Source organism: Schistocerca cancellata, chromosome 2 (genome assembly GCF_023864275.1).
Source record: "Schistocerca cancellata isolate TAMUIC-IGC-003103 chromosome 2, iqSchCanc2.1, whole genome shotgun sequence".
In the NCBI taxonomy this organism is placed as follows: domain Eukaryota; kingdom Metazoa; phylum Arthropoda; class Insecta; order Orthoptera; family Acrididae; genus Schistocerca; species Schistocerca cancellata.
Window position 1 is genome coordinate 612,659,645 of NC_064627.1, and position 64,760 is coordinate 612,724,404.

The 64,760-nt window shown below is 42.1% G+C and overlaps 1 protein-coding gene across 1 annotated transcript; it reads left to right on the forward strand.

The window, feature by feature from the left end:
• The first annotated feature begins 40,653 nt into the window (after positions 1-40,653).
• Positions 40,654-55,418, forward strand: LOC126147310 (greglin-like). The gene is made up of 3 exons (XM_049915685.1): positions 40,654-40,760; positions 46,345-46,518; positions 54,973-55,418. The coding sequence occupies exons 1-3, from the start codon at positions 40,733-40,735 to the stop codon at positions 55,164-55,166; spliced, it is 396 nt and encodes a 131-aa protein (XP_049771642.1). The 5' UTR covers positions 40,654-40,732; the 3' UTR covers positions 55,167-55,418.
• The last annotated feature ends 9,342 nt before the right edge of the window (positions 55,419-64,760 follow it).

A 64,760-nucleotide genomic window follows, 5' to 3' on the forward strand; every position in this document is an offset into this window, starting at 1 on the left:
TAGTTAAAATCTTAAGTTGATGGAGGGCCCTGCCCATAATGCTCCAAATGCTCTTATTTTGGGAGAGATCCGGCAGCCTTGCTGTCTAAGGCAGGATTTGGCAGGAACGAATACAAGCAGTAGAAACTCTCGCCGTGTGCGAGAGGACGTTACCTTACTTGAATGTAGGCCCAGGACAGCTTTTCGTAAAGGTCAGGAAAACGGGACGGTAGAATATTGTCGATGCACTTCTGTACTGTAAGGGTGCAGCGAACGACAACCAAACGGGTCCTACTATGAAAAGACATGGCACCCTAGTCCATCACTCACAGTTGTCCCGCCTTACGGAGGACAATTAGACTGCTATCCCACCACTTTTCGGGGCATTTCCAGGTACATCTTCACTAGTCATTGGGGTCAGTTGTAAGAGGGACTCATCACTGAAGACAATGTTAACTCCATTCAATGACATTCCAGGCAGATGATGTGTCTGGCGGCATCCTGCACAGTGACGGAATACCAAACAGATTGTTGGCCGCCGTGCGTCCCAACAACCATGGGTGGTGGAATATGATGCTATTTCCTTTCGTGGTAGGATCCAAAAAATGGCTCTGAGCACTATGGGACTTAACTTCTAAGGTCATCAGTCCCCTAGAACTTAGAAATACTTAAACTTAACTAACCTAAGGACATCTCACACATCCATGCCCGAGGCAGGATTCGAACCTGCGACCGTAGCGGCCGCGCGGATCCAGACTGTAGCGCCTTCAACCGCTTGGCCACCACGGCCGGCAGGTAGGATCCACTTAGTAGCCGTCCGCGGCACCTTTCCAGCACAGTCAGCGATATTCAACGATCCGTTTTGTTGTCCTGTATGGCAAATCATCCTGGGATTGCATATGAGCCAGATAATGCCCGCCCCTATTCGACAAGAGATTCTCCTGGTTTTCTTCATTCTTGACATACGATGATACCTCCGCAGGTATCTGGTCGCTGGATCTATCCACAGTTCTTTTGGAGCACTATCGACAGGGATGTCCAGCCAATACGGAATTTTGACGATCTAACTCTCCAATTGGGGAAATTTGGCACGCTATCCCTCAGGAGGACACCGAACAGTTCTTAATCAGTGCCATGCTGAATAAATGCTTGCATAGTGATCACATGTGAACCAAAATATTATGTATTTGCTCAATTTCTGATGCTCTTTGATGTAGATCAGTGGCCCCATTGCTCTGAAATTGCCATAATTTGTTTCTCTGTAGATGTGCATCACCGATTTCCGTCACATTCGGATAATACCTTCGTTGCGTATACTTTTTTTTTTGTACAGTGTAGGTTAGTGACAAAAAATGTAAATATCTAAACTGTCTGGTAACTCACAGTAATATTTTGTTACGAAAATCCTACATTGGGCAGAATATGACTGGTGTCTGATGACAGGGCCTCTGGAATAGATAAACACTATCTCAATCAGTGCCGTACCTCACCCGGTAACGTTTTAGGAGTCTGGAATATCCCGCTGGTTCCATGTGAGCATTGCCGTGTATATTAATAAGGACGTATAGAAGTTTTTTGCAACGCTTTGAACTGTAAGCTTGTAATGTCAATTATAATAGGAGGTCATCGAAACTTACATATTTCAAAAGGTACTTTGCTATAGATGTGCACAAAGAAAAAAATCATGGGTATATATAGTCATTAACAGTGGTAAAAGAAAGTAGAATCTTTCAGATTCCCAAATCTGATGATGTCTTCTTTATCACACATTGAAATCTCTAATACGTGAGCAACAGTTTTATTGAAAGGAACGCTTAAACATGCATTGAAAGTAACTCGAGATATTTATTACCTTTACACTTGCCGTCTGATAAATTTACAATGCAGATATTTTAAAGCAAAACATTTCGGATCAGACGCTGTTGTACGTGATACAACAACATTCCCATTGTGTTGTCATCAGGTAAAAGTTGATCTGTTGGCGTTAACGGAAAATTTATCAAAGACGCTTTTCAAATGGAGTAAGAATGCAAGAGAAATCAAAGAATTATTTCAATAATGTTCATAGCTGCGGTGCATTATTTGTTATGATCAATTCTGGGGCCCAAACCTGAGACACGATTTGACGTGGATTCACTTTCAGTTACGACATTTTTTATCACAGTTCATGCCAAACGATTTGTACGTATGGTCGTTCAACGCATTATACGAAATCATATTTTTATGACATGGACCCCACTGTTCGGATAGACCGAATGATCAAATCAGTCGTGAAACACTGATAACAATGTAATCCGTGATACCGCTATCGAATTACAGCGCTCAAATCCTTTTGTCCGTTCAGGCTATCATTTGCACAATTCAGTTTCAAAAATGTGTTCAACACGCCCATATTTTAATCGCTTTATCTGAAACCGATAAACATCGATATAATGGTAGACCTTTGTGCTATTGGTAATATCGTGTGTACAGAATTTCCGTACAATCCAATCCGTCGTAATCGTTTAGAATTTGTTGCTAAACATATGATGTATGGACAATGTGATGTACTTCATAAAAATTCTGTATTTATGAAAATTGACAAATGCACAAATAATGGCTAAGGATATCTGTGAATTAATATGACAATGGATATCCATTGACGGCGTAATAATGCTGTTAATATTAACCTTCGAGGACAGTCTCTTGACAATTGTTACTCTGTACCATAAAATCCTAATTTGCTTGCTAATTTGGTTGCCATGCGAGTGTCAGAGACTGCACTACAGTTAGGTGTCAAATACATTCATAAATATGTATACATATGATATGATAGTGCAACTATGGAGATAATCAATGAAAGAACACATGCTTATGAAAAGGTTCACATTCATGAAGTTAAAATTTTTTTAATGGCCCTTACTTCGTATCAACTGAAGTGGTAGGGTGTAACTGTGAATTTCCAAAGCAATTTCTGTCGCACACTATCATTACACTTCATGTCCATATACTAAACAGACCAAATGTTTATTTCAGAGTAGGACAAGAACGGGATGCAGTAAAAAATGTGAAAAATTTATTTTCATTCATTGCATTAAATGATCCTAATCCATCATCGAATGATTACCGTTATGCTGACATGACTTTCAAAGCGTTCAGTAGCTCCTGACAAACATGGAAGAACGCAGTGCATAGAAGTGATAACATTATTACATTAATGTATGTGGTGTCTCCAAGGGTTGTAGAACTTTATAATTCCACGTTTGTAGTCCTAAATCATTTTAAGATGTTAGAACTTATGAGGGAATTGTTTAAGAGGTCACGCTAGCACTATCGCTTCAAATGACAATAAATGGCATGAATGTTTAAATGGAGCAAAGGGATTTTATTTGCTTTTCAAAATCATCATTTATTTGGTGTAACTTGTGCATTGAGAGCACCAGTAGAAGGTGTACCATTATGGCTTAAATTTAGAACGTTTATTAGTGAAGATTTCTTAAGGAAATACAACAAAGAACACAGCGCTATTAGAAATTAATGATATTTGGAATGGTTATACACTCCTGGAAATTGAAATAAGAACACCGTGAATTCATTGTCCCAGGAAGGGGAAACTTTATTGACACATTCCTGGGGTCAGATACATCACATGATCACACTGACAGAACCACAGGCACATAGACACAGGCAACAGAGCATGCACAATGTCGGCACTAGTACAGTGTATATCCACCTTTCGCAGCAATGCAGGCTGCTATTCTCCCATGGAGACGATCGTAGAGATGCTGGATGTAGTCCTGTGAAACGGCTTGCCATGCCATTTCCACCTGGCGCCTCAGTTGGACCAGCGTTCGTGCTGGACGTGCAGGACGCGTGAGACGACGCTTCATCCAGTCCCAAACATGCTCAATGGGGGACAGATCCGGAGATCTTGCTGGCCAGGGTAGTTGACTTACACCTTCTAGAGCACGTTGGGTGGCACGGGATACATGCGGACGTGCATTGTCCTGTTGGAACAGCAAGTTCCCTTGCCGGTCTAGGAATGGTAGAACGATGGGTTCGATGACGGTTTGGATGTACCGTGCACTATTCAGTGTCCCCTCGACGATCACCAGTGGTGTACGGCCAGTGTAGGAGATCGCTCCCCACACCATGATGCCGGGTGTTGGCCCTGTGTGTCTCGGTCGTATGCAGTCCTGATTGTGGCGCTCACCTGCACGGCGCCAAACACGCATACGACCATCATTGGCACCAAGGCAGAAGCGACTCTCATCGCTGAAGACGACACGTCTCCATTCGTCCCTCCATTCACGCCTGTCGCGACACCACTGGAGGCGGGCTGCACGATGTTGGGGCGTGAGCGGAAGACGGCCTAACGGTGTGCGGGACCGTAGCCCAGCTTCATGGAGACGGTTGCGAATGGTCCTCGCCGATACCCCAGGAGCAACAGTGTCCCTAATTTGCTGGGAAGTGGCGGTGCGGTCCCCTACGGCACTGCGTAGGATCCTACGGTCTTGGCGTGCATCCGTGCGTCGCTGCGGTCCGGTCCCAGGTCGACGGGCACGTGCACCTTCCACCGACCACTGGCGACAACATCGATATACTGTGGAGACCTCACGTCCCACGTGTTGAGCAATTCGGCGGTACGTCCACCCGGCCTCCCGCATGCCCACTATACGCCCTCGCTCAAAGTCCGTCAACTGCACAAACGGTTCACGTCCACGCTGTCGCGGCATGCTACCAGTGTTAAAGACTGCGATGGAGCTCCGTATGCCACGGCAAACTGGCTGACACTGACGGCGGCGGTGCACAAATGCTGCGCAGCTAGCGCCATTCTACGGCCAACACCGCGGTTCCTGGTGTGTCCGCTGTGCCGTGCGTTTGATCATTGCTTGTACAGCCCTCTCGCAGTGTCCGGAGCAAGTATGGTGGGTCTGACACACCGGTGTCAATGTGTTCTTTTTTCCATTTCCAGGAGTGTAGTTCAACATGTCGATTACTTCCTTTAGCTGTTTCAAAGCAAATATCAGAGTTCAATGAAGGAGATGTGTTACATCCAGGCCGTGAATGTGTTGAATAGAAACCAGATGGCAGTTATACAAGCTGTAGGGCATGAAAGGCAAGCAGTGATTGAGAAGCAGTGAGACAGGGTTGTCCTCTACCCCCGATGTTGGACAAGAAGTTTAGACCAAAAGAGAAGAGAAGCTTTTGAAACGTGTTCCCACAGAAGAATGCTGGCGATTAGAGGGGTTTCTCATGTAATTAAGAGTAGGTATTGAATAGAATAGGGGGAAAAATAAGTTTGTGGTGCAACTGGACTAGAAGAAGGGATCGGATGGTAAGAGACATTCTGAGACATCACGGAGTCACCAATTTAGTGTTGGATGGAAGTGTGGGAGGGAAATGATCTAAAGTGAGGACGAGAGATGAATACCTAAGCAGATTCTGAAGGATGTTGGTTGCAGTAGTTATTCAGAGATGAAGAGGCTTGCACTGTATAGATTAGCATGAATAGTTGCATCAAACCTGTTTTCAGACTGAAGACTGCAACAACAACAATAACTTCAATTAAATGAATACCCTTAGCAGCGTACAGGCGTTGATGTAAGTCGATGGGGACAGTTGAAAATGTGTGCCATAACACTACTCGAACCCGGGATCACCTGCTTACACGACAGACGCTCTATCCATCTGAGCCACCGAGGACACAAAGGATAGTGCGACTGCAGGGACTTATCTCTGGCACGCCCCCCGTCAACTTTGGTTGTAGGTCGCCGAATACGATTCTTCCTATTCCTCTTTCTTGCAATTTACATGCGTAGTAAAAAAATCTCAGAAATAACTGACAAGGAGAAGCAGAAGTTGCATTAGTTGTATAAATTATTCAAATACTTCACCCTTCGCACTGAAATATTTCGTTTCAAATATAAATAAAATCACTACATAAAATTTCTTGACAGTAATTTGGTACTGCAGGTATAAGTGTCCTATAATTTTGTCCTTTAAACAGAAGTGTAACAGAGGAGCTGATTTTGATATTCCACCGGATTGCTGGCATTGTTAATGAGCGATTTATTAGTGCTCGACGAGCTGCAAGGATGATTTCGAAATGCTCTGAATTTGCTAATAATTTTGTCTTCTTTTATATAAATTGATCATACCTGACAGCAACTGTACGGCTGTGAAGCATATTTACATTCTCATTCAATGTGGTCTCCCTAACACAACAGAGACATTTCAGAATTCAAAGATTACCGAGTAGTACTACATCGTGAAACTTAAGTTCTTATCCGTAACACTGCGTATATTTATTTCAGTAAGGTATACTGTTGAACAGAAGTTCCGATTCAGTACTTGCCCAAATAAGCACCATAGCAGTTGTCGTAAGGGGCGGCTAGTAGATGCTCTGGAGGAGCCTGATAGTCAATGTGCGAAAAGAAAAGAGCCAAATCAGATTTTGAATGAGCGGAAAGAGTTTTCACTTAATGTGTATTTTGGAATATACGATAAAGTGCTTTGCTAATTCAGTGATGCCGAATGTCTCTCACAAGTCGTTAATATGCCTACATAGTGTGTGGTAAGCGCAACCATGCCACTCTCGGCACTCAGCATACTGCCCTCTTTCGACTACCTTCATTTGTTGTTATGTAAACCTGTGCATATTTCACGTTTGGTTTGAGTAATAACTGATATGTATTAGTTATAATATTGTAGTTATATGCAAGAGTAGCCTTAATTTTTTAGGCTTTTACTTTAAATTTTAACTTAATATGATGATGGTTTTTATTATACGAGTGTGGTATCAGCGACATGGCAATAGACATAACTTCTTATAGTTATGTTTCTACTTTTAACAGAATTATCGATCCGCTGACGAATTTCGATTCGCAGTAATTAGGTAGAAATTTATTTTTATCCTTTGTTTTACTTGTATGCTGAGAGTAAATGTATTCCCACGTCACATTGTATACTCATCTTTGTACTATTGTACCCACTTTTTCTTCTTGCATTAGATATACTTTTCTTGCATTAGATATACTTCTGGAGATGACTTTTGACGAACGTGGCAGCTGTTATCCGAGTAAACAGTGAATCTGACAGAGCCTTTCTTCATTGTATAAAGACAAATAAATGTAGATTCTCTTTTGAACACTGTATTTCGTCATTAACAATAACGAAAGTTGTAAATTTTTGCTGCTAATGTAATAATAACAAACTTATTTGGCTGTAGCTCTGCACTTGGCCGTGGCGTTTTCGTTGCCGATCAACAGATGTCTCTGGCTCCTCTTCCACTGCGTTTCATCAATGTGGCGGGTGTTATTTGGCGTTTTCCAGCCCTCTTACAACAAGTATTACCGCAAAAGTTTTGTAAACTTATATAAATACTCTCCGTATTTTTTTACATATACCTTTTGTATACTAGGGATACGAGTTCATGAAGCCCATTTTATTACGAAACGTTACAAGTAGCACACAAGAGATTCACGTTTGCAAAGAGTGAATCAATAAATTTCTTCAAGTATAGGAATCATAATTTGTAATAAGATGACAAATTACTATACAAAATTTGATCACCTCCTCGCATTATTTGTTTCATTGCAGCAGTACATCTAAGCTCTATACTTTTCTTCAATGTATTTTGCATGATTACGGTAAATTACTTTATTGTTTAACAGTACAATGGGGTGAAATTCAACACGGAAAAACGTTTTGTTAGTGTGTTTCTCCATACGTAGTCGAAATAACATATTTTCAATCGCGGCGGGTTTTGGACCTTTGGCCACCCTAAAGGTAATTTGCCGAATGTTCTCCCTGTGATTGGGTTCCAGTCTTCAAAATGATTTTCTGGAATAACTACAAAACAGCACCCACTATTGTTATCAGCTCTTCAACTGAAAGATTTTCCAGGCACAAAATTCTTTAGAGATGGGGGTAGGTGGAATTCAGACGTTGCCAAATCTAGTAAACGAACTGGATGCTGCAACAGTTCTTGCCTCACATCGCTCAGTTGTACCACTGTCAGAATACTTCTAAGGAGTGAAATCTTCTGATCACTTTCTTTTGCAATGCAGACCTCTTCTCATCCGCTTTGTGGATCCAGATGGTACACATCACTTACGTAGTGTATTCCCTTTATAGTTCTTCTCTTTGCAAGACAATTAGTGAGAAAGGACCCTTTGCTCCCCGAAATACATTCTCCGCAATTGTACCGCACATGAAGCAGACTTTTTCGTCGCAGGGATGAAGATTTCCTCCCACTACTTTTGTAGTTGTTTCGTTTCTGGTCTATCATCGGTGGCACGCTTCTATTGTATAGCAAAAACTCGGCACAGTAGCTCTTTACTGAAACGATAAAAACATTATGCACAACTTTTTGGTTTACTTTCGTTATTGGTAACGAATGAAATCTTGCACTTGTGAATCACGTCAAATTTGATGGAACTTTCTCAACACCTAAAGTAAAATGTAAATCATAGAGAGAGAGAGAGAGAGAGAGAAAGAATATCTTTTGATGACACTTCGTCATGCACAACTTAAGCGTGGGCGTGAGGATTGATTCTGACTACTCGAAAATATTTCTGGTTTCTGACTGAACCGTTATAAAAGCAAAGCACATGAAGTATAATAATAACTGTTTAATACCAAAGGAAGGATTTTTCCAGCTGACTGCTTTTCGTCCGTCAAGCAGTATGTAAATTAATCAGTTGTTACGACGTACGCGTATTATAATTTCAAACATGGAGATATTTGTCGAATTTAAACACTGTACATTAATGTTATATAGAGTGTTCCTATTGAACTGTATCGTCAATTACCGAAAAATGAATCAGTACCATCTGTGGTTCTCCCGCTAAAAAATCTTAATATACGTGTAACGCCGGAAATGCATATCCTCCTATTTCCATCTATTGTACTATAAATTTGTTTTCCTTATTTTTGTTACCTGGATATATGACATTTCAGTGTCGTTACATATTGTAATTGTTTTATTATTTGTATATATATATATTTATGCATTTATGTCGATGTATAATTGGTTTGTTTCGTAAATATTATTTGTATTTTTACGCTGGGTCTTGCCTAGGGAAAACTGCTGTCGAACGATTACATCGATAGGTCGTGTGAAGAATCAAAGTGTGTAGGATCTTTGGTAGTGTTAACTCTGTCGCGTGGAGCGCGGGCTGAGCAGAGAGAGTCTGGCCGGAGGAGTGCAGTGGAGCAGGTGTGTTGTGTGAAGCTCCCACGAGTTCCCGCACTTTCGGGGTTTGGCAGCATGTAATTGCGCTAGAGTTTCGATGATAGTTTCTGACATGGTGTCGCGGACGGGAAGCATTAGCTGGCGCACATCAAGAGCCCGTTTCATCTGGTGACCGTGTCGAGAAGAAGGCGTGCCAACATCCAGCTTCTGCAAAAGCGACGGCCGACAATGAGTGACTGTCGCCACCTCCTCGATCGACGGCTTCAAACCTCCAATCAACCACCAAGGAAGACTGGAGGCACGTAAAGTTTTAGAACTGTATGGCAGACCTCAGCTTTTCAAACTTTTAAAATTGTTGCATCAAAATTACAGCAACTTAGCATGAACCTTTGTTGCTCATTGTCCCAATTGCATTACCAAGCAGAGTCCCTTCCTTTTCCGGAATGAACCCTAGTGTCGTTGAAATTCATACGCCAGCATTAAAGTAACATTATTCTATTTCACTGCTTTAATTTCAAAGTTCAGTTAAGGTATTCATAGCTGGTTACAATATTCAGATTACACAAGCACAAATTAAGAGTGCGAGTTTTGTTACCATATTTTAGCTTACCTGTGACTGCAGCTCAGCTTGGTACGTACTAAATTTTACTGCTGTTAATTGTTCAGAATCATTTAATTCAAGTTCAAAGTTAAATCCCTTATTTCCAAATTGCGTAGATTCAAGCAGCTTTTAAAATGATTGTTGAGGTAGTCCAAGACTAACTGTATTTTACTGAATTTCGATGTGCTTCAGAAAGAAAGCTCACTATTAACTTCAGTCACTAAATTATCTTTCGATTTTCCTGTTTTATTAATTCTTTTGCAAAATTAAGTCAGAGTGTAGCGAAATTTATTACTTCTGACAGACTTTCAGTTTTCACACTGCACGGGTCAACCTTCAGTTGCCACGCTTCTAGTACTAATTATATGTGTAATAACCTTTCTTTTTCAGTTACTGTAGTAATTGTCCCTAGGATTGGCGACCCTAATTTCCCCCAAATCTCAAATACATAATTACCGCTAGTTAATTGTTAACGTAACGGCCGCACATTTACTTTCTTTATTAACTTTACCCCTTTTCAAAATTAATTTCCACCTGTTTCATTAGCATTTTTCCTTTGATTTAGATGTAACCCTTTCCTCTCTCTTTACTGACAGATCAACTTCGGTGACGATTGCTTTTCCCAAATTTCCATTAGGTACACGCGGTTTAACTTTTCACGGTCATTAAGGTCGATAAGTGAGGGGGAGGTTACATGTGGCGACCGTGACAGGACAATCTTCGGATTTGAGGTTGTTCTGGACACCAATTTTGCATTGTGCAAATCTCGTAACAAAGTACTGGTTACGAACAGGTCGTTACGTCAGAGAGATTACGTAGTGGGAGGAATCCTAATTAGATTTGAGATTTGTCATTTATATTGAAAATTGTTAAAATGAGTGAAGGCAACAATTACCAAAATTTGGTAGACTTGGATACGGAACAATCGGTCGAACAGAGGGAAACGCGCACCGCGGAACCCATTGTTCAGGGGCAGGCGGCTAGCATGAAAGACGCGACCGCCGAAACGCAACAAAGAGCAGAAATTGAATTCCAAACTTTAGAAAATGTTTCGGAATCGGAAGTGAAAATCAAATGTGAATCCCTGGATGACGAATACGGGGGGACAATTAAAGAGGAAGCCGCTACGGGAGTAAAACCGGTAGTTTCCGGGAATTTAACTGATATATTGAATGTTTTGATTAACGAAATCACGAGTCAGACTAAAAAAATGGAACGGAAGCTAGACAATCAGAACAAAGCTATTAATGTTGTTAACAACAATGTTGGAGTTGTTAACACAAAAGTTGATAAAATCAAAGAAGATATTGTTGTAATTAATACCGAAATCGGTAATCTTAAACAGGAAATGGTAAGCGTTCAGGCGGAAATTGCGAGCATAAATACTCGTTTTAATTCCGAAATTAGCAGAATCGAGAAAAGTGTAGGAGAAGCAGTGGCTCCGATCATCGAGAATACGGTGACGGAACAAATTCAATTAGTGAAAAAAGAGGATCAACAGAAGGTGGAAACTTTAAAGGCTTTAGTGTCCGAGGTTGATGCTAAAGTGACGAAGCAGGCTAATACCTACGAAGAGAAAAAAAGGGAAGTAGAAACGCTTGCGACAACCACTTGCCTAGTTATTACGAGAGTTTCGGAATTAGAAAAGAAACTTGACGAAAAACAGAGCTATGTGCCAATCTGTGCACATAGTTCGGAATTGTTGACGAAAGAGGAGCGGTTCGACCCCTTGAAAAAAGGCGGTATACACCCGACGGATTTCATTAAAAATTGTGAAAGAGTTTTACCCAGATCATGGACTAATGAGAGAAAAATTAATGCGGTTATTGATGTGCTGCCTGGTGATGCCAAACGTTGGGGCTTAAACCTCAACATTACGAACCTGACTTTTGACGAGTTTATAAATTTGTCTCTGGCTGAATACTGGTAAGAGCAAAAACAGCAAAGTGTCTGGCGCGAATTTGTCGTATCGAGGCTTTTCGATGCGAATTCGCGTGGCTCGATGAAGGAGTTTTGTGAGGGCTGGATCCGCTAGTTGGAAGATTTGCGTGATCGCCGCACGGAATCCGAAATAGTCTGTGAACTCTACAAGAAGCTTCCAAATGATACAAAACGCTACGTAGGAAGCAATTACAGGACAATCAATGATTTCCTGGAAAGAGTTGAGGACGAGGACAATTGGCGCAATAATCGCGACAGTGGTAGAGGCTGTGGTAACAACAACGGGAACCACAACAACGATAACCAAGGGAATAATACCTACCGCAACCATGGCAGCAATAACAATAGTGGTTCGGGCCGTAATGACAATCGGTACAACGCAAATAATAACAGTAATGGCGGAAACCAGTATCATACTAGCGTGATACTGGCTTCGCAGAATAGTAATAACGCCAGAGGGTGTGATCAGCCGCCTCAGCAGCATCCGGGGAGCGTATCTGCTGGTACGAGAAAGGGAAACCATTAGTCGCGCCGGTGAGGGGCCGACCGGACGTGGAGAAATTTTGGCGGCCCAATAACAGCAGAAAACCGAGGTGTCGTCGTTATGAAAATTCCGTATGGAATAATCAACGGCGGGTGAGTGTGCCAGTGTTAGTAGAAAGGAGTGCGCCCACGAGTCGTAGATCAACTGTAGACACGGCAGTAGAAAATACGTTCACTGTCAGTGAGAACAATTTAAGTAGTGTTCCGGAAATCGATTATAAAATGGCAGGTGTAACACCCACAGCGGAACTGGAGATTGAGTTTAAGAATGATTCGCAAGTGTTGAGAGATGATCAGATGTCGGATAAAACGTCCGTCATCGAGCGAGGGGATGCAGAGAGGGATGAGGTCTGGTTAAGGCAGTTCGGTCGCTTATACGACGAACTAAGAGCTTATAGGGGTCTGTATGGGAGAAGTGTTTATGGGGAGCGCGTGCAGGATTTGCCGCGTCTCGTCCCGCAGGAAGATAGTGTTTGTGAAGTGATAGAAAGTTCTGGCCCTAACCGGCAGACTTTACCAGAAATAGTTGATGTTAATGGGGAGCACGAGCAAGATTCGTCGTGTTTCGTCCCGCAAGAGTTGGATGTTGAAGTAGTAACGGAAAGTTCTGGCCCTAACCGGCATACTTTACCGAAAGATATAGTGGTAGAAGTAGCCGACCCATCCGACGCAAACCTCCAGTTTAAACATTGCGAGAGTATTAAGGAGTAAGATTACGAAAATTTTAGTGATAGCCGGACACGATTGGTAGAAAAGCACATAGATTACAGCGTGTATGAGGTTAGAGCTGACATTATACGGTCAGACGATAGCAGTGTGGGTTGCACAGATGTAGAGGAAGTAATTGCAGATACTACTGGGCACATTCCTCCAGGTAGATTGGCAGATGGGATCAATCTGACCAAAGAGGAATCAACGAAGGTGACAATTAATGAATTGATAGCAAAGCAACACTCACTAGTTGACGAGTTACAGGAAAAGGTTTCGGTATTGGAGGCGAAGCTACAGACTAAGCCTCAGGATAAACGTGTTGAAATTAAAACTGTATGTGAACAGAGGCTGAAAAAGCCACCAGATAACCCGGATTTAGGATCAAAGCCAGATGGGTTTTTCTGGAGTGACCTGGATGTAGACGAGGATTTATTGTGGGAAAATAAAGAAACAGTTGAGGACAAGTGTAGACAGATAGTAGTGTCTGTTAATACGCACGACTTACAACTAAACGTGTTGATTGACACCGATGCAGAATTGAGTGCTGCATCTGTGAAAATATTTGAGTTACTTAAAGACAGACCTGGCATCGTAGTTATACCAGTAAGAGGAGTGAAAATTATCGGTGCTACTGGTAAGGCCAGTAAACCGGTCACAAAACAGATTTTTGTCCACTTCGAGATATGTGGGGCACGATTTGAACAACAGTTTGTCGTCGTGCCAGACATAACTACGGAAGTAATTATCGGGTTCGATTGGCTATTAAAGTACCGTGCAGTGACTAATTGCGAAAGCAAAACTTTGACATGTACGACACAAGATAAAACAATAGTAGTTAGTTTTGATGAGGTAGGAGATGGTGTGCATAGGCAATACCAGCCTACACACATTGTTAACTGGTTGGATGCCATTGAAGTAGGTATGAATTTGAACTACTGTAATGTGAGGAATCTCGGCATTGACAAAAGTGTAGGAAGTGAATTGGAAGAGATAATTAAATTCCCTCCACAGATTGACATTAGTATTGGTGTGAAAAAAGATCGTTTGCAAGAAGTAATGAAGCTAAAAGCCGATGCTCGCATACGTCGTCATGATGCTAAAGCGCGTTTTGCCAAGTTTGCAATCGGAGACTTAGTACTTGTAAAAGCTCATGAGAAATCGAGCGAGATAGACCATGAAATCACTAAATTTAAGTTTGTTTATAATGGACCATATAAAGTCATTGGTATACCTCACACAAATGCTTATTGCTTAGAGTATCCTAGCTCTGGAAAACTATTAGGCATACGGAACATTGTAGACCTGAAATTGTACCAACCTTGGACTGGTTAATAACACAGAATGGGTAATTTGTACAGTATGTAAATATACAGTGTAATATTTTACGATTTGCTAGAATTCCAGGATTTTGCCTGACCAAGTGGACATTAAAGAAGTTGTAATTAATAAGAAATTAATTTTGACTAAATGATTTAAGAGTAACTGATTAGTAATCATCTGAAAAATCCAAGCTGCTAGTTTAAGTTTTCAGCTGAGTCACAGTAGATTAAGGAATGTAAATATGATTTTGTAACTAGCTGTAAGATTTAATGAATGTGTAATTTACTAGTCATTGCCGATGTACTTAGACACTGTTTTGAGTTTCAGGCTAGTACATGCGTGTGATGAGGGACAGTGTCGAGTTATCCACTGTGATAGTGTTAATGAACTCCTTGAGATTACTCGGGACTGAGTTTTTCCGAAAGAATTCAGTGAAACGCACGTTCTGGAAATGCCGTTAAAAGGTCGAGTGAGATCAAGCACGTCGCACAGGCGGGCGCAACAATACTGGCGAGGCGGAGCCACTGTCGGCTCTTGTGCCACTGTCGGCTCTTGTGTCGCTGTCGGCTCTTGTGCCGCTGTCGGCATTGTTTGTACGGAACCATAAACCAATTTTTAGACGATAATAATTGAGTGGAGACACTCCTAATCTTATTCCACTCTGTCATCTTGCACAAAATAAAACAGGTTGACAACATATTAAAATTCATAGAAAACATAGAAAATGGTTTAGCTATTCTAAAAATCAAAATTCCTGGCAGTATCAAGAAATGGAATACTATTTACAAAATTAATCAGAGTACATGGTCATAAAAAACAGATATATCAAAATACGCAAATTAATAATTAATTACATAGAATACAAATTTTATATATAACCTTTTCATAATTAATACTCTCGTCATGAGAGTCCAATTAACGCTAAACAGGAAAATAATATTCAGCAGATCGACAAAACCATAAATATTGACAGCAGAATTCTTTCACATCAGCTGTCCGGGAAGAAAAACAACTCCGCCTTCCGTACATGCGGTTTAACTTTTCACGGTCATTAAGGTCGATAAGTGAGGGGGAGGTTACATACGGACTATGGTACTGTTTCAACCATTGATTTTTGCAGCTTATAAAACATCCAAGAAGATGTGTAAAAATTATTCCATGCCAATGACCGATGCAGGTATATCTTTTCAACTGTAGGATTCCAGATTGAAGGTTGCTTATTTGAAAGGGAAAATATGGTAAGAATTAATTTCATCTGTAACTGAAAATCGGCTAAGAACTTATTGGGTGTAACAACGCGGCCGATGACGTAACTTCTCGGTTGGGAGGAAGTCTTCAAAAGATTTTCGTAAATACGTCTCTTTCGAGTAATTTGTTGAAAGATGTTTCACTTAGAGTTAAAAATGAATTCAGGCTTCAGGCGACTCCCAAACTGTCACATTTTTAAACACTGTTCTCAAAACGGCGATAAAACTTAACTCTTTGTTATATTATAATATTGTAACACACTGACGAAGAAGATTTTAGAAATTCGAGTCATATTTGGTAGAAGCGGTGTTGAGATCCAATGTCCACACTGATCTTAAACGACGTTAAATGAATGTAGAAAGAATTCCACACACATACCAGGCAGATTTCCTTTCTCTTGTTTGTGCAGCGCGAGGTCTTCCTCCATGTGGCGTGATATGTTTAAATTGCAGCTGACGGTAGCTCCCTCTTAGCTACGAAACACGCATTTATCGGGGTGAGTTGATGAAAGTGTACTAATAGAATGCGGATGGGAGTTTTCGTGGAATAGCATCACTTCACACAGTGTTGCTGGCCGTTGCTCTTCGATGGTTCTGCAAGATGTTTGATTTGCTGACAGTAAATTTCAGCTGTGATGGTTACACCTCACGAATGCAATTCGTGGAACACCGCACTGTCGCTGTCCACTGGATCCATAACATAATCTTTTGTGGATGAGCGCATAGCTGTGTGCGGAGATTTCCTGTTTCATTTGGACTCAACCATTTCTTTCTTTCCAAACGACTGGAACGATGTGTTGTTGACGATCCAATTGATGATGAGCAGGCAGAGATGCACATAAGGGCACCGACTGATTTTTATGGTTCTCGCTTAGGGTATGCAGTGCCCATACACCAGATTTTTGAACCTTTCCCATTGCACGCAAATGCCAAACGATAGTGAAAATATGATCACAGTTCATCACATTTGCTAGTTCTCAAGTACCCTGACATCGAACATTGTGGTTTAATGCGTTCAACCAATCGTCATCAAACCCGGAAAGTCTTTCTGAACGTTATCAGTCAATAATGTCAAAACCATCCTCCTTAAACGGGAAACTATTGTCCGTCATGCTCTGTCCAGCAGCGCTATCCCCACACAGAGAGAAAATGTTTCTCACTGCCTTCTCTGTCGTCACCGTTCTATTGATCTCAGACAGAAGAATATACCGGAAATGTTCGTATTTCTGCACTTGGCACTCCGTCTTCTAGCGTCCACGGCTCCACTCACTATCTGCTGTCGACCAGGTGCCAATACTTACACTCAAATAACAATAGTGAAATATAAATTAAAATGAGTCGAAAAATAAAACCATAGCAACCGGAATACCAAAATTCAAAACAAAAACGCTTCGAACTATTGCACCAGCCTCATACATATGTCACCCGATAGCGAGGTTGATACCCTGCGATGTCCGCCATTTGTTACACTTCCGGCAAGGGGCGCCTGCGGGTCCCTGGGCCTGGCCACTGGCGTAAACCCAGGTATACATTCCCAGAAAACGCAGCCACAGGGTACTTCGAATCCTGGTGTGCTAAAGCATCTTCCTCGCTTTCGTCGTAGTTTCGTTACCTGCCTTTTTACTGGATTTCAACTGCACTAAGTTTAGGATTGCTGTTATACGGACTGTAAATGGTCTTACTTCATCTTAGGCTATCTGGATTGCTCGCTATAATTTACAATGACCCAGAGCGTGCTGGAATTGTATGGTATGAAATGATAACAATCTGTCTGTGTAATAAACAATACGTTGCACCATAGGATGTGTAATAGTATTTTTCGGACTTCTTGCGTATCTCTATGACTTCTTTACGATCGTTTGGATTGCTGCAGATTTGATGATACCAGCAGTATCACGAACATATTGTCTACTGACAAGGGAACCTCCCCATCGCAGCCCTCTCAGATTTAGTTATAAGTTGGCACAGTGGATAGGCCTTGAAAAACTGAACACAGATCAATCGAGAAAACAGGAAGAAGTTGTGTGAAACTATGATAAAATAAGCAAAATATACACACTGAGTAGTCCATGCGAAAGACAGGCAACATAAAGGATAGTGTAAGCTCACGAGCGCCGTGGTCCCGTGGTTAGCGTGAGCAGCTGCGGAACGAGTGAAAAGTTTAGTTTTTTATTTTCAGTTTATGTGACAAACTTTTATGTTTTCATCACTTTTTGGGAGTGATTATCACATCCACAAGAAAACCTAAATCCGGCAAGGTAGAAGAATCTTTTTACCCATTCGCCAAGTGTACAAGTTAGGTGGGTCGACAACATATTACTGTCATGTGACTCACATGCCGTCACCAGTGTCGTACAGAATATATGAAATGTGTTTTTCTGTGGAGGAATCGGTTGACCTATGATCTAGGGATCAAATGTTTTTGGTTCCCATTGGAGAGGCACGTCCTTTCGTCTACTGATCTCACGGTTTTGCGGTGCGGTCCCAAAACACAGGCACTAAACTTATTATAATGAACAGAGACGTCAATGAACGAACGGACAGATCATAACTTTGCGAAAATAAAGAAAGTAAACTTTTCACTCGAGGCAGGACTTGAACCAAGGTCCTCTCGCTCCTCAGCCGCTCACGCTAACCACGGGACCACGGCGCTACTGAACACACACTCTCCTTGATGTTGCATATCTTGCGCATGGACTACTCAGTTTGTATATTTTGCTTATTTTTTCATAGTTCCACTTCTTCCTGTTCTCTCGATTGATCTGTGTTCAGTTTTTCAAGGCCTATCCACTGTGCCAACTTATAACTAAATCTGAGAGGGGTGCCATGGGGAGGTTCCCTTGTGAGATCCTACCACATGCGTCTTAGATAGTCGGTTCCTACTACTTGCTGTTACCGGGTTCCCAGGCCTCTCTGCATACTGTCACAAAACTAGATACTTCAGTTCAGGACATGTCTCGCTGATTTGTAACTGGTGTTAATAGCTCAAGAGACTGTAGTCAAACACGAGAGAACGTAAGAAAACATCACACCTGTTGTAGTTGTTAGTTCAAGACAGAAACAAAAGGTATACTCAGTGTGAGCTCGACAAAAGCTCAGAAAATAATACCTTCGTATTACGTGACCAGTCAACTGCTAGCATCCGTGCTGAGCACAGATTCTGCTATAAGTCGATAAAGTAATGGGCCATAATATCCTCAGTGCTATTAATTCCGTCCGCCTTGATATTACCGGATTCCACACTTTAGCTGTGCTGTCTTATGTGATTTCAGTTGTGTTAAAATAGTCTGCTCTGTGCAACACGTTTGGCCTCCGTGTGACGACGCAGTTCATCTTTTCACATTCATATGAGTTAGTGCAGCAGTCAGATTAACAACCTGCTATTTCTAGTGTGAGCAGTGGTTCGTATTCAAATATTGGGCTTTATTTTAATCGCGAGTAGTAGTTTCTCACGTGTACTCGCTATTAGCAATGGTTTGGCCTATGGTGCTTTATCGACCATTACAATGAATCTTCGGATATTCGTAATCTGATCTCCCTTTTCTTCTCTGGAACGAGGTCTGGAACTGTTATTAAGGATTCATTAACTTTATTAGACAGCATTTTACTTTTCTCCTACTGAAAAAAGGAAGCGGAGGGAAAATGATTCGTTACAAGATATGCTTGTTTTGTTATAAAAAATGTGCTCTTCATTTACCCAGACACACAAACTCATATGTGACGCATGTTTAGAAGACTGAAAATTAATTGAAAATTTTTATCATTCACTGCCTTCAAGTGATTTATAATAGCGAAAATGTTTGGAAATTTTATAATGAAAAATACATCTAAAGTTATTGTATTTTTGAGAATTTTTAAGGGGGAGAAAATCGCAAACATTTGTTTTTTCCTTTTTGTATTTCTGATTGTTTTTCGTCGTTATCATGTGTTTCAGATACTGGCTTTAGTATGTTACAAAAATTGTAACTGAAAGTTTCGTACAAATGGAGAATAAATACAGGAATATATATGCACATTTTAAGTCTTTACCATAACCTTTCAGGGATTATAAAGGTCCTAACCTACTTAATTGACTCTCCTACATTCACCTTGGCAGTGTTATTAATGCTTACCATACAGTTATAATAACAATTGTAATACGTAGGCAGTTCTTCCGTATACGTAATGTATAGCAAAATCAGTTTAAATGTTGTACTATGCCACCCAAATCTGGACGTTTATCTGATCATTATTGCTACTACTGTAAACGTTGTATATTTTGATACCACTGTTATTAAACCTGAAACTTTGAATTTTATCCACAGTATGGTCCTGTTCCCCTCAGAGTCCCCCCCCCCCCCCCCCAACACATCTCGCATCTCGCATTTCCTTTCGAATAAACCAGTTAAACACAAGTAAAAATGTTATTATTCTCCCAGAGTATTGCAGGCACAGCGAGAGACTGAAAGGAAACCGACTTAAACCTCCTTCACTTCCTACGAAAATTATTAAGCAATCTGCACAGAACGTCGATGTTCCTGAGGGCCGTATGTGCGTACGTTTGTAAAACATTCACTGTAGCATTCTGGAGAAGCAGTCTCCGAGGTCAGCACTCGACCGCCTCGTGCGGCAAATGCTGATAGGGCAACGCTCACATATCGCGCTTGGGTCCGCATGGTCAGGGCAGCAGCCCGCAGCACGTGCTGGGGTGCTTCTTCAGCAAATCTGGTATCGTTTTTCACTGCTTCCAGAAAATCAGAAACTAGGGACAACTGTCTGTCGTACGACCATCCTTTGTGTGTCTATTTACGGACGTCCGCAACTATTTTCCAACGCATGACAGATTCTTGATATTACACTTACATATTTATCGTTATTTCGTAGCTGGACACATGTTCTCCTCTTTTTTTTTTTTTTTTTTTTTTTTACTTACAGTAAAGTCTTCACTATACTGATAGTTTTAATCATTAAAATTAAGGGGAATTTTGCAAATTCTCAGATATTTTCAGCAATTTTCCGTTGCTTCTTAATCAATATATGAGTTTGTGTACAATGTTAATGCCGCTAAAATTCAGAAACGGGTCCCAATGCGACCAGTGGAGTTACATAGTGTAGTAGCCCTCTATTTCCTACCCATGACGAAGGTTCCCATTTTTACCTGAAGGGCGTGGTTTTGAAGATATAAGGGGTGGGAAGTTTCGTTCTCTAGCAGTTTCTAGAAAATTCCAGAATATTCGAGAGTATTTGACAGCCTTCCACAACATCCATAATTTTCCGGGAAGTTCCACAATGATCCGGGTCGTTCTGAAATGTTCGTGAATAGTCTGTAACATTCTGGAAGAATTCAGAATGTTCGAGAACATCCCGGAATATCACATATTAATGTGGAACATTCCAGAACACTCTGTTGTGGAATGTGCTGCAACAGTGTGGACCATTAGAAGTCACTGATTGGGTTATCCATTGGTAGAGGTACAGTAAGGAAGATCTGTTGTGGGTTCGAACGTCATTTTACTTTTATTGACGCAGGGAGAAACGCGAAAAATAGTGCAGTGAGTGAAGAAAAACAAACAGTGAAGTGTGAGTAGTCAGAGTGATACAGTGACTGAATATAAATCGAATATAAAGTGTGAAAAGTGTGTCATGCGTATTTAAAGATTTGATATACATTTTAGACAATGCTCAAACGTAAAAGAGGAGAAGAAGATCTTGACAGTTCTGAAGCGAGGCGGCGGTAGCAAAAAGAACAGCGAAAACACGAAACAGACGAAGAGCTCTAAGCACATTTTAAGTCCACAACGAACAACAAGGAGCACTGTGAGAAGCAAAGAAATTGAAGGACAACGAAATGAACGGACTGAAGATCAAGGACGCGGCACAAACTTATAATGAAAGACTGCGAACTCAAACCAGCCATGAAAATATCATTTTATGAGTATAGACTGAAGTGGCGAACGAAAATATGTACTAAGTCCAGGAAACAAACTCGGGACCCAGCTCACTACGCAGGTGCGTTAACCACAAAGTCGCCTTGGCGCAGTGCTGTACACAACTCCACGTATTACCCTGGCACGCCTCCCTTCTCGATCCAATTTCTCATGACAACCCCAGTCACTTTAAATTACCCCTTATACACGAACAGAATTGTCAAGGCTCTCGATGTTCTGGAATAGTACCTCAGCTTCGAACGGAAATTGAGGATCCAGCCCGAAACCCAGGAGCTGCTACTCACACAGATGATACGACACAGATGCTGAGACTGTCCTATACTGGTCTTTACATTCGATGCTGAGGTGCTGTTTCAGACCATGAAGAGCCTTGGTAATTGTGTTCGTGTGTAATGGGGGTAGTTTAAGGCAGACAGGGGCGGCAGTGAGAAGTTGGATCGAGAAGAGAAGTATGCCAGGGCAATCCATGCTGTTGTGTGAACCGCTGTGCCGAAGTGGCTTAATTGCTAACGTACCTGCGAGAGACCCTTATCGATTCCCGGCCTTGGTACTAATTTTCACTCGCCGTTTCAATATACACAAATTTACATCCGCATGAGACCTGTAAAGTAACTGAAACTGTGTCACATCGCATGCAAATATCACCCTTCGATAATTGCGGGCGTGAACAAGTAAACTATACAACCAAACAAACGAAGCATTCCGCTACGACCCGACGAAAGGAAATAACAAACACAAACTGGTCTAACCGCATAAATAGATAACAGCTGCAAATTTTTCAACGCGAAGAACTTAAGTAGAGAAACGTGAGTGGAAAAATTCGATTACCACCACTAGAAGCACCTTCGCAGGAATTTTTACATTACGCGACTGGGAAAACTCCAGAATCAGAACACTCTCTCCAAAATATAAAAGCGTTCAACGCCTGCTTCGAAATGACTTCTCAGGCGTGACTTCGATCAATACTAACAGAGATGAAATCGATTATGCTTTTTTCCATCCAAGGACAAATATATTACAACCTGGAATCATTACTACCACTACCCAACGAAGATCATACAGTATGTTTCACCGGCTATGAAGAAACAGCAACTGATCAACACTGCATTGGAACGAATGATTTCTCATTACTATATAGTTATAGTCCGAGCCGATACTGACGACATTGGAATAATAGTAATCTCAACCTCATCATACATAGTAAGATAAAGACACTTGTATGAATAGATTCAAGATGCAATGACCTATATAACAAAATATTGACGACCTGACCTCTTCATAACATTCACATCCAATTCGCTGCGGCCAGAAATCAAAGAACGAGTCCCCATGCATCGACATGACATAACAGGCCGAGTTTTCGGACGAAAACAAAGTGATTTATTGAAGTCTCACAGAATAATTCCTACGTGTTTCAGAACCAGGTATACAGAACACCTCAGAGCACTGAAAAGCAATAGCTCACACTCAACATTTGCAGACCATCTGATAGCACACAATCACTACCCAACAAACATAGAGACTGACTTACACATCCTAAAACATAGTAGCAGCTTATCCCAAAAATTAACTGTAGAAGAAAACTGTCACATCCAAAAATCAGTAGCCCAAGAAAAAAGAGTCTCACAGAATAATTCCTACGTGTTTCAGAACCAGGTATACTGAACACCTCAGAGCACTGAAAAGCAATAGCTCACACTCAACATTTGCAGACCATCTGATAGCACACAATCACCACCCAACAAACATAGAGACTGACTTACACATCCTAAAACCTAGTAGCAGCTTATCCCAAAAATTAACTGTAGAAGAAAACTGTCACATCCAAAAATCAGTAGCCCAAGGAAAAAGAGTACTCAATGAATACACATCACTATGCAAAAAAATCCTCTTCGCCACAACAGATGAACTATACAAATAAAACCCACACCAAAACTACTCATGGGAAAAAAATTAAAATAAAAATCTTTCTACCACTCTTTCCCTCTTTCTACACTCCTGGAAATGGAAAAAAGAACACATTGACACCAGTGTGTCAGACCCACCATACTTGCTCCGGACACTGCGAGAGGGTTGTACAAGCAATGATCACACGCACGGCACAGCGGACACACCAGGAACCGCGGTGTTGGCCGTCGAATGGCGCTAGCTGCGCAGCATTTGTGCACCGCCGCCGTCAGTGTCAGCCAGTTTGCCGTGGCATACGGAGCTCCATCGCAGTCTTTAACACTGGTAGCATGCCGCGACAGCGTGGACTTGAACCGTATGTGCAGTTGACGGACTTTGAGCGAGGGCGTATAGTGGGCATGCGGGAGGCCGGGTGGACGTACCGCCGAATTGCTCAACACGTGGGGCGTGAGGTCTCCACGGTACATCGATGTTGTCGCCAGTGGTCGGCTGAAGGTGCACGTGCCCGTCGACCTGGGACCGGACCGCAGCGACGCACGGATGCACGCCAAGACCGTAGGATCCTACGCAGTGCCGTAGGGAACCGCACCGCCACTTCCCAGCAAATTAGGGACACTGTTGCTCCTGGGGTATCGGCGAGGACCATTCGCAACCGTCTCCATGAAGCTGGGCTACGGTCCCGCACACCGTTAGGCCGTCTTCCGCTCACGCCCCAACATCGTGCAGCCCGCCTCCAGTGGTGTCGCGACAGGCGTGAATGGAGGGACGAATGGAGACGTGTCGTCTTCAGCGATGAGAGTCGCTTCTGCCTTGGAGCCAATGATGGTCGTATGCGTGTTTGGCGCCGTGCAGGTGAGCGCCACAATCAGGACTGCATACGACCGAGGCACACAGGGCCAACACCCTGCATCATGGTGTGGGGAGCGATCTCCTACACTGGCCGTACACCACTGGTGATCGTCGAGGAGACACTGAATAGTGCACGGTACATCCAAACCGTCATCGAACCCATCGTTCTACCATTCCTAGACCGGCAAGGGAACTTGCTGTTCCAACAGGACAATGCACGTCCGCAAGTATCCCGTGCCACCCAACGTGCTCTAGAAGGTGTAAGTCAACTACCCTGGCCAGCAAGATCTCCGGATCTGTCCCCCATTGAGCATGTTTGGGACTGGATGAAGCGTCGTCTCACGCGGTCTGCACGTCCAGCACGAACGCTGGTCCAACTGAGGCGCCAGGTGGAAATGGCATGGCAAGCCGTTCCACAGGACTACATCCAGCATCTCTACGATCGTCTCCATGGGAGAATAGCAGCCTGCATTGCTGCGAAAGGTGGATATACACTGTACTAGTGCCGACATTGTGCATGCTCTGTTGCCTGTGTCTATGTGCCTGTGGTTCTGTCAGTGTGATCATGTGATGTATCTGACCCCAGGATTGTGTCAATAAAGTTTCCCCTTCCTGGGACAATGAATTCACGGTGTTCTTATTTCAATTTCCAGGAGTGTACGTCTCTATCGCTATCTCTGTCTCTCTCTATCCAGCATCTCTCTCTCTCTCTCTCCCTCTCTCTCTCTCTCTCTCTCACTCTATCTATCTATCTCTCTGCCCCAGTGCTCAACACATATATGCAAACCCACACAAACCATACACCTCTGACTCCAAATACAACTCAAACTCACGCGCCTCACCCAGCCAAACATGCTACAAGCAAATAAATACCACACAGTCACAGAGGCAGCGAAAACTCCGCCAATGTTTTGAGAAATCGAAAAAGTGCAGTGCCTAGCGACCGTAGGGGTGAAGTAAAGACGTTTGCTGTGGTAAGCGTCTTTACTTCGTCAACAACACAGGAGAACGCACCACAACTTCAAAACTGTAAGTTACACACAAAAAACGTGATACAGACTCATTACCGTTAGTAAATGCATAACAAACAGAAAAACAAATTACGTTTTGCTGTTTGCAGATGACAAGTTGTATATTGTGTAGTAGAATAGCTACCAAAATAAATGGACAATAGCATCACGTAAATTTGTTAACCAATCCACTTTTTGCCAATTAAGCTACAAATGGGACTTTGACATAATGTTATAACGACACAAATGTTAATATGTAAAAACAATTTTACAGTTAGAAATAAAAATTAAACCAACTGATGATAACACAAAATTGCTGAAACATGTATGGGTGAAACGTCATGAAAAAGTGTTGTCAAAGAGCTAAACTTCGAAATTACAAAGAAACAGAGCTATCAGCGAACTACTTCATTACATTTCTCGTAACAAACCACTCCTCTCTGTCAAACAAAAGGAAATTTACAACTTTATCATGCACCACACTCACAACAACACTGGCGGAATTACTTGGCACACCAGGCGGAAGCGGGAAATGTTTTCTAATAAATCTGTTGCTGTCGGAAATACGTGCTAAATAACACATCGCATTTGCACTGGCATCATCCATCGTAGCAGCCACACTTATGAAAGATGGACGAACTTCCCATTCATCCCGACAACTACTGTTAAATGTAGCCGATCCGCACGGCTGCCTCCGTCGGAGGTTCGAGTCCTCCCTCGTGCATGGGTGTGTGTGTTGTCCTTAGCGTAAGTTAGTTTAAGTTAGACTAAATAGTTTGTAAGCTTAGGGACCCATGACCTCAGCAGTTTGGTCCAATAAGATCTTACCATAAATTTCCAATTTCCAATAAAGCCGAAGAACAATTCCCGATATGTAAAATCTTAAGAACATCTGGACGGGGTGAACTTCTAGTGGAAGGTAAAATTGTCTTCTGGGATGACTGCCCAATGGCACATAAAAAATTACTCGAAGCAATGGACAGAACGTTACAAGGTACGCGAGAAAACCCTAAAGTGATGGGAGGAGCTCTACTCGTACTCTCAGGAGATTTTCGACAAACACTTCCAATTATCCTCAAGTCAACACTAGCAGATGGGATCAATGCATGCTTAAAAAATCACACCTATGGTCACACATTCAAATACTCGGCTAAAATAAACACAAGAGGGTTGATCTATCGAAAGACGAAACTACAGCAGATTTTGCTCAACAAATTTTTACAAATAGTCGATGGCACATATCCTACAACCAGACGACCGTCGTCATTAATCTCTACAGTGATTTCAGCAGCACAGTCACGGCTGAAAACGAACTCATCAACCAAATTTATCCAAACATTGTTCAGAACTATACCAATCCGGACTGGTTACTTGAAAGGGTAGTTTTGGCTACTGAAAATAATATAGTTGGTGAAGAACACGAGCAAAAATATGTTTGAATGTTTCACTTTAGTGTCATAACTGGTTGACCAAAACATTTATGTAACGAAAATATTGGCCATCTGATGATGGTCATGGTGCCTGAAACATTTAAAAAAATATTTGCGGCTCTTTGCGTGATTAACAGCCGCAGAGATCACAAGATCCCACATGGATAAAATAACATGAAGATAATATTATCGACTATATCAACTTTCATATTCAAAAGAAAATTCCCAGTGAAGAAAGAATATGCAAATCGATCGGTATGATGGTAAATGTTGAAGATAGTGTGAGCTTCACTACAGAACTTCCAAAATCTTTTCGAGTATCAGGAATGCCATTACACTGCCTTAGACTTAAAAATCTATCTCCAATCATACTACTCAAGAAATTTCAACTACCAAAACGATGTAATGGAACAAGGATGACCGTCAAACAGCTATCGAATAACACCATCGAAGCCAAACTTATGACAAAGGACACACTCTATTTACCCAAAGATACCACTGATCTCTACTGAATTGCCATTCTAATTTAAAAGACTGCAATTTCCAATCAAATCATCCTATAGTTTTACAAGCAACAAAGCGCAAAGGCAAACTTTAAAATATTGTGGCATCAACCTCAAAGACGCCTGATCGTCTCACTGTCAGCTTTACTTTGCTTGCTCTCGAGTAGGAAATTCGAAAATGTCTATATATATAACTCGGATAACAAAATGAAAAATGCTGTTTATAAACAACCTTTGTAAATAGTAAGAATAGGTTTCCAAATGAAATATTTTTATCTCTTGCACTTTAACGAATATTGTAAATAGAACATATTTTCAACAGAAGTTTTTTACTTCTTGTGCTTTATGAAGTATTGTAAACAGCTAGATTATGTTTTCAATAAAATTTTTTACTTTTTATATTTTAAAGTTATTCCTTTTATTCCAACTACCATACAATCCCATATCAGCTCGCTGAAGGAAGCCGTGTACTCCAGCTAATTTCTTTAAAATATGAAAACAAGGGCTTAAATGTACGATGCACAGTGTCCTGTCAGACTGTTTATGTCATCTGTTTTCATCTGCTATTGTGTAACGCACCATTCGTGTCGAAAGATACTATCGTGGCTTTTTATTAAACTTTTTATGGAATAACCTAAAGAAATAGTTTAACACTCTTTTACTGTACTCATCTATGACTTGTGCACATGTCACGTGACTATACAGAAGTTTTTCTCCCGTCAGCAACCTTTGCCTTACGTTTGTTTAGCACAACTTCGACTAACTGCACTTTGAGGCACCAGGTATGTGAGAGTTCATAATATTTTGTTGTTATTTCTACTACACATGAGGCTCGTGTTCAAGATACCACACACCCTGCTAAGAACCATCTCTCACCTTTCGTACTGTCTAGGGGACCATCGTGAAACTCGGTTTTTTCAATATTGTTACCTTTGCATAAAAGAGTCATTTTTGTTTTTGTCACTCTTTCAAACATTTTTTTGTGATATACTGTAACAGATTTTTCATTGTGATTTTCGCACAGCAATGTACCTCTTAGATTGTATTAATCATCTCTCACCTTTTATACTGTCTAGGGGACCATCGTGAATCTCGGTTGTTTCAATATTGTTTCCTTTGCATAAAAGAGTCGTTTTTGTTTTTCTCGCTCTTTCAACCTTTTTTTGTGATATACTGTAACAGTTTTTTCATTGTAATTTTCGCACAGCAGTGTACCTCTTAGATTGTATTAATCATGCTTCTTTGTTGATTTTTCAGCAACACCCACCGTCATCGTTAGGGGAGTGCTGAACCTGGGTTTGTGTACTGCAAAGTACATCTCTTCGTTGTGCAGAAATGCAAACAAGCAGTAACCATTTATTCTTCTCTCGTGGGAATACAGAGAGATACATTGCAGTCAGTAATTCAGCCGAGGGACTGGGCAACAGTGTTAACATTTGATTTATGGGTCGGTAATGTACGAGAGCACCAAAATTACTAACATTCAATGTTTAATACACTATAAGAGCACAGACACTCCAGTTCAGATGACATCTTGCTAGCATAAGGCAGCGAACAGACTTTCTGAAAAAAGAAAGGAGATGTTACGTGCTCCATGGTATGACAGAGGTAATCAAACACGGCAGACTTTGGGTAAAGTCCAATTGCTTTAGAATATAAATGACTGACAACGTGTCTTAAGAACCGCGTCCCTTTTTTTGTAACCAATAAACAAACACCATCTCGATCATAACATTTTATTAACCGACAACCGGTGACAATCTGCGCTGAATATTCTCCTCGCGTCTAGATTCCAACAAAAAGGCAATGGCAATAGTGGTTTTACAGTGGAGTGTACGATTACCACGGGCGGCAATGCACGTTCTGCAACGTGCTGCCATTCCGGCCTGGAAGCCTGGTAAGTAGTTTTGATAGTAGGACGTTCGATTCCTCCACCATCATGGTTGAAACCGGCAGGTTGGTCATTGATGCACGTGGATGCTTATGTGAAAGTATACGTCTGCCGACTGTAGCCCAAATATTTTATTTTGTGTGTCTTCTGACAGGTTTGGTAAGTCTGCTGTGCCAACCTCTAGATCACAAAGTAATAACCGACACCTACGTCCTCAAGTATTTGCTGGATGTATTCCTATCTCCTCTACAGTTTTCACCCTCACCGCTCCTTCTAGTATCATGGAAGTTATTCCCTAGTGTCGTAACAGATGCCTATCATCATTTCCCTTCTGCTTCTCGGTGTTTCCCATGTACTCCATTCCTCACCGATTCCACTGAGAACCTCTTCATTTCTTACCTTATTATCCCACCTAATTTTCCTAAATTCTCCTGTAGCACCACATCTCAAATGTTTCGATTTTGTTCTGTTGCGCTTTTCCCACAGTCCATGTTTCACTTCCATTCAATGCTGTGCTCTTGTCGTGTATTCTCAGAAATTTCTGCCTCAATTTAAGGCCTATGTTAGCTACTAACAGACTTCACTTGGCCAGGAATGCCCTTTTTGCCAGTGATAGACTGCTTTTTGTAACTCTCCTACTCTGTTCGTCTTGGGTTATTTTACACAACTCCTTAGTCTCTTCTATTTCGAGAGCCTGAATTTTGAAGTTAAATTTCTCGTTGTTCTCATTTCTGCCCGTACCCATAACTTTACTCTTTCGTCAATTAGCTCTCAATACATATTCCGTTCTCATTAGACTGTTCATTCTATTCGACAGATCCTGTACTACTTCTTCATTTTCTCTAAAGATGTCATCAGCGAATCTTATAAGTGATATCCTTTTACCTTGAATTATAATTACACTCTTGAATCATTCTTTTGTTTTTGTCTTTGCTTCTTCATTGCTTCTTCGATGTATAGATTGAACAGCAGGGGCGAAAGCCTACATCTAATTCTTACACCTTTTTTAATCAGAGCCTTTAGTTATTGGTCTTGCACTCTTTTTGTTCCCTTTTACCTCTTATATACACTTTATTTTAAATGTCCTTCCCTATTGCTTACCCTTATTTTCTTAGAGAGGCTTTATTCTGTAGTGTACTGAAAATAACTTGCTTGCGGATAACATTTTAATCAGCACATCAGTTTGGTAAAGTTAAGTCGAGGTGTTCATAATGTAGCATGTCACCACTTTTCATTACCTTCATTGCTCTATATCAGTACATTATTTTACGTAGTGAAGTAACATTTCATTTGCCCTAATTTACTTGCAAAATCTTCCACGTTTCAGCAAACCTGGATGCACCTGATTCCTAAACAGGACAATTACACTCAAAAAAGAAAAAAAATGCTATACACCACGAAGGAATTATCGGGATGTGACGGAAACCGATAAATGTTAAGCACAAACAAATGACTAAATTTCCTGCTTGCCACGTTGGCAACCATGGTCGGTTTATCTCTCATCAACGCCGAATGTTTGTAGCATTCCGATCTGGTCCCACCAACCAGATCAGTATTTTGACGATGCAGCCCAGCAACCAGACAGGATCTGGTACGATATCCCTCAGGAGGACATCCAACAACTTTGTCAATCAACTCAGAGCAACCAATTGCGTAAAGACGTTATTAACTTGGCCAATGTATGAAGCACTTTCTCTTGCAATTGCGTAAGGGAGTTATTAACTTGAAGAATGTATGAAGCACTTTCTCTTGGACAAATCATCAATTTTTTCTGAAATTATAATCGTTTATTTTTCTGTACATATACATCACACCTACCGATTTCCGTCCCATATTGGATAATTCCTTTACGGCTTTTTATAAGTCTGCATTTTTATAAAAATTTTAAGCCTTCCAGTCGTAATTTTATGCCTGCTACAAATTTTAGCACAGATACCCTTTCGTCTTCCATTCACTTGTGAATTCTAAAAGTTTTCACACTTTTTCAATTGCTCCAGACATAAAAATTTAATAAGCCGAGCACTTTTCACGCATCCATTAAATTACAGAAAGCTGACTTGCACAACCAATGCACCAGATAGATACCACCTATATCATCCCACTACGATCCCAAAGGCGGAGGGACGCGATTTGGCCCGAGAAGTCATTGTCGCACGGATACAGTCAGTGGCTAGTTCTCGTCAGTGGCTACCTTCAGAATGACCAATGAGGTAAAGATTTCTGGAACAGTTGATTAATTATGCCTTGCATAAAGATTGTTTTTAGACTATGTATCATGGCATTTGTTGGGTTGCTCTAAAATCTCCATTTACGAAGCGGAGCATAAAGAACCATCGCTGCACCATACGTCTTTTCTCTAACGTCACAGAAGACCGCCTCTGCATTCACCATGAAGCAAAGTAGCGCTTAATTTTGTAAATGCATGCATGGAGTAGTATTTGCCGAACGTTTCAAGTAGTAAATACTTAAGACTTACTTTGTATCACGAAGCAAGTAGGATCCTATACCGGTTACAAGAATGTTCCGAGTTTTTCATTTTAAATGAAAGTTAAAGTGCTTAGGTGACTAACGAGATGCTGGTGTGGGATCAAATCGATATCGTGTCTACACCAATGATTGGGAAGAAAAAAATATTACCAGCATATTAAATCACTTCATCCTGCGTGTATCATATAAATATATTTATGTGGCGGGAGCAGAGAACTGCTACAAACTCTAGTGTTAAATTGAGATTTCCGACGAATCCTTTCCCGTACGGTAGGCTGATTCCATCCCTTAATGTGTCATCGACGGTGTTTTGACTGGGTCATACATCGTTCCTCCATCTGACGGAGCTACACGATATTCCTTCAAGACGTAGTAATGGTTCACTTGTAAGAGGTTCCTCTCAACACTCGTAGCATCAGCGGCATCGTACATCAGCACATACAGCAGCTCCTGAGTGAGATAATGCATGATGGACAAGTCGCAGTGTAACTCATAATTGGCTTACAATTTTCCATATTTTCTTACTTTACACTTTCAATCGTGGTCTTACACTAATGTCATGATAAATATGGACCGTCTTCTATGCGTATTTCTCGCAGTTTTAGTATCACCGACGAATTTTTCCTTTTTTTTAACTTCCTCTGAAAATACAAATAGTAAATTTTCTATGAATTTAAACGAGGGCATTTGGTTAGTGGTACTATAATTCAGTCTACAGCACCCTGCCTTTTGTAGCTTCTGTTGTTGCCTATGAATTCCGGTTAAAAGCTACTACTAAGTGCAGCACGTCATCGGAAACATTGGGATGCTTAGGCTCCCTCTTTATCAGAAATTAGACGTAAATAGTATTATCACACCGTGCGGTGTATTGTTGGCGTCCGAGTTTGTCATGGTGGGTGATGAGGAAAGGCGTGGGTGAACTATGGAGAAAAATTTAGAATCTGTGTAGGATTTTTTATTTTATTAGTAACTCATTTACGCTCTTGGAATGTATTTCTGTGTCACTTTGGTGGTGATCGTGTGTTTTGAGGTATTACGCTAATTTAGTATTTTGCCTTTAGTTTTATTTCTAGAAATACGTGTAGCATTTATAGATTTGGTTACAGCATTTGGCGTTGTGAACAGCAACTAAATTTCTACTATAATGGAAAGCATATTCCAGCAAATTAATAAAGGCTGTTAGAATCTTATGCAGAGAATCAAAATATGTATTAAATACAAATGAAACAAGAGAAAAAGAAATTTTAAAAAAGGAAGACGTACGATAATGGTGCCCTACATCAGCGACGTTTTTAATGTGCATATTAATGACGTTACACTGAAGTGGGATACAACGTGTCGGAGATCCCTTTTCCTGGCGTAGTGCAGCAATTCTACGAGCATGGACTTAGAAAGTCATTGGAAGTCCCCTGCGAAACGTATGAGCCGTGCTTCCCCTCTAACCGTTCCTAATTGCGAAACTGTAGCTACAGCAGGATATTATGAACTAACTGACCTCCCGATTACGTCCCATAAGTGTTCCGTAGGATTCGTGTCGGACCATCTGGGTGGCAATATCATTCACTCGAATTGTCCAGAATGTTCTTCAAACCAATCGCGAACAGTTGTGGTTGACTTTATGTCATTAACAAAGATTGCAGAATGTCAACCTCAAAATTCGCCATGAACTAAGAAAAATATTGCCTTCCCACGAAATGCCATGTGTATTTTAATGTATATGTAAATGACATAAACTCAAAGACTTGAAAATGGAGTAAAATGCCGAAACCTAGGTCTCAATTAAATAAACATCAATACAGGCAAATAGTGGTGTGTTCATTGAAAACTACGGATCCATGTTGTCAACGTGGCACTTTGCAAGCTGGTGGCACCAAGAATTCCTGCTAAGAAAAGAAATGGCATCCGAGACCGTCACATGTGTTTGTCAGGCCAAATGGAGGGCAATAGTCGGGTTGGTATCCCACCACCTCCCGGAGCGTTTCCAGACATATCTTCTGTCTGGAATATATTGAATGGAGTAGAATTGCCTTCAGTGATGACCCCTGCATCGCATAGAGCCCTGGTGACCACCGAAGACGTCTCTGGAGATGTCCCGAGGCACTATCATCCGCCATGCGGATCGGCAGCCGGAAGATATACTCTGAGGTGCCATTTGTCTTCGTAACAGGACCTCTTTGGTTGTCGTCAGTGGAACCTTTGCAGCACGGTGATACGTCAATGATATTCTACTCCCAGTTTTGTTATGTTAATGACAAGCCATGCTGTGCACGCATTTCAACAAAATTATGGCTGTGCGTCTACAGCAACAGATTCTACTGCTTACCTTGTTGCTTGTCTAATCTGACCTTATCCAGCAAGGTCACCGGATGTCTCCCTATTTGAGACCGTCTGGTATATCATTGTCAGCCCCCCCCCCCATCCACCAAGCAAGCTCGTGATCTTGACGAACTAACAAGCCAATTGGACAGAATTCGGCACGATAACGCTGAGGAATACATCCAACTCTATCAATCAACGTCATGGGCGTGTAACTGCTTGCATAAGGACTAGAAGTGGATTAGCTCACCTTTCTATTGCTCAGTTTGTAAGGTTCTTTCTCTTGAATGAATCATCCAATTTTTCTGAAACTAATCATTTATTTGTCAGCATACGTATATCACATCAACCGATTTCCGTCTCATTCGGAAAATTTCTTCATGGTGAGTCGTTTTTCTGTCTTAAAGTGTTTGTGTGGCACCATTCATAATGCCTTTGGAAGTAAGACTACAGAAGAGACTTGAGTAAAATAGTTCTTTCAGCGCTTCTTCAAGGATGTGAATTCTGTCTAGTTGCAAAGCGAAATTATTTGAAATACAGAGTGCGGAAATTAGATATCTGAGACTAACAAAATGCTGCTCAAGGCTATATAAAAACAAAACAGCGTGGCAAGATCTAAGCTAGTGCCAGTTGAAAGCAGAATAGCAAATACCGCAAGAACTGGTACGAATGTGTACAAAGAATGGCGAGTACGCGAATTACCAAAGAAGCCTCAACTTACAAGCCGGCTAGAGGAGCTAAGAACAGATGGACAGACCATCTGTGAAGACAGAACATGTTCAAAGCCCACATACAAAGTTTCAATATTCGCCTCTAAATGACTTTAGGAATATATTGGAACCACCAACATATTGCTGCCGTAGGGATCGTCAAGACAAGATCAAATAAATTACACTGCTCACGGGGGCATTTAAGCCATCAATCTTCCCGCGCTCCGTACATGAACGGAACGGAAAAAAAAACCTGGAACTGGTAAAGTGGGGCCTACCCTCTTCCATGCACTTTACCGATTATGCAGATAATCGATGTAGATGTAGAAGAAGAAGAAGAAGAAGAAGAAGAAGAAGAAGACATTTACATCCTTGAGTGGGTGTTTATAAACCTTTAGATCGACTTCTATTTGATTAAAGTCTTATATTAAGCTGTCTCTGTTCATTCGAATTTCATCCTTGCCACTTATGTACAACATATTGCGTTTCCTAATTGTGTGGTGGTACCATTAGTTGTGGATATACGGTGACTACTTTTCTCCATCTCCCATCGGTCGCGATATGTAAACTACAGTGAAAATCAACAGTGGTTTACGTCCAATATTTAGGTACGTCATCTATACGTAGTCATCGCTCCGACTTACACTTTCCGCAGCGTGGAACGAAGTTTCCAATACCCTCGTCAAAGGCGTCTGTGATTTGTACATAGGTATGTACCACGTTGGGTAAAAATGCTGTCCTCGTAGTAATCGGGTCAAATGGGGGAAGAGATGAAAATCAGAGGAACCATGTCCGGAATGTATGGTGGATGATCAATTTCCATCGAAAATAGTGCGGCCGAAAATTGTCATGATGAAGAAAACGCCTGAAATCAGGTGAAACCCCTCAGCCAAACTTCATACTCGACGGAAGACTACTGTATTTTCTAGGCATCTTTAAGTTCTCACAGTGTGTCAGAACTGAAAGATGTGACGTGCCGCGATAGACAGGCTTACTAGAGAACTTGTGCAACGTATCTGAAAGGCTTCATCATGTTTTCACTGTGATTTTAATTTCGCGACCAACCAGAGGCAGAAAAAAATTGCCCACGTACAATTCCTGACGTCAAGCAGACAGAACAAACGTAGTTGGATATCAATGTAACTTCCTACACGTGCACACCATCGGCGGGTATGTAGATAACTAGTGATAGTTCTCCGTGGCACGTGAAGCGGCCACCAGAGAGCTTTATTACTGTTGTGTTTACCATTCAGGTGCGGCAGGGTTATGAGTGTCGTGAACATTTTCAGATGTTGAGTGACCACCATGAAGGACATGGAGTTGCGGCGACAGCATTATTAGAAGTTGAGAGAGTTTGAAAGAGGTGCCATTGTGGGGGGTCATTATTTGTCCGTTTCTGTCGAGTCGTGTAAATCCTAATTTGTAGGGCATTCGAATGCAACAGTTGTCCAATGCTGGGCTGTATGCGGACGTAAGGACGGGCATACTCGTCGTGAAGGTTCCATTCGATCATGTGTGACCACTGCAAGGGAGGATCGCCGCGTGTTTTACCAATCATATCCCTTCACATCTCCACCTACCGTCCGAGAACGAGTAGTGTTGTCCCTGCAACATTCTGTTCCGTAGAGCCCCATTGGTCGGAGGTAGGGAATTACCCCGTACTGCGTAGGCTGCCGTTAACGCCATAACATAAAAGACTGCGTTTTAGTGTCGCTGGACCGGGAATCATAGACTTCTGATGAATGTCGTTGCATTGAATTCAGCAGTTAATCGCGCTTCTGCTGTTCACACGATAGCCAACGTCGGCGAAAATTGCGGCGACTTGGGAAGAGGTTCAAGACTTCCAGAATTTTGTAATTCGCAGTGATGGTACACCTGGCGTCATGGTGTGCGGGGCCTTCAGGTCACAGATGGAAGTGACTGAGGGTCTTTGGGGGTAGCACAACGGTACGTCATGGACATCCCCCTTCCTTAGGTGTAGGGCTTACCTCCGATGCCACAGAAGCATGGTGCCATTTTTCAATAGGACAGACATCGTTCACACGTGGCATTTGTCTCTACGAACTGTTAGCGTGATGTCGTAGTATTCCCGGGCCAACAAAATCCCCAGATCTGTCTCAGATGGAACATGGGTTTCACGAGATTGTAAAATCCACCACAGAGTCAGTATGTAGGATATCAAAGTTACAACAATAGCGGGACTGGTAGCTTCAGGAGAGGTTACAGAGGAAATTACTAACCGAATCAGAGCGTGTATACCAGCAAGAGAGGGAGCAACATCGTACTCTTACGTGGACCCATACTGCCAAGTTCTTTGTAATTTTCACTCGATGCTATAGTCGCTGCAAAAACATCACCTACAGTCTCAACATGTGAAATTTCATTTCGTTTCCTTCTCCATTGATTATTGCTTCATTTTTTGTCAGTACTATACACATATACACATATACATACACTGATCAGCCAGAACATTATGACCACCTCCCACGTTCCCAGTATATTCACCTTTGCCACGGATAACAGAGGCGACTCGTCATGACATGGGAGCAATGAGGCGTTGCCGGGTTGCTGCAGCGAGATAGCACCACATCGGCATACAAAATCACCTAATCCCTGTAAATCCGGTGAGGGGCACGAGGGCGTCACATTCAATCACCTTCCTCGTACGCGACGGGATTCAGATCTGGCGTGTTGGGATGGGGGGGGGGGGGGGCAGTACATCAATTGGAACTTGCGCACTCACATCAGCATGGTGAAGAAGATATCGGAATTCATCAGACCATGCAAATCTCTGCCACAGCGTCAACGTCCAGTACCGATGGTCACGTGCCCACTTCGGTCGTAGTTTCCGATGTCATAGGGTTAGCACTGGCACATGCATGGGTCGTCAGCTGCGGAGGCCCATCGTTTGTAGTGTTCGTGGCACTGTGTGTTCAGACGTACTTGTATTCTGCTCAGCATTAAAGTCTGATGTTAGTTTCACCACAGTTCGCCCTTTGTCCTCTTTCACCAGTCCGCCCAGACTACGACGTATGTCATCTGTAATGAGGGGTGGCCGCCCAACCCCAAGACGTCTGGAAGGGGTTTCACCCCAGTTTCGCCACGTGTTGAAGACACTAGCCACAGCACCCCTCAAGCACCCGACAAGTGGTGCAGTTTCCGAAATGCTGAGCGTCAGGGTCAGCATAACCTGCCCTCGGTCAAACTCAGATCAATAGCGCGCCTCCCCCATTTTACACACGGACAGCACGTTCACTGACACCACACGCACCGTGCGTGTGCCTCACAGTCATTCCTCGCCAGGTGACGCTGCTATCGCCTGGACGCGTTTATATCGGTAGTAGGTTGGTGGTCATAATTTTCTAGCTGATCAGTGAATGTGCTAGACTTGTCACTTGATGTTCAGGTGTGGGTACGTCTGTCTATCTGTTACATATACCAAATCCAAAGCAATTTGGTTCTGTAGTTACTTTTACAGATGTGAAAATTACCGAACTATCAGTTTAATAAGTCACAGCTGCAAAATACTAACGCGAATTCTTTACAGACGAATGGAAAAACTGGTAGAAGCCGACCTCGGGGAAGATCAGTTTGGATTCCGTAGAAATGTTGGAACACGTGAGGCAATACTGACCTTACGACTTATCTTAGAAGAAAGATTAATAAAAGGCAAACCTACGTTTCTAGCATTTGTAGACTTAGAGAAAGCTTTTGACAATGTTAACTGGAATACTCTCTTTCAAATTCTGAAGGTGGCAGGGGTAAAATACAGGGAGCGAAAGGCTATTTACAGTCTGTACAGAAACCAGATGGCAGTTATAAGAGTCGAGGGGCATGAAAGGGAAGCAGTGGTTGGGAAAGGAGTAAGACAGGGTTGTAGCCTCTCCCCTATGTTATTCAATCTGTATATTGAGCAAGCAGTAAAGGAAACAAAAGAAAAATTCGGAGTAGGTATTAAAATTCATGGAGAAGAAGTAAAAACTTTGAGGTTCGCCGATGACATTGTAATTCTGTCAGAGACAGCAAGGGACTTGGAAGAGCAGTTGAGCGGAATGGACAGTGTCTTGAAAGGAGGATATAAGATGAACATCAACAAAAGCAAAACGAGGATAATGGAATGTAGTCAAATTAAGTCGGGTGATGCTGAGGGAATTAGATTAGGAAATGAGACACTTAAAGTAGTAAAGGAGTTTTGCTATTTAGGGAGTAAAATAACCGATGATGGTCGAAGTAGAGAGGATATAAAATGTAGACTGGCAATGGCAAGGAAAGCGTTTCTCAAGAAGAGGAATTTTTTAACATCGAGTATAGATTTAAGTGTCAGGAAGTCGTTTCTGAAAGTATTTGTATGGAGTGTAGCCATGTATGGAAGTGAAACATGGACGATAACTAGATTGGACAAGAAGAGAATAGAAGCTTTCGAAATGTGGTGCTACAGAAGAATGCTGAAGATAAGGTGGGTAGATCACGTAACTAATGAGGAGCTATTGAATAGGATTGGGGAGAAGAGAAGTTTGTGGCACAACTTGACTAGAAGAAGGGATCGGTTGGTAGGACATGTTCTGAGAATTCAAGGGATCACCAATTTAGTACTGGAGGGCAGCGTGGAGGGTAAAAATCGTAGGGAGAGACCAAGAGATGAATACACTAAGCAGATTCAGAAGAATGTAGGTTGCAGTAGGTACTGGGAGATGAAGAAGTTTGCACAGGATAGAGTAGCATGGAGAGCTGCATCAAACCAGTCTCAGGACTGAAGACCACAACAACAACAACAGTTACTTTTACTCAGTTAATACTACTTATACCTATGTTTTTGTTCATTAATATGTGTTTGGGATATATCTATGACTAATATGAACATTCAGTAGCAGCAAACAAAAATTTGGCACGTTATACAGATGTGTAAAATAAGTAGCAGATATTATCAGGTACCCACTAATTAGAAATTCACAGATCCTCCATCAGCTATACTGTCACGCAAAATAAATTGTTGCCCCTTGATCGTTCCACAACTGTCGTGGAATGTGTCTGGGTGAAGACATTGGTCTAGCTACAAAGGGAACAGCCGGCCGGTGTGCCGAGTGGTTCTAGCCGCTTCAGTCTGGAACCACCCGACCGCTACGGTCGCAGGTTCGAATCCTGCCTCGGCCATGGATGTGTGTGATGTCCATAGGTTAGTTAGGTTTAAGTAGTTGTAAGTTCTAGGGGACTGATGACCTCAGATGTTAAGTTACATAGTGCTCAGAACCATTTGAAGCATTTGTACAAAGGGAACGGTGTTCACAATGGTGAGTAGTATTGTGTAAGAAGCAACTGTGCAGTCGGAATAAGAACTACCTACACTGAGCTGCAGCAATAATTTGCCGTACATGAAGATTTTCTTCCATTGAATGTTTCGAAACTGCTGTGCAGATAGAAGTCATACACCATAAAAGGTTTGTCGTCGTATCGAGTACTTTTTTTAGTCCATTTCGTGAACGTACATATCTGAGCTCGGGGTTAAAAACGTGACACAGTTGCCCCTGCGTAACTAATTATGGGATAAGCCTCCTTTCGAACCACCAGAAATGTGAAACAATATTTTTGGAGTTCAAATGGCTAAATGGTTCAAATGGCTCTGAGCACTATGGGACTTAACATCTATGGTCATCAGTCCCCTGGAACTTAGAACTACTTAAACCTAACTAACCTAAGGACAGCACACAACACCCAGCCATCACGAGGCAGAGAAAATCCCTGACCCCGCCGGGAATCGAACCCGGGAACCCGGGCGTGGGAAGCGAGAACGCAACCGCACGACCACGAGATGCGGGCAATATTTTTGGAGCACTCTGTACATTACCGCCCATTAAAATATTGTCGCCTCCATAATACTTTAGCTCCGTTCTTCTAGTTGAAAATAAAAGAGTTTGTGAGGTGATAAATTTGTACCAAGTACATTATTTCTCAATAAAGTATGTCAGCAATCTGTCGTAGATAGCAATATAGCTACAAGATTGCAAGACATATATCATCTTGTTTACTGATTTTAGTTCTGTCGTCAGGCGCAGTCCGAACATTGCTTACACTCTGGAAAAGCGTTTGTGATAAGCTTCGCAAACCACAACGGCAACAGCTGAGTAAGGCTGTGGCGGTTATAAATGGCGGGCGATATCAGGGCTGCGTTGGAACAGCCGCAGAAATGAAAGCTGCTCTCGTGGTTCTTGCTGGTAAGCGCACGCATCTTAATACAGTACTTCGCCGTTATCAGAAGTGTTCTTAGTGAACACTTTGATACTACACAGAATGGCAGTATATTCAATTCGTACTTCGTAATGAGTGTGGTGATGTATGGTGTACATGGAAGTATGTATTCTCATGGTTTGACAATGTAACAGCTATGTCCGTACTGTATGGTGAAGTACTGGGACGTGTAACTGACCTAGCACTTATTGTCATTGGAAACTAAGTAAACGTCTCAGTTTAATCTTAGCTTCATTTTACCCAGTGGTTACATGGAATATCACTTGCTCGATGTTGTTGCACCATTGTATTACAACTGAGGCATTCGTCGGACTCTCAACTTAAGAGGAAAATGAGGTAGTGGTAGTAAGCAAACATCCTGTGGTTCACAGCTTCCAAACGACTCTCACGCCGCTTAACACTCGTGCTATTTGCCCTTTCCTCCCCATCAAGAGTTGGTTGGTGTGTTGACTCATTATTTAAGAAACGGGAGCCATGTTCTGGAGGACCATGGTTCTAAATCTGCTTCAGCTATCGAGATTTAGGCTCAATGTCATTCTTCTAAATAGCTGACTGCAAGTACACGAAGAGTTCACAAGCCATCCTTGTCCGACCAAGATAGTAATCCGCCCCTAATGACGTGCTCGTCAACAGGTCGAGACACCATAACAAATCTTGCTAAAATTCCCATTATGGTTGCGTAATGTTCTGTTCATATTTTTCTCGAGAATTTACCGTAGTAAAAGTCCAGTTGGCAGCTGATCCGGAATTTAGGTCAAATACTGTTTTGATGAAGCACTCCCGACCAGTCTATCGTGATTAATTCTCTTCAACTCCGAATAAAGATACCAACCTACATACATTGAAACCTCCTTACCATATTCATTCCTTCGTCTTAATGCTCCCTGTAGAATTTTTACCCTCATTCCCCCCCCTTTCCTGCCCTCCCAGCACTCTTCCAAACACGCACACAAACTTCTCTCAATTATCAAACGAGCCATTTGCTGCTGCATCAGGCTATCAAAAGATCCCCCCTCTTACGTTCTTCCATAAATTTCTTTTCTCCTCATTTCATTTCAGCACCTCATTAGATACTTATCTACCATTCTCAACTTCAGCATTTTTCTACAACAATACGCTTCAAAAGATTCGGTTCCCTTCTTGTTCAGATGGTTCAAATGGCTCTGAGCACTATGAGACTTAACGGCTGTGGTCATCAGTCCCCTAGAACTTCGAACTACTTAACCTAACCTAAAGACATCACACACATCCATGCCCGAGGCAGGATTCGAACCAGCGACCGTAGCGGTCGCGCGGTTCCAGACTGCAGCGCCTAGAACCGCTCGACCACTCAGGCCGGTTCCCTTCGTTTCTGAATCGCTTATCGTTCACGTTTAACTTCAATACGTGACTACTTTCTAGAGTTTTATGTTTCATCCACTGCTTTTTTGTGGTAATAGCCTCCTTTGTAAATGTCGAAACTCTATTTGAAAGTAAAATCTTATGATTCTGATGTGATATGGGACAAAAGTTTGACTAAACAATTATATTTTTGATATTATATTAGCTGTTTTTCATTTTTGTCTGTATTTCGAGCCGTAAAACCTATTTCTCTATCAGTACATTCTACGAAGTTTAAGTTTATATCAGTAATTATTCATTAGTTCAAATTGGTTCTCAAGCATTTCTCCATGTCTCTAGTCTAATTCATATTTACTCATCGAAATCACTGGTTTCTCTTTGCATTTCTCTGTGTATCACTCAGCGATAGCGAGCTTGAGGTTTCAGACTGGCCGAACTTATCGCATCGTATTCCCTTCTGTACTTTAATGATCGTGATTGTTATTGAACACATCTTTGACCATTCTTGAAGCTTCTAACCTCCTCACTGGCTATTCATTCCTAAACATTATTTCAGTACTACACATTATCGCCAACCCATACAGACTTCTTATATAATAATATTCAGTGCTTCACGCTCTGATGAGGGGTTAGGTTGTTTGGGGAAGGAGACCAGACAGCAACGTCATCGGTCTCATCGGATTAGGGAAGGATGGGGAAGGAAGTCGGCCGTGCCCTTTCAGAGGAACCATCCCGGCATTTGCCTGGAGTGATTTAGGGGAATCACCCAAAACCTAAATCAGGATGGCCGGACGCAGGATTGAACAGTCGTCCTCCCGAATGCGAGTCCAGTGTCTAACCACTGCGCCACCTCGCTCGGAGCGTTCTGATGACATTTACTGAAGTATATACTTGTTTAATATCGGTATTTTTCTTCTCTTATATCACGCTGCAACACTGCTCCTCTCCGTAGTTCTGACCTTCGATGTACTTCTGCCTTTCGCTCTACCTTTAATAGAGTCCCCCATCTACCATTTGTAAATAACAACACTTTTCATTTCTTCGAAATCTCTTATAAACATACTATCTCAAGCAGCATTTTTCTCACATGATCTTGTTTTCAGTTTATTAACTTCTGCAGATTTACACTGCCTGTTTTCTCATCTTTTAAAATATTCTATTTCTGACTTCTAACGAGAAACTAATCTATTTCCTCACTACCTACGATTCTTCATTGCTTATACGTAATTAAGAACATTAACATCAGGATGAAGCGCTGTCGAGTATTTAGATCTCCAATCTTCGTGTAAAGAATGATGTGTCAGGTATGTTCCAGCTATAAGCGGACTTCTCGATGCTTCCTGATTTTGTTGAAAGGTGGCTGCTAAACGTGGCCGAACGAGATGTTCAGAGCCTGGAAGTGTATTTCATATTAAGCATCCGCATATTCTGTAGTTGTTGTTACTATTGACATGGCTATAAATTTTCGTGCTCTTTATGTTTCACTTTATTAGTTCTTACTACTTTGAAATACTAAGCACTTCTGGCATTTTATCCTCCTACTTACAACTCATTTGTTCCTAGCCGAAGATCGGCAGTACAACTAGCATACTACCAGACATCTTTCATAAACGTCGTAGTTATTACGTAAACATGATGAAATGATTTTTACGGACTTTTCCGTCTACATGTCGATCGCCGTCGATAATTTCTCTGTTGTTAGTGACAATGGTACAACTCTTTCACCGCCAATTAAAACTGTCGTTGTTACTCCAGAAGCTATTGGCTGATAACAATGACAGTTTTGCACCCCAAACAGCAGTGAATTCGCTGATGAAACCAGATATGTGAAACACTAGATGCTGGAAATAGTACAGTTGCATGAAATTAAATAACAGAAATTTTAATACAGATTTAATGGAGACTTAGGAATGTAACGTAAAAGTTAATCCAAGTGGTGTTCACGGAGCACAAACTCTAGTGGCGAGAGGACGAGGGAGGAAAAATAAACCAATTAAAATAAACAAATTCCAAATTTGTCTTAAATGATTTAGGGGAGCCCCGAAAACGTAAGTACGAGTAGCCAGTCGAGGAATTCAACCACAATCCTCCACGCTTAACTGCACTGTCACACTTCCATCGGTGTACGAAAAGAGGGAAACCACTGTGTAGTGGAAAAAATTTTTGCAGAACGAAGTAGGACTGGAACACCACCGTGATTACGATATGAAGTAGTGAACCATCATATATAGCAGTGAATCAGCGTCAACATGTTTGTCATACATGTGTCGTTACTGACGAAGCTGCTGTGGAATTTGACATAAGCCATGAATTTACATGCGGTAACAAGTACATTCATTTTGTTCATAGAAAAATTGTGCAGTGGGCGGCTGCACAGGCAGCTGTGCGATGATCACAAGTGCTAGTTGCGATTATGTACCGAACAATAACACAGGAAATGTTCACACATATCATAATTCACTTTCTGTGTACTATAATTATTTTCTTGGGCCTTTGTCCCGCTTCAACGCGGGGTCCCCACCGGTTACTACGGATCTGGTAATGTCAGAGGGGGGGCCGGATTCCCTGCCCGTCGCCACTCCGTACCCCTCGGGACGGAAGTAGTGTATCCCAGCTGTCTACGTCTAGTGTAAGCCGTCAAACAGTGCGAACGGTTTCAAATGTCTGCGAGTCGTGTAACTGAGTCGGGACATGGGGTCCTGTATTCCCCTAGTGGGATGTGGAAAACCGCCTGAAAATCATTTCTAGGCTAGTTGCACACCAGCCCTCATCGTTAATTCGCCGGAAGGATTCGATCCGGGGCCGGCGCGCCTACCCGAGTGCAGGAAGCACGCAATACCGCTCTCGGCTAACCTGGCGGGTGCACTTTCTGTTTACTATTTATGGGATATATGATTCCTTGGCGTTTTTTAGTTCCTTAGCAAAACAACATTGTAAGACATGTGTACAACGAGAAGTACTTGTACACTGACGTGGCAGAAGTCATGGGACAAGACAAGACAAATTATATGATTGGCAGTGCATTGGCGGGGCTACCATAATAATCGCACGAAGGGAATTAACAGACTTTGCAAGTCAAGAGTGGTAGTTGGAGCCAGACGCGTGGGACATTCCATTTTGGATATTGTTGTATTCCGAAATCCACAGCGTCAGGAGTGTGCCGAGAACACCAGTTTCAGGTATTACCTCTTATCACGGACAACGTAGTGGCCAATGGCCTTCACTTCACGACCGACAGCAGCGGCTTATGCGTTGACTTGTCAGTGCTGACAGACAAGCAACACCTAATGAGATAGGCGCAGAAATCAGATTGAGACGCTTGTCGAACGTATATGTTAGGAGAGAGTGACGAAATTTGGCGTTAATGGGCTATGGCAGCAGACGATCGACGCGATTACCTTTGCTAACAACACGACATCGCCTTCAGCGCCTTTCCTTTTCTCGCACCCACTTCCAGCATAGACGACTGGAAGACCATGGCCTTGTCATATGAGTAACGATTCGGTTATTAAGAGCTCATGGTAGGTTTCGAGTGTGACGCAGACCTCACGAAGTCATGGATCCAACTTATCAACAAGCCACTGTGAAAACTTGTGGTGGCTCCATATTGGCGGATGCTGTGTTTGCACGGAATGGACTGAGTCCTCTGGTGCAACTGAACCGATTATTGACTGTAAATGGTTATGTTCGGCTATTTAGAGATCGTTTGCAGGCTGTCCTGAACTTCTTATTTTATGGATAACAATGCATCATGTCACCGGGCTACAATTCTTCGCTATTGGTTTGAGGAACATTCTGGACAATTCTAGTGAACGAGTTGGCCATCCAGATCGCCCGAAATGAATCACATCGAACTTGTATGCGACGTAGTCTAGAGGTCAGGTCGTGCACAAAACCCAGAACTCACAACACTTTCGCAATTATGGACGGCTGTAGAGACAATATGGCTCAATATTTCTTCATGGGGCTTCCAATGACTTTTCGAGTCCATGTCACATGGAGTTGCTGCAGTGCACCGGGCAGAAGGATGTTCGATGCGATATAAAGTGGTATCCCACGAATTTTGTCTCCACAGTGAACGTTTTAATTAACAGTCGTGGACCTCACAACGTAAACCCATTATGGAAGTAACTGTTATCTGCACTGAGAAGTGGTTTGTGATTATAAATGAGCGACAGATTGATGTTGTTTCTCGCGCCTGCGTTGCAGTTGTCGCCGTGGTGGCGGTGTGCGGCGCGAGGCGGAGGTCGACCACGCCGCGACCGTGCGAGGACCGCTGCACCCTCCAGTACAGCCCCGTGTGCGTCCGCGACCCGGATGGCGCCTACTACTTGTTCAGCAACGAGTGCTTCCTGAGGGTCTGCAGGTGTCGCACCGACATTGGTGAGCAATGTTCTGGAATTAATTTCGTTCCTTACCCATTCTTATGCACACACTAGCTTAACATCTCTGAACGGTACACGGTACACGGTACACAGTACACGGTACACATTCAATTTTCCCTTTTCATTTGCGATTTTTCGTAGGAGATAAAATTGGAAACGAAATTGTCGCTCCCAAAGAAGAAATGAAACCTGCAGATATTATCGAGTACACTGTAACTGATAATTTTCTTCTGGGTTCACACCATAGCTTGTCTTAAATTTGGAGAGAATCATCATTATACCACACTGAATTTAAAATTGTGATATATTCAGCACTACTATCTCGAATGTGGCCTATTACGAAGTGCTTCGAAAATAGGAACAACACATCATATTGAAAGGGAAGTTACAACATAAAGACAATTCTACTATACTCGACGCAGTATTTACCTGTAACTCAGATGGACACATCGTCTTCGTTTGGACATAAAAACTCGCGTGTCATGCGTAACTGTGCGTAGTATAGTCGTCAAAATACGTGATGTCATACACAACATGAGTAGAAATATGGGACTGCGAGAGCTATAGCATTAACACACTGTTAAGACGCAACATATAAACAGTAACAACAAGTAGACAAATTTCGTGTTGCGTAATAACACAACACATCTATACATAGCTAGATGTGTTATTCTTACACATGTAGAAGTCTGGAAAACCGTACCTGTCGGTCAGAGAGCTCAATTGCAAAGTATCTTAAAGTGCTATCGATACTCGAATTCAAAGTATATCTTATGTCTTCTACTATCAGTAACACGGAAAACGGGATGAAAAACATCAGTATTTACAAAGCAGGGTCAAACATATCCACCGATACAGAGTACATTTTACACAAATGGTTCAAATGGCTCTGAGCACTATGGGACTCAACATCTTAGGTCATAAGTCCCCTAGAACTTAGAACTACTTAAACCTAACTAACCTAAGGACATCACACACACCCATGCCCGAGGCAGGATTCGAACCTGCGACCGTAGCAGTCCCGCGGTTCCGGACTGCAGCGCCAGAACCGCTAGACCACCGCGGCCGGCTTTACACAAATGTCACATCATAGTTCAGAAACAGAAAATGAATGTTTGAACACATATATTCGTTACAGTCATATTAAGCGACATTCGTAGCGCCGCGTCTCGATACTAATGACTTGAGAAATAATACTCAAGTATAAGTGAACGTAACCACTTGTCTGTAGTACAAAAGAAAGCGTTTGTCAATGCAATAAAAGATACTTAATGACAGCAGCACATCGTTCTGTAGAATAAAAGACACAGAAATTCAGTGAAAGTAAAAATTAACACTAAGGAGCAGTATGTATGCAGTGTTTTAGATCGTACATATAATTACAGGATTGAAATACAGATTTTGTGAATACACGTGTGTGACGTAATCTTGCTGTTGTCGTAATCTCTGTCGCAGATATCTGCAACGAGACAGATCACTCTTCCTGATTTAGTGTTTAATGATAAGTTAGGCATTTTTGTTGGTTACTGCTTAATTTGGTCCTTAGCACTATATCCTGAGAGGGGGTACTGACATGTTCTCGTTGTAAAACACTGACTGGGAACATATTATGTAGATATAAAATTAAAAGCACGACCTATGTAAATCCAGAATTTATCATAAAGTTTGAAGGGAAAATTTAAAATGATAACAAGAACGAAAATCTCACGAAATTTATTGGTACATGTCAAAAAACATCAGTATAACGATAATCTTCTTCTTCATTTTAACTTTTCTTTATAAAGCTACTGAACTTTAAAATCAGATATTCCTTGCAAGAGCATAAATTGATATATATTATACAGGGTGTTCATAAATTCCCGTTACATCCTCTTAGACTTCTACAGGGGAGTGAATACACATTGTTTTGAACAAGAACCCATATCCGTAAATGTACCGTTCCAATTCAGATGAGTAACGCGTCGACGTCTGCTGAGGGAAAGAGAAAAGCCTGAGAGATGGTTGCCCTCGTATGCAATAGGGTACCGGGTGACGTGTACTACGTCAGATGGTCGCTTAATGTCATTTATTATCTCTCTTGCTACGTGACCTGTTCAATGCCTCTGCGTCTCCGATGCACTAAACGGTTTCAGAATACACACACATCGTTATTGTGTATGGTGAAGATCAATTTAAAGAAAAAGCTACTATTCGGCTGCATCAAGAAAGCTTTCCGCAACGTACACGCCATTGGACAAACGTTTTGCCTATTACGCAGCGACTCCGAGACACAGGAACCTTCACCGTGGGGAGGCGTGACTGTGGCTCTCCACGGCGACGTTGAACCCCCGATTTTCAAGCTGTACTGCGTCGAAGAGAACCAGTCTACGAGTACTCGGAAACTTGCACGTGCAGTGGGTGTTAGTCAGTATGGTGTGGGACGTTCTGCGTGAGCAGCAATTACATCCCTACAGAGGGTGCACATTATGGGTCCAGCCGCTTTTCCACAATGCGTTGCCCACTGCATGTGGTTCCCGCATCACAGGATCGACATACTCGTTTCCTCCTAGAGATCTGTTCTCAAATGAATGTAAGCTCACCAGGGAATAGGTTCTGAAACTGCGAAATGGCCATGCCTTGGCAGACGAACACACTCGTGCCACGCAGGTTCAGCGATTGCAATACTCGTTTAGAATTAAAGAGTGGGCAGTTATTCTGGAAGGACGTATGGCCCATGACGTGATCGTCCAGAGTAACAGCCCACACTTGAATATGAAACCAGTGTTGCAATCGCTGAACCTGCGTGGCATGAGTGTTTTCGTCTGTCAAGGCATGGCCACTTTGGAATTTCAGACCCCATTCCCTAGTGACCTTTCATTCATTTGAGAACAGATCTGGAGGTGGAAACACGTATGTCGATGCAGTGCAACTAATAATCGTACCACAGATTCTGTCACGCTATTGGAATACACTAATGCGAAATAATCACAAAAATGTTTCGCAGAACGCTGTATAAGTAGATCAGTACATCATGGCATATAAGGATGACCTTACCAAATTTTAAGTACGTTTCACTGTACAGCATGAAAACTGCAATCAATTTGTATGTATGTTACACGTCCGTCGTGTGCATTCATTCCTGCACATCCTTCATTCCTCCTTAAAGAACATCGAATCGTGTGAATACACCTGAGTGTGCACGGATTTCGTCACATATGTGCTTGTTTCCGACAAGTATGGAATACGTCAGCGTGTTTAAAGCACCGTATAGGCAGAAATACAAGTTCGTAAAGTCAGGTGATAGCAGAGGCTATTCGACCTCTCCAAAACCAATGTATCACCCATCAAACCTTTATGTTAAATACTGCTATATGAGGCGAACAAAATACTGTTTCACGGTGACGAGCATAAAGTACATTAGCTGCCTTTTCCAATGCTACTGTGTGACGAATTTGAGGCATTGATAATAAGCAGTTTTCTATGAGTCTTTGATTCAGAATTCCTGTCCATACATTGATACTAAAGCTTGTCTGGATGATAACTTGAGAAATTGCACCTGTGTAGTTATTTACTATTCCATTCTGTGTGCATCCCAACTCGTCAGCGACTATAATTCGGATCTACTGTAACACGGCATGGATTCAGACTATATCGTTCCTGTGCGACGGAACTAATTATTTGTTCTTTTAAAAGGTGAGTGCTACCGGCAGGGGATCTCAAACCGTGTTTACAGAAAGATTTTGATGCCATTTCTCACAAGTTGCTTCTAATCAAACGGCGTGTCTATCGAGTGTCGTCTCAATTGTGCGACTTGATTCGTAATTTGCTGTCAGAAAAGTGACAGTTCGCCATCAATGAAGGAAACTGATCAAGTAAAACGGAAGCTAAATCTGCCCTTCACCAACGAAGAGTTACCGGCCTTCATAAGTTCCTAATCTACTTTAATGATTTAGTAGACAATGTGTGCAATCATCTTATACTGTTTACGGATGATGCTGTAATTTAGCGCCTAGTAAAGTCAACAGAAGATTAAAACCAATTACAAAATTATTTATACACCATATGTGTATGGTACGAGAAGTAGCAATTGACTACAAATAATAAAAGTATGAGGTCATCCACATAAGTACTGAAAGAACTTCGTAGAATTTCGGTTACACGACAAATCACAAAAATCTTAAAATTGTAAATTCAGCTGAATACTTTGGAATAATACTTACAAACTTAATCAGGAACGATCACACAGATGATGATGTGCTGAGGCTAACCGAAGACTGCTTACAAGATGCAAGATATCCACCAAACAGACTGTCTTCAGTATACCTGTCCTGTGATCAAGTACTGCTGTGCAGTACGAGATCCTTATCAGGACATTGGTAAAGTCCAAGGCAGGGCAGAGGAGAGAGTTCCACGCTATTATAAGTGGTGTCGGGTGTCCAACATTAAAACAAACACGTTCTCCGATACGATGACAGTTTTTCGGAACATTTCAATCTCCAATTTTATACCGTGGACGCTAAAATATTTTGTTGACGCCCACTTGCATGCGGATTAATGATTAAAGTAAAAAGAAAGAGAAATCAGAGGTCCCATGGAGGGATTTAAGCGTTCATTCTTCCCCTGTGCTGTTCGAGAGTGTAACGGTAAGGACATAGTGAGCAAGTGGTTCGATGAGCCCTCTACTAGAAAATTGAGCGAGACTTGCAGAGTAGTCATGCAGATGTAAATGTAGTTGTAGATGTAGATGTGGATGGGAACTGCAAATCGTCAGCTATTCACCTTGAAGTCCGTTAGATGATTTGTGGCGATCTTGTAGCCTCGTAGCGGGGCGACACACCCGTAAGATATATTGGTGAATTAATTACTTGAACAGCAGGAACCACATGAGAGCGTGGTATATGTCTTCAGCTGCCTCAATTCTTCGCACATACTTTTCGCAATAGCCTTCAATTTGTGGCAACAATCTCTCAGCCACAGGCGGAGTGACAGATGTATGTGGTTTACCGTGTTCCATTGTTCTTGTAGCGAATGATCCTGAATTTTTTTTCCAGATTGAATGCGACGCTGACGATGCTGTGCTGCCTACATGTCTCGTTTCTGTCAATTAATGCCCTAGGATAAACTATAACGGAATACCATAATTGCCATTACCGCGTGGAATAATGAGACACCATATCATTATTAACGTTGTTCACACTTCACTAAATCACTAACCTTCATCTGATGCCAGCACAACCTCAGACAGATAAGTATGGAATGGGTATAGCAGGAGACAGTTGAAAATCCTACACGTGACAACAGCATCACAGTCTGAGAGTAAGTACAGAGTAATAAGTAATTAACATCAAAAGGAAGACAACCTACCCCAGTAAGCAGTGATAATTCACGACCCATGTGCGAGCAAGCTTCAAAAAGCAGTACAAAACTTTTTTCTGAAATCAGGTTGTTTACTTTCTTTCAAGATGCCAGTACATCATATTATTCCCCAATCTCCTGTCTGCAAACCTTATTTTTCCACACCCAAAACCCTATTTTAGAAAAAATGTCCGTTCAATGCGATGGCCTTTGTGACATGACTGAGTTAGTCTGTATTCTCGCATGGTACCAGTCTATTAGTTGACGTTGGAGGCAACGTCTGGCTGCATCAATGTCCTTCCAGCGCCCACGTACTATTTCCGCGGAGAGAATGCTTAATTAGGGGTAATACATGGGACTCGGAAGGTGTGAGATCCAGGCTGCAGGTTGGATGAGGAAGAACAGTCCAACGACGTTTTGTTAGAACCTCTCTGGTGTGCAGACTTGTTTTAGGCTTTGTGTCGTGGAGAAGGAGAACTTAGTTTGCATTTTTATGGGGACGAACACGCTAAAACCGTTTGTTAAATGCCGCAGGACCACAGCTGTACGGCGGGACGGCATGCGGGAGATCGCACAGCTTTGTGCGACCTTGTTGCAGTGATGATGGACGCCCCTCAGGGGCTCACCGTGATTTTGTTCACTGCCAAGTCTGCGTAGATATTTTGCAAGCGCCTATGTATATGCGTCAAAAGGAAATCAATGACAGCCCTCTGATTGCAGCGCATCTTCGTTACAGACGCCACCCATCGGAATTTCGTTAGCTGATCAGGGAATATTCCACGATATTCCACAACAAATTCCGTAATTTAGCAACCGAAATTGGCCGAGAAAGTGTTGCTACTCATTGAACGCCTCTCGTAGAACAGTAAATTTCTAAAAACGAATATGATCCCGAACAGAAGTTTCTAAAACTTTTTCCTGGTTTTGATGTGTATTAAATCCTGTAGGCATACAGAACGTTTTTGAAGCTCATGCAATAACGTCTCTATGAAGCACTGCGGAGGACAACTGCAATTGGTGTGTTATTACTAAGAGCTCCGCGCAGCTCCGTTTCATGAACCGGATAAACTGCCATAATGCGCTTGTGTGAGATCATGCCCCCTATATGTGAAACGTGGCAGCTATGACTGGAACCATATCTTCTAGGAAGGTATGCTGAAAAGTAATGCCTCCGAACTTCTTACTTGAAAACTCTTGAAGGTTTGTAAATAAAACAAATGTAACTATCATTCTTACACCTTCCTTCTTCTTAGCTACACATTTGCAGCCCGCCGCTTTAGAGCTCCCAATTGTAGTATGGTAGATGGCGGATATGACGTAACTTAGTCAGTGCGTGAGTAACAGCGTCTTGTAACCGAGTTAATAGTTCTAAGGGTTCGTCTGTCCATGCAGCATAGTCATCACGACGACGCCAGACCACACACAACTGTTTCCAAAACTTAAAGAAAAGCTTCAACGACTTCACTTTGGTGGTGATGAAGCGGTGCAAGCAGAGGTGATGCTGTGGCTCCGTCTACATCTATATCTACATGGATGCTCTACAAATCATATTTAGGTGCCTGACAGAGGGCTCATTGAACCACCTTTACAATTCTCTATCTCTTACAGAGTTCCGATTTCCCTTATTTTGTCCTGGTGATCGTTTCTCCCTACGTACGTCGGTGTCAGCAAAACATTTCGGCATTCGGGGAGAAAGTTGGTGATTGGAATTTCGTGAGAAGATGTCCAGCCAAAATCTTGAATCATTTCAGTGACACTCTCTCGCATATTTCGCGATAATACGAAACGTTCTGCCCTTCTTTGAATTTTTTCGATGTAATCCGTCAGTCCTATCTGGTAAGGATCCCACACCGCGCAGAGGACGTACTAGCGTAGCGTAGGCAGTCTCCTTAGTAGATCTTTTACTTTTTCTAAGTGTCCTTCCAGTAAAACGCAGTCTTTGGTTAGCCTTCCCCACAACTGTTTCTATGTATTCCTTCCAATTTAAATTGTTCGTAATTGAATTTGCTGGGCACTTAGTTGAATTTACCACCTTTGGATTTGACGGATTTATAGTGTAACCTAAGTGTAACGAATACTTTTTAGTACTCATGTGGATGACCTCACATTTTAGTTATTGACGGTCAATTGCCAATTTTCGCATCATTCAGATATCTTTTATAAATCGTTTCACAATTTTGTTTTGATTTTCTGATGACTTTATTAGTCGATAAACGACAGCGTCATCTGCAAACAACCTAAGACGGCTGCTCAGATTGTCTCCAAAATCGTCTATATAGATAAGAGACAGCAAAGGGCATATAACACTACCTTGGGGAAGGCCAGAAATCACTTCTACCTCACTCGATGACTATCTGCCAATTAGTACGAACTGCAACATCTCTGACAGGAAGTCACAAATTCAGTCACATAACTGAGAGAATATTCCATAAGCACGCCATTTCACTACAGGCCGCTTGTGTGGTACAATGTCAAACATTCTATAGTGGGGGCATCAATAAACCTGTCGCTCATAATGAGAAACGTGTTCGTATCCAGGACTGCTATGCTGAGAAATAAATATGTAGACGTGAAGAATAAAGACGTAGAACTTAGTTTTATTGAATAAGTTTGAAGAGCTTTCACACAAAAATTCGGAGGCATTAGTTTACAGCTAAGCCTCGTATTAGCTGCTATTCATTTCTTTGTCCTTACAATGATACAATAAGCAACCAGTTGCATATAATAAATTTAATTTCTTGATCACTTTCATCCTCTTTTTATGGGAGATACTTCCTTGTTCCTCATCTTCACAAGTGTTACCGTCATTTGCTTTCGATACCGTTGTATGACTATCTTATGTGCATAAGCTGTGTCTTCTACTAAGAGTTTCGCTATCTTCTGACCTGAGCCACTAATTGATTTTCATTAAAAAGGTGGAATACTGGCTGGCAGTAATCTCTCCAAGTTTTGTTTATGACCTGGAGAACTGGCGCTCCGAAACATTACAATTGTGAATGAAGTTAGAAATATCTGAAACTTGCACACTGTAAACCAAATTATCAGAGTTTTGTAAGTGCTGACCTAAATCCTTATGCTGTATATTATAGCTGATGACCTTGTCCCGTTTGCGTTCCAGAGTTCACGAGACTGGACGACGCCGACGAGTGTCCCTCCGACGCAAGGACGAAGTGCCCGGACCAGCTGCGCTCGCCGAGCGACGCCTACGGCGAGAGCATGGAGGAGCCCGAATCGCGGTCAGACTCCTCCGACTCGTCCGAAGAGGGTGACAGCATCAGGAGGCGCCACGAGCAGCAAGAGCGCTACTCCTGAAGACACCGGGAGCAGCAAGGCCGCGTCTAGTGCAGCAGCTTGGGCGTCACCACTCGATACGTTCCCCACGACAATGTTCCCGCTGCAGTAGTACATTCCACTGTGCCACTAATGTCTGAAACACTGTTATGCACCATTGCGTTACTTGTTGATTTTTCGCATTGAAGAAGCACTGCGACCATGCTTTTCATCAGCTGTCTGTCATTTGGAAGTCGTATGCTCTTAATGAAATTTTTTTTTTATAAATTAAACTAGCTGCTGCGATGTTACATCTCGTTTCTTTTAATTAGTCCTTCCCAGTTTGGAATAGCCTCTTTGGAGGTGAGGCATCGGACTTTGGATCCGTAACGATGTTGTGTAGTAGCAGTTAACAGCTCAGTTATTACTGTTACATGATGCACGCCACAGAAAAATAGTACAAGTAAGCTACCTCTTGTGAAATACTTGCACCTATCTGCATTCACACTCACGGACCCTATAAAAATTAAATAAAATTAATATGACTAATATTCAGTAGTTAATCACATGATTGACGTGCATTGCACTGACGGCACAGTGCTCAGTATGGCGCAAGGTCTTTAGTCACAAATGTATGAAACATTTACTTTTCATTAGTGAAAGTGTGCAGAAGTTCATGTCTAGAATGTATGTGAAAGACAGTTTTCAGCTGAACGTGATGCGAGAGCTTAACTGTAGCGAATAACACTTTAATTTTATCATACAGAATGAAAGTTATGTTTTCACTGGACTTTATTATGCCGCAGTACCTATACTGCTTGGCACTTTACCTTATAAAGTGCGCATTTCACAGCCGGCTGATACATTTGCTACAGGAAGCCCGATTACTGTTTAGAGGCATCCGCAGCGCTAGTTGACTTTACAACGGCTAACTATGGTCTGTACCAACTTCCTTTTGATACTGTTGATTAATAAAGGACTTCTGGCAAATGTTACGTAGGATTCGGATACACTCACTATTTACGTAATGAAACATGAGAGACCCGTTCCAATAATCAAACAGGTGATTATTCAGATTAATTTATAGCAAAACAAATGGAAAATCCAGATATAATAATGTGGACCAGCAAATGCTCTAGAAAAATACAAAAAAGATTTGTTCTAAGTAATCCAGTTCGAATAAATTACAAGAACAGTAACCATAGGCCTCTGGTATCTCAGAGAGTACAAGAACTTTGCCACCATAGTACTTGAATACATGATGGTTGTCCCTGGACGTGTACAGAAACTTCCTGGCAAATTGAAACTGTGTGCCGGACCGAGAGTCGAACTCGGGACCTTTGCCTTTCACGGGCAAGTGCTCCACCATCTGCCAGGCAGTTTCATATCAGCGCACACTCCCCACACCTCATTCTGGAAACATCACCTAGGCTGTGGCTAAGCCATGTCTCCGCAATATCCTTTCTTTCAGGAGTGCAAGTTCTGCAAGTTTCGCAGAGAGCTTCTGTGTAGTTTCGGACGTAGGAGACGAGGTACTGGCAGAAGTAAAGCTGTGAGGACCAGGCGGAAGTCGTGTTTGGGTAGCAGAGATGGTAGAGCACTTGCCAGCGAAAGGCAGAGTTCACGAGTTCGAGTCTCGGTTCGGCACACAGTTTTAATCTGCTCGGAAGTTTCATATCAGCGCACACTCCGCTGCAGAGTGAAAATCTCGTTCTGCATATATCACTTTAGTTGCAAAAATCTGAGAACAACTGTACTTGTAGTAATAAATTTTCTTTATGTAGATGTAAGATAAATGCGTAAAATATCAATATATTCCACGTCACAAGGCTACTTTATATTAAGTTATTATGGAGTTTATTTCTGAAGAATTTAATCGTCGGTTTGAAATATAATGGTGAACCGTAATTCGCCGAATAACTGTTTTCTGTTTATCATTACGTAAACAAAATTTGAAAAACAGTAATGTACACGTGTCATTAGTTATGAACGATACGGAGAAAAAATTAAAATCTGATTACGTTTTTGATAGGTGCAACATTCTAAATCTAGATCATTGTCAAGCGAAATTTGTGACTAATTTTCGTAGCACAACAATATCACAAGGAAATATGAAAAATATTATTACGTTATGGACAAATGTGGAAAGGTATAAAAATTTGTAAATGCTTCAGTGTAACGCGTAATTAGGTGAGACAGAAGATGCTCATACATAAACTGTAATAAACATTGTCGAAAAGAAGGTGGGATCGCAACCATCGGTTAATGCAGAAAGTTTTCGCAAATCTCGGTTTCTTACGAACTGATACTATCCACCTCTCCCCCATCCCTTAATTATGTGTTGTAGGGACGTTAAACATGACCTTTCCTTGAAATTTATGTCGTACAATTTTCGATGACCAAAGCGAATTTTATAGAATAACGATGTTTCTTTCCATTAACTATTGAGACATGCTGTAATAAATGAGACAGGGTTATGTTTGATGATGATGATGATGATGATGTTGGTTTGTGGGGCGCACAACATCGAGGTCATCAGAGCCCGTTCAAGTTCCAAAGCAGTCCACTTCCAATCTCGCCATTTCGCAAATGATGAGGAGATGATGAGGACAAGTCAAACATCCAGTCACCAGGCAGGGAAAATGGCCGACCCGGCCGGGAATCGAGCTTGGGACCCCGTGGTCCAGAAGTAGCAACGCTAGCCAGTAGACCACGAGCTGCAGTCCTACTAGACTGAAAAAACATGCAGTTCACATGGCCAGAATTCTCCTCAAGGTAAGTCAGTTTCTCCAGAGTACGAGCAGCATTAAACGCTAAAAATCAAATAAAAACAGTCTCGCACGCGTTTTCCGATTTTTATTCGTCAGCTACTGGTTCCGGCACTTTCCTCAGACCATCTTCAGGCTTTTCTCCGTCAATAGCGGGGAACGACACTGTTTTCATTTGATTTTAGCATTATATACTGGTCGTTGCTTTGCTTCAATTATAGAATGTTTTCTGTATTATGAGTTCGGACTTGACGTCGTTATGAGATTACGAATCGCAGTAAACTACCATGTAGCTATTTAAGTGAACAAAAGGAGTGATATATTCTATGGCATCTCCAGTGATGACTGATAACTGTAGTCCCTACGGTAACCGCTGTTCGCTATGGCATAACAATGCTAGGAGGTGGTGCATAGTCCTAACTATTGTAGGATGCCTGAAAGGACGACTGTACTTTCTGATATTACGTATGTTATAACATGTCCAGGGCATTCACGTTTCTTTCTCTTTCAGACTACCATTCTGAGGAGAATAATATGCACAGTACAAACTTAGTGCTGTCATTTTCATACTATACAGCTACACAAATTCTACGTATCTTCATCCGTTTACTCTCAAAATATACCATAGCATAATGCTACCTTACTGTCTGATTCATTAATTGCATTTATACGTCCTACGATATACATGAAGGTAAACGGATAAGGAAGTTGCTACGAAACTAGGGTATATGTATTGAAGGGAGTGACAGTGTGTGCGGTTTCATATAACAACTATTCTTAAATTGGCAATAAAATGCAATAAGTGTTTATTTTTGAAAGATAATTGAAGCTATAGTGGTACACACTCCTGAAAATGAGATTAACATAAGTATAATTCAGTGAAAAAGATTTTTCTATTAAACCAGTAGACAATATCCTCAAATTCTGTTAAGAAAGCTCATATGGGCTTCATGCTACCACATTGTTCACTACAGATTAAAAGAATCTATGCGTAATAGAGTGAGTACTGCCACTTGGAAAGATTCTGAAGAAATTGTCCTCAAAATACGAATTTATTGCGTTAAACCACTGCAGCATTCTAATTAAAGATGTTGATCAGATGGTTGGCATCTCGTATGGTTCGATTCCTAATATCTTGAAACAAGAGTATGAAGAAGCTGAGTAGGCTATGAACGTCCCATTAGTTAATTCGAAGAAGGGGAAATCAGTACCCAATTTACAGCAGGAGCCGCTTAATCCAAAGGAGAGTGTTGACGACACGTGGGTCACCGGGAGATCCAGAGAGAAAATAGCACTCAAAAAACTTGGATGTTAAAAGTTTCGAAGATAAATAGATACAGAAATGCCGTTTGGGCAGTGAATTGCCGGACAGGGGCTATTTGAATTTATCAAATTTTATGTTTGTGCGATTTTTTATTACAGAGATATGAGGCCATATTTGTTTTTTAAATGGAATTCTGTATTAAATTTTAATGTAACATGAAGGGCTTAAAAATACGGTTTCAAATATGTGTATATCATAATTTTTAGGCGAACACTTTTTGAGACACAGATACGTTCTCGTATCGTCTTCGTCCTTCGAAGCGGCGTTGTCGAATGCGACCTTTCCTGTTGTGTAGAGTACATGGTACACGTCGCAAGAGTCTGTCCTTACACAAACACGCCCATTTACCATACAATAGTAGTACATACTGCGATATTTTGAGCAAAAATTAGCTGATGATGTCGCGCAAATATTATTCAGTTATTTGACAACTGCGATACCAAAATAGTAGACAACATACAGTATTATAATACTACAAGATGATAATACATTTTAAGTAACAGAAATACAAATATAAATGAGGAGGCCCTTATTGGTCGCAATTACTTCATACGTACTTGTTTTTTATTTGAAAATATTTACCATTGATCACAATACGAAGCAAATATACAGAAAGATCCAAAATACATACTGTACATGATACAAAACTTTACTGAAGGATGTGCTCAAAATGCTTCCCCTCTGCTGCAATGCACATTTGTAGTCGGCGTTCGAATGATTTGTGAATGGCTGCAAGGGTGTCACCTGACATATCGGCACACTCTTCAATGATACGTTGCTTCATATCGTCTGGCACAGATTGTATTTCAGCAAACACTTTATGTTTTATTTTATCCCACAGAAAAAAAAAATCAAGAGGGGTCAGATCAGGAGACCGGGCTGACCACTTCACTTCAGCACGTTGTCCTATCCAACAATCCGGGAACTTTTCATTCAACAGCTCTATAGCTGTTGAATGAGCTGTAGCTGAATGTAGCTGTAACTCTCAATATCGCTTTATTGCTCTATCAGCATTTCTTCTGCTTTCACCACACACTAGAAGCATATCTAACCTCATCTTCGCTGGTGTACGTGTCTGCTCCTAAAACCTGTGACGGAAATGCGATGTCTCATTACACCAGAAGCACATTTATACCCTTCTCTCCAGCTACCTGGTGCGTCATCTTGCAGCGTTATCGAGAAGCAGGAAAACGATGCCTTCCTTGTTAAGTTCCTCAGTGGTCAATAGGAAAGGTCGCATTAGACAACGCAGCTTGGAAGGACGACACGATACGAGAATATATCTGTGTATCATAAACTATTCGACTAAATATTATGGTATACACATATTTGAACGCGTCTTTTTTAAGCCCATCATGGTACGCTAAAATAAAAAATAGCACAACATGAAATGTGATGTATTCAAGGAGCTCCTGTCCCTGCAATTCACTGTCTAAACGGCATATTTGTATCTATTACGGTTGGGGAGGTACAAGGGGTGTTATGACTTAGCTACCTCACCATGTATATTACTTTTGACAGCCAAGAACCATAATCCTCTTGAACAATATGTGATAAATGATGCGAATTTAAAGATGTAGGTATCTTGATGAAACCGCTAAACAACGTTCATAGTAAAATAAATTTACTGAAATGAGATGACAAGAATCGAAACAGAACACATAATATCTTGAACCACACTAAAGTCAAAAATTACAGAATGTACAGAATGTCTCTACGCATCAGAAATACTTATTCTGAACTGGAAACAGATAATGCAAACACTTAAAAAACGGAGTGGAAACTTATGAGATTAGTTCAAGTTTCTAAATACAAAATTATACACAGGTATTGACACAGGCCTTAGAGGAGGCTGATTATATTCCTCAATATCAAGAAAACAAAAACACACAGGGTTCAAGAGGTAACACAAAACCAGAGAACCATAAAGTAGGTTGAGAAGATAAAAAAGATAATTTTCCATCAATAATTAAATAATATCTAGTTGACCAGGAGGTAAAAACGAAGAAAGTTGGATCAATATTGTATGAAGCGATAAAACAATCTAATAGCAAAAGAGCGAAAGAAAGATGGGCATGGAATAGAGCCAACCGACGCTCCAAAGTCCTTTCTGCTCTCCTAAATGCGCTCATACGCACTGAAATAAACATAATCCTGGGAATGGTAACTAAAGTAAATCGGTCTTTCAGAAAGATAAGTGCGTTATACATTTCGAGCAATTCGTCTCACGTAATTTTCTTGAGGTGGACTCAGCAATAAATGTGGCTTGCATGTGAGTGACAATGTGAGTTGTCATCAGCACCAGCACGAGACACTCATTCATGTTTTCTCCCTGGGCATCAGAGGACAAAAACCTCCAGTTCGTAGTTCGACCCAAGGTCTGCGTGAATGTAAGTGATTCTCTGGAAAACGGATTTTTTTTTCTATAGGTCCTTCTAATACCATAGAAGTTATTCCCTGACACCCTATCATCTGGTCCGTTCTTATAATCAGTGTCTTCTATATATTCCTTTCGTCGCCAGCTTTTCGAGGACCTCGTTATCCCTTACTTTAATAGCCCACCTAATTTTCAACATTCTTCTCTAGTGCGACAACTCAGATGCTTCGACTCTCTTCCGTTTTCCCCTATAGTCCATTTTTCAGTACCATACAGTGCTGTGCTCCAAGCGTACTTTCTAAGAAATATCTTCCTCAAATGAAAGAATATATTTGATATTAGTAGATTTCTCTGGACCAGGAACACCCTCTTTCAAAGCGTTAGTCTGCTTTCTGTGTCATCCTTGCTCTGACCATCATGGGTTATTTGGCGGCCTAAGAGCAGAATTCGTGAAGTTCGTCTACTTCTTGATCCCCATTTCTGATGTTCAGTTCCACACTGTTCTCATTTCTGTGAAATACACTCCTGGAAATTGAAATAAGAACACCGTGAATTCATTGTCCCAGGAAGGGGAAACTTTATTGACACATTCCTGGGGTCAGATACATCACATGATCACACTGACAGAACCACAGGCACATAGACACAGGCAACAGAGCATGCACAATGTCGGCACTAGTACAGTGTATATCCACCTTTCGCAGCAATGCAGGCTGCTATTCTCCCATGGAGACGATCGTAGAGATGCTGGATGTAGTCCTGTGGAACGGCTTGCCATGCCATTTCCACCTGGCGCCTCAGTTGGACCAGCGTTCGTGCTGGACGTGCAGACCGCGTGAGACGACGCTTCATCCAGTCCCAAACATGCTCAATGGGGGACAGATCCGGAGATCTTGCTGGCCAGGGTAGTTGACTTACACCTTATAGAGCACGTTGGGTGGCACGGGATACATGCGGACGTGCATTGTCCTGTTGGAACAGCAAGTTCCCTTGGTAGAACGATGGGTTCGATGACGGTTTGGATGTACCGTGCACTATTCAGTGTCCCCTCGACGATCACCAGTGGTGTACGGCCAGTGTAGGAGATCGCTCCCCACACCATGATGCCGGGTGTTGGCCCTGTGTGCCTCGGTCGTATGCAGTCCTGATTGTGGCGCTCACCTGCACGGCGCCAAACACGCATACGACCATCATTGGCACCAAGGCAGAAGCGACTCTCATCGCTGAAGACGACACGTCTCCATTCGTCCCTCCATTCACGCCTGTCGCGACACCACTGGAGGCGGGCTGCATGATGTTAGGGCGTGAGCGGAAGACGGCCTAACGGTGTGCGGGACCGTAGCCCAGCTTCATGGAGACGGTTGCGAATGGTCCTCGCCGATACCCCAGGAGCAACAGTGTCCCTAATTTGCTGGGAAGTGGCGGTGCTGTCCCTTACGGCACTGCGTAGGATCCTACGGTCTTGGCGTGCATCCGTGCGTCGCTGCGGTCCGGTCCCAGGTCGACGGGCACGTGCACCTTCCGCCGACCACTGGCGACAACATCGATGTACTGTGGAGACCTCACGCCCCACGTGTTGAGCAATTCGGCGGTATGTCCACCCGGCCTCCCGCATGCCCACTATACGCCCTAGCTCAAAGTCCGTCAACTGCACATACGGTTCACGTCCACGCTGTCGCGGCATGCTACCAGTGTTAAAGACTGCGATGGAGCTCCGTATGCCACGGCAAACTGGCTGACACTGACGGCGGCGGTGCACAAATGCTGCGCAGCTAGCGCCATTCGACGGCCAACAACGCGGTTCCTGGTGTGTCCGCTGTGCCGTGCGTGTGATCATTGCTTGTACAGCCCTCTCGCAGTGTCCGGAGCAAGTATGGTGGGTCTGACACACCGGTGTCAATGTGTTCTTTTTTCCATTTCCAGGAGTGTATAATTACTTTCGTCTTTTTTTTTTCAACTTACTCTCAAACCGTTTTCTGTACTGATTCGACCACTCATTCCATTCAACAGATCCCGTAATTCTTCTGTGCTTTATTGAGGATAACAATGTCATCAGCGAATCTTATCATTGATATCCTTTTACCTTGAATTTTAGTCCCACACTTCAATGTTTCTTTTATTTCCACCATCGTTTCTTCGATGTGTAGACTGAACAGCAGGACTACATCCCTGTCATAAAGCCTTTCTAATCCGAACACTCTGATCTTGGTCTTCCGGTCTTATCAGTTCTTGTACTTATTGTACATTCATGGTCTTTCACTATGACCTGATGCTATTTTTCTCAGATTTCGAACATTTGTACCATTTGACATCGTTCAACGCGTTTTGCTGGTCGACAAGTCCTATGAACTTCTGTTAATTTTGATGGAAGAATAATTTTGGAGATACTAACGGTTTTTTCTATGAGTACATCCCATGTTCATGTCATCCACATCTGTATCTACACTCATGCTCATAAATTAAGGATAATGCTGATACATGGTGAAACAACTCTCTGGTGGGCAGTTTGCGGGTTTAAATCACCTCGGGGTATGACCATGCGGTGCATTTGACCTACGGTCGTCGCACGGTGCCGCTGGCAGCGGTCCACACACGCAGAGGTGTGTGAGTGCATGTCAGAGTACGGTGCAGCGAGTAAGTGTGCAGACGTTTTCAGACGTGCTAATGGTGACTGTGTGTAGAAAGCGGCTCAAAGAACGCATATTAATGACGTTATGGGGGTTAGAATACTAGGGCGACTAGAGGCTGGTCAAACACAGCAGGTCATAGTACGAGCCCTCTGCGTGCCACAAAGTGTGATCTCAAGATTATGGCAACGATTCCAGCAGACAGTAAACGTTTCAAGCGCTACAGTACGGGACGTCCACAGTGTACAACACTACAAGAAGACCGATATCTCACCTCCAGTGCCCGCAGATGGCCACGGAGTACTGCAGGTAGCCTTGCTCGGGACCTTACTGTAGCCACTGTAACAGTTGACTCCAGACGCACAATGAACAGACGACTGAACAGACATGGTTTATTCACCCAGAGACCTGCAAGGAGCATTCCACTGACCCCTGGTCACAGGAGAGCCCGTAAAGCCTGGTGTCTAGAACACAGTACATGGTCACTGGAACAGTGGTCTCAGGTTATGTTCATGGACGAGTCCAGGTATAGTCTGAACA

Coding starts and splice junctions, on each gene's coding strand:
- LOC126147310 (XM_049915685.1), top strand. CDS start 40,733: ATGAAAGCTGCTCTCGTGGTTCTTGCTG. Junction 40,761..46,344: donor TGCTCTCGTGGTTCTTGCTG/GTAAGCGCACGC, acceptor CCTGCGTTGCAG/TTGTCGCCGTGGTGGCGGTG. Junction 46,519..54,972: donor CAGGTGTCGCACCGACATTG/GTGAGCAATGTT, acceptor TTTGCGTTCCAG/AGTTCACGAGACTGGACGAC.